The sequence below is a fragment of the Engraulis encrasicolus genome, chromosome 10, assembly GCF_034702125.1.
Source record: "Engraulis encrasicolus isolate BLACKSEA-1 chromosome 10, IST_EnEncr_1.0, whole genome shotgun sequence".
Classification (NCBI taxonomy): Eukaryota; Metazoa; Chordata; class Actinopteri; order Clupeiformes; family Engraulidae; genus Engraulis; species Engraulis encrasicolus.
Genome location: NC_085866.1, coordinates 15,400,779 through 15,462,314, shown reverse-complemented (window position 1 = coordinate 15,462,314; position 61,536 = coordinate 15,400,779). Strand labels below are relative to the sequence as shown.

At 43.7% G+C, this 61,536-nt stretch overlaps 4 protein-coding genes across 9 annotated transcripts in view; 1 reads left to right on the top strand and 3 right to left on the bottom strand.

The window, feature by feature from the left end:
- Window positions 1-6,501: 6,501 nt before the first annotated feature.
- Window positions 6,502-18,182, bottom strand: znf740b (zinc finger protein 740b). Of its 6 annotated transcripts, none has more exons than XM_063208146.1 (9): window positions 18,099-18,182; window positions 16,627-16,796; window positions 15,943-16,281; window positions 14,639-14,875; window positions 11,740-11,869; window positions 11,546-11,629; window positions 11,337-11,420; window positions 10,285-10,403; window positions 6,502-9,619 (listed from the first exon to the last, which is right to left on the bottom strand). In XM_063208146.1, the coding sequence occupies exons 2-9, from the start codon at window positions 16,666-16,668 to the stop codon at window positions 9,443-9,445; spliced, it is 1,212 nt and encodes a 403-aa protein (XP_063064216.1). In that variant the 5' UTR covers window positions 16,669-16,796; window positions 18,099-18,182; the 3' UTR covers window positions 6,502-9,442. The 6 variants fall into 6 exon arrangements, with proteins under 6 accessions (XP_063064216.1, XP_063064217.1, XP_063064219.1 ...); XM_063208147.1 differs by having other exon boundaries at window positions 15,973-16,281; XM_063208149.1 differs by lacking the exon at window positions 11,337-11,420.
- Window positions 18,183-19,864: 1,682 nt separating this feature from the next.
- Window positions 19,865-35,325, bottom strand: csad (cysteine sulfinic acid decarboxylase). Its single transcript, XM_063208143.1, has 14 exons — window positions 35,274-35,325; window positions 30,930-31,078; window positions 30,440-30,566; window positions 29,657-29,747; window positions 26,090-26,312; window positions 24,799-24,878; window positions 24,515-24,569; window positions 23,750-23,866; window positions 23,243-23,307; window positions 22,881-22,962; window positions 21,284-21,483; window positions 20,981-21,032; window positions 20,690-20,779; window positions 19,865-20,283 (listed from the first exon to the last, which is right to left on the bottom strand). Exons 2-14 carry the CDS (start codon window positions 31,068-31,070, stop codon window positions 20,110-20,112), a joined length of 1,497 nt encoding a protein of 498 aa, XP_063064213.1. The 5' UTR covers window positions 31,071-31,078; window positions 35,274-35,325; the 3' UTR covers window positions 19,865-20,109.
- Window positions 33,833-35,322, bottom strand: zgc:174906 (uncharacterized protein LOC571548 homolog). Its single transcript, XM_063208145.1, has 3 exons — window positions 34,693-35,322; window positions 34,531-34,602; window positions 33,833-34,426 (listed from the first exon to the last, which is right to left on the bottom strand). Exons 1-3 carry the CDS (start codon window positions 35,012-35,014, stop codon window positions 34,149-34,151), a joined length of 672 nt encoding a protein of 223 aa, XP_063064215.1. The 5' UTR covers window positions 35,015-35,322; the 3' UTR covers window positions 33,833-34,148.
- A 7,827-nt stretch (window positions 35,326-43,152) lies between the features above and the next one.
- The window catches only part of lima1a (LIM domain and actin binding 1a), a 22,947-nt gene continuing 4,563 nt past the window's right edge, over window positions 43,153-61,536 (top strand). The window contains exons 1-5 of the mRNA XM_063208142.1: window positions 43,153-43,312; window positions 44,886-44,931; window positions 48,991-49,311; window positions 60,294-60,363; window positions 61,433-61,524. Of these exons, the coding sequence (XP_063064212.1) occupies window positions 43,188-43,312; window positions 44,886-44,931; window positions 48,991-49,311; window positions 60,294-60,363; window positions 61,433-61,524 (654 nt within the window). The 5' untranslated portion in view covers window positions 43,153-43,187. The remainder of the gene's footprint in view (window positions 43,313-44,885; window positions 44,932-48,990; window positions 49,312-60,293; window positions 60,364-61,432; window positions 61,525-61,536) is intronic.

Genomic DNA, 61,536 nt, shown 5'->3' with positions numbered 1-61,536 from the left:
GAGAGAGAGAGAGAGAGAGAGAGAGAGAGAGAGAGAGAGAGAGAGAGAGAGAGAGAGAGACAGAGAGAGAGACAGACAGACAGACAGACAGACAGACAGACAGACAGACAGACAGACAGACAGACAGACAGACAGACAGAGAGACAGACAGACAGACAGACAGAGAGAGAGAGAGGCTAATCAAAATTGCTGTCCTCCATGTGTATGGACCATTTTGAACCCCTGTCCCCTCTCTCCCCCACCTTTGCCCTTACTCAGCCCACCTTAGGCAGTGAGGTACACTATGTTCATATTGGCTGATCATGTGCTGCTCATCATGGTCGCTCTGCTCTCCTCATCAGGCACCTCTGCTGTGCTGTGCCCTCTGATGGATGCTTTCTCTTATGGCCAGACTTGCAGAGAGAGACATAGACAGAAAGACAGAGTCACCATTCTACACTGCTCTCTGCAGTGGATCTTTTTTGACTGTGATGTGCTGTGCTCTCTTCTTTTCTGCTTTGCTATGCTGTGCTATCAGAAGGATACCTGGTCTTGTGTCCTCACTTGCACAGTGTGGCGACCTCTTTATACTTTGTAGCAATCCCCTTGTGTATCGAATGCATTTGGCCTGTGGTCTGTATTTATTTATGTATTTATTAACTTATATGTCTTTATTTTATTGTGTTGTACTGTAATCGTCTTTTATTGTAGGCCTATATGTTTTATGTCATTCTGCTGTGCTGTAACACAAATTGCCTTTTAAAATTGAAGGACATTAAAGCTTACAAGTCAAGTCAGTCAGGCAGGCAAAAAGACAGGCATTCTATGGTGCTCTCTTCATGTTCTGTATGTATGAATCTTTTTGACCCCCTATTTTGACTTTGCTCTTCTCTGCTGTGCTGTTGCAGAGGCCCTCACCTAGGTGTCCTAAGAGACAGGCAGACAGACATTCAAGTTACTGTAATTGGGTACTTTTTACGAGTGATTTGCCATTTTTAAAGATACTGCAGTACCTTATATTACACTTAGGAGGAGATGCTATTATGCAGAGAGACTTCAAAATGAGTTCCTAAATAAGCTAAATACAATATTACCCTGCGTTTATCCAGAAAGACTTGCAAGCAAGGTCATAGACAAGCTAAATTATATAAAATCTACTCTACAAAGTTTGCTCTGCCAGTGTGCAAAAAGTGTTGGCGAGTTAAGAGAAGCACCCATTTTTCTGTTCTGTACTTTGACCTTTCAACCTGTTGGCCGACCTACACGGAAAATGCTCAGTGTGTCTTTAATGGTTCCTTTCTTACCGTAGTGTCCCTCAGGAGGAGGACAGAACACTGTAGTCAAGCCAAGTCAAGTAAAGTGAACACACACACACACAGACACACAGACACACACACACACACACAAACATGTAACCCTGCCAGAATTGGCCCCTAAAAGCATAAAAGACAGAGACAGACAGACAGACAGACAGACAGACAGACAGACAGACAGACAGACAGACAGACAGACAGTGCGGCACACCATTCTGCTTTCTTCAGTGCTATGCTGAGCTCTGCTGTGTTGTGCTGTTGCAGAGACCCTCATTTAGAGAGAGAGACAGAGAGAGAGAGAGAGAGAGAGAGAGAGAGAGAGAAAGAGAGAGTCAGAGACAGGGAGCGAATCTCCTCTATACTACTCTTCAGTATGTATGGATCTTTTTGCCCTCCTTTTTCGACTTTGCTTTGCTGTGCTATGCTGAGCTCTGCTATTGCTGCTGCGTTGCAGAGGCCCTGGCTTGGCTAAGTGCCCCGGCCCCCCCGGGGGCCCCGTAAATCACCCCTGGCTGCCTGGCTGTAGGGATGGCTACAGGGGGCAGAGGAAGGGCCACACATCCTCCCTCCCTCCCTCCCACACGCACTCACGCACGCACGGACACACGCCCACACAGATGCACACACGAAAGGCCACACATACTCCCTCTCTCCCTTCCTCCCGCCACGACAGGGCGCACCCACACATGCACAGATATCACACACCCACACAACACACCAACACATGCCTGCACGTACAGAGGCACACACACATGCACATGCACACACACACCAACACATGCCTGCACGTACAGCACACACACATGCACACACATACACAAAACCTTACCACAGACTCCCCCTATTTCACTCATACTCCCTCCCTCATACTTTCTGTCTCTCTCTCTCTCTCTTTCAGGTACAGGCACACACACAAACACACACACACACACACACACACACACACACACACACGCGGCTCGGAATCATACTCACTCCCAAACAACCCAGACTTTCTCTCATAAACACCTCTGTACACGTTCTCTCATACATGCTTCTGCTCTCTCTCTCTCACCCTCTCTCTTGTTCACTCTCTATCTTTCTCTTTCTCTCTCTCGTGCACACACCCACCCACACACACACGTTTAAACCCAAGACCCAACAGCTGCAGCGTATGCATGTCACTGTAGGCGTCCAGCTCTGCAGCCGTTAGCTACAGGAGGAGAACTTGAACATGCTACCAGGCACAGGAGACTTGGGGATATCAGTGTCCAAAATGTGTGTTTGTAGTACATTGGCTTACTAAAGTCAAATTACTGTCCAGACAGTGACCTCATTACAGTTGGCTGGCTGGCTGGTCGTCCACTTGGCTGTCTGGACACTTGGCTGGCTGTCTACTGTAACCAGGGCCACTGACAGCTTTGGCCGGGCCCGGGGACAAAGTCTTCTGAAAGCCCCCCCTCCCCTCAATACATACGATCAGCACTCTAAATTAACTTTTTTCATCACTAGCCAATATTGCTAGTAGATGTTAACCTTACCAGCCAAACACACACTCACTAATGGGTCAAAGTGGATAGTAAGTTGGTCTTTTCTACCAGCCAAACTGAAATGTCACCATCATTTGGCCGGTGTTTATTTAGAGCCCTGCATACGATGTGCCTCCTCTCTCCATGGGCCCTGGACAACTGACTCCTTTGTCCCCACCCCCATCCCGCCGCTCCCCTGACTGTAGTAGCTGTCCCCTGGCTGGTTGGCTGGCTATACTGCTGGCTGCATATGACGTCAAACGCGATCAGCGAAGATTTAGCCAGCGCTTTGCTCTGGCTGCAGTCAGAGTAGCAGCTGCCTTAAGTTGTCTAGCTCCCGCACAGTTTTAGCAACTCCCCCCCATTTGACAGCTGTGCTGTGCTGCTTGCCGGCAACACTTTGTCCAATTTCGTCTGACATGAATGTCAAAGCTGGCCAACCATTACGGCCTCCAAGTTCAATAGGGTTAGTGTCGTGGTTCCCTTTGAAAACCAGAAAACTTTTTATTTAGTTCATGCCTGTGTGTTTACGACCATTTATTGCACAAGCATCAGACACTTACAGATGTAGAAGATACACTGTTACTACCAGATTTGACAACTACGACATTCCATGCTTAATACAGACCCTCTGGGGCAAAATGTGTCTCAAGATATTTGACATGAAGTACTTGATATGAGGTCCATGAACCCTGTTTGCCACTTTCACTGTTGTGTTTCATCAGCACCCATAATGCAATTGCTCTCAGAAGGAGCATGGTCAAGGCCCTTGCCTCACTAGCTCGACTTCCCTTTAGTAATTGGAGGTATTGTGAAATCAACACTTCCTGAAGAAGAAAAAAAAAAACAACCAAGTTCAGTAACCCTCTCTAGTGCATTTGTATGTCTGAAAAGCCTGGAGACAGAAAAATGTTTCATATTATGACTGGTACTGAGATATATTGTTCAGGGGGGGACAGCAGTTGCCTGGTTCTTGCCCGACCTGTAGTTCCGCACAGCTTTGTGAGCTCCACTACTAGGTCTGGGAGCATGTAGCAGGATTCCATTTCCACAGTCAAAAAAATAATCGCAGCATTTATTGCTTCAATATCAACAAATTCTTTCAAAACCGTTTTCTGTTGATCTCTAAAGCGTCAATATAGTCTATAATATGTCCTGTGACTCCTCAATGCGAGCTGCCAGTGATATTGAAGCGATAAATGCTTGGCATTATTTTTTGAGTCCAGAAATTGAATCCTGCCACATGCTCCTAGACCGATGTGTGTGTGTGGAGCGCCACCAGGGGGCTCCAGAGCACACACACAGAGGTCTGGTAGGAACCAGGCTAGGACAGCAGTACTTAGGACTTGGAAGTGGTGCTTGATGTTCTGGTATAGAGCTCCATCTAGTGTTAGTTATTAAAACAACTGGGATTTCTATAAGAGGACCTTCTCAAGCTGTCACTCAATAGTGACATTTTCATGCCTATTGTTGACCTTCTTGGAATAAATAAATAAATAAATTACAAAGTCTGAATAAACTATTGAGGCTAGTAACTATTTCAAATGGGGCTCCAGTTGACTGCTCAGTCGTCAGCACTGCGCCGCACTACAGAGCCGTGTCTGCCAGACTGCAGTCACATGAGCCCCCTGCTGGTAATACATTTCTCAGATGCAGAACCGTAGACGTGATAGACACAGTAGAGTAGACAAACAAGGAATAACATGGTATGCTTTGTATTTCATCACAATTGTCGTTTATAATTGTGTATAATTACGGTGTTGGTTACCGTTATAGGGGTCTCATGTTGGATATGTATTGCTTCAGCCCTTAATAGGTAATTGAGAGATGTAAAAATTTGCTTTGAAAAAAAAAATGGCATTGTATTGCATTGCAAGTATAACTAGATTGCATTCTCGCAGAAAATGCTGGAAGTGGGCTTGCCTTTTGGGGCAGAGCTGAGCAGTTTTATATTATGTTATATTGATATCTCTATACCTCAATTAAAAACAAACTACTATTGAGAAAACAAAAAAAAGAAAATGAAATGTGGGAAAAATCCATCCACCCAGTCAGAAGTTATGGGCTAGATAATTCAGCCATCTTGGATTCAGCCATCTTGAAAGTGTTGTAGCTCCGCCTTTTGGGGATATACTAAATGGCATACATGCTATTTAAAGTTGGCTAAGGAACACTGCATATGATATAATTTTGAAAATCAACATGGGTCCGAGTGAGATTCGAACTCACAACCTCCATATCTCTAATCCAGCGTCTTTGCCATTGATACTAAATGACATAAATGCTATTTTAAGTTGGCTAAGGAACACTGCATATGATATAATTTTGAAAATCAACATGGGTCCGAGTGGGATTCGAACTCACAACCTCCATATCTCTAATCCAGCACCTTTGCCATTGATACTAAATGACATACCGGTACATGCTATTTAAAGTTGGCTAAGGAACACTGCATATGATATAATTTTGAAAACCAACATGGGTCCAAGTGGGATTTGAACTCATAACCTCCATATCTCTGATCCAGCACCTTAACCATTGAGCCAAGCAGCTGGCTGTTATAAATGTTCCAGCAAGACAATATCATATTGCATTGAAGAGCTGAACAGTAGAATTCAAGAGTGCAGGTGCTCGTTAAGAATAGAATGTTGAGAGAATGTGACAGTTGAGATGGAACCATTGAGATAAATAGAATCTATAGAATATATCTACTGTCAATGGATGGAACCCTTTATTGGCAGCACCTGTTCTGATTGTATGGCAGTTAGTATGTACTCTATGGCAGAGGGCAGAATCACAACAGTTTCTAGTTTTTAGCTTGCCGTTGAAAAAAAAACTAAAAAGAATTGCCACATGTCCTGCTCGCAGATTGGAGTCATACGTGTGATCTTTCTAACAGTCCTTGAATGAAGTTTATAGGTTACAATGGGTCACAAATGGACCTCTTGTGGAAGATGTGCTGACCTCTTCAGAAAGGCACTTCAAAAATAAAAAGGAAAAGCCATTGGGCCAGCTCAGCAATTTTTACACAACTGCCATTTAAAAAGTAATGGGAGTTGGGACATCTTTTCACCGTTTGGAGTCGTCTTCTAGAGCTCGCTAACAACGCGTCAACTAAACTTCTAGGTGAAAGTGTTAATGTTTTATGAACAAAAAAGCTTCCTGCACTCTGATCTCTAGAGGGCTGGAATGCTTTGCATGATGGTTCCGTCCATTGTTTTCTATGGGGACCCAAACTTGCACAAAATAGCCAAAAACAGAAAAACGACAAGAGACACGGACACGCTATAGCAGAGCAAATGATCTCCAAGCCGAGCCGGACGTTTTTTTGTGTTTGAACAGTGTCTCTATCTCAAAAGGCCTTGGAGGAAATCCATTTTCTATTTTTACTGACCTGCACAAGAGAAACAAGCAAGCAAGCAAGTATAAACTGTACTTAGAGATTACTAGAAGCTCTTGCTCTGCAAGCCCGCTGAATTAATACTTGTGTATGTAATCATTATTATTATATTGGTTACCTTTTAGTTTTTTCCAGTTGTGTATTTTTCAACCCTTTATGAGTACTTACATGTATGTGATACTCGTAAAAAATCCTGTGTGTTAGATGGAACAACCGGTATACACATTTTTGAATTATCTGAAAAGACCAGAAATTGTAACGTGAAACAGTAAGGTCAATGCACAGACAGGGAGCAAACGGCTTTAAAAAGAGGGAAACACTTTATTTAGTTTCTGTTTTGGGCCCTAAAATGTTCACTGGCTACTCTAGGGTCATTCACTTCATTGTTTAGGAGCAACAGAAATGAAATTAATCAGACTTTTTTTTTTTTTCAAACAAAAACAAAAATGTTTACCCGAATACATTTTTTTTCCTTTAAAAAAGAAAAAGAAAGTTAAGGAACAAAAAGTCTTTTTGCTGTACAGTCCAGGGGATGTTTAAATGTCATGCAAAACTACTTTCTAAAAACCAAAACAATAAAAAAAGAAAACAAGAACATCCTACTATTTTCTCTCTACTCTACATGTTCTAAGAATATTGTTTTTTTTTCTTCTTTTGAAAGTTAAAAAAATATATATTAACTTAAAATTCAGCAGGTAAAAAGGAACGGCCTGTGGTCTGAGCAAGGAGCTAATAGCCATCACCTGGTACGTGACCTACACTGACTTCATACAACACTGATCAGGAAAAGAAAAAAAAGCAGTCTTAAATTAAACAAATAGCAGTGATCTACGAAATGGAGGACACACCTATAAGAGAGCAGGTCTTGCCTAGTTTTGGCTTCATGAATCCAGTGCTTTTGGGAAAAATAATAAAATAAAACTAATTAAAACTGTATCAGGGATATTCCGAAAACATGATTAAATAATAACCAAGTTCACTCTAAACGTAAGTTGTAAATCTTCTAATAAATGACCAGTTGGACTTTGTTTCACCATGACAAAGAAGTCAGAAGACTCATCTATTAGCCAGATTATCAGCTACTCAGTATTAACATATACAGGGAGGACCTGTTCTCTGGAATACCCCCACTGGTGTCTATAGTCTGCGTTGAATGGGGCACCTAAGTCACGCCCTCTACTTCCTGGTTCATGGGGCAGGGGGGAGTCAAAAAATAATTACTGGGCTTGAAAATTAGTGTTTTTTTGACACCAATCCAAACCTTGGACCTCCACCTATGTACCACAAATCCAAAAATCACTCATTTTCAAGCCCAGTAATCATTTTTTGACTCCCTCTGCCCCATGAACCAGGAAGTAGAGGGCGTGACTTAGGTGCCCCATTGCCATGACTTAACCATCATTTGAGCAATGGCACCGCTACAATCTCAACAATATCACTCTAGAAGCCCGACTTCAATATGCAAAGTGGGCACAAGTGTCTGAATCTTTTCCATTTAAAACAACCATGAACCACAAGTTACCGAGAACTCAAGACACAACAAAACAAAAACATAAAAGACAGCAATGAAGGCTTCCTATTAGTTGGCCAGGCAGGTGGGTGAGGGGTGAAATCAATAAGTAATCAATGGCACTTGGCAGCTGTCCATCTTTTAAGAGTCTCTGCTCCATCTGCCAGTCAATAACTGGAGTCAGTGAGCATCAAACCTTCCCTTCAGGAGTAACATTAGTATTGTTGTCTACCACGCTCACAGTAACAAGAACTGGATCTACAAACACCGTTTCAGTTAAGAGCAACTGGATCACTGCAAACAGAGAGAGACAGAGAGAGAGAGAGAGAGAGAGAGAGAGAGAGAGAGAGAAAGAGAGAGAGAGCGAGAGCGAGAGAAAGAGAGCGATAGAGAGAGAGAGAAATGAATTAAGAGAGGGGGTTGTGAATTCTTCTTAACAGGTCAAAATGAAGGCCACGTTTCATTCTACTGCGTGTTCTCGCTGTCTGCAGTCGTCAGTATCAGCAGGGTTCCTTATTTTCCATGATAGAGAGAGTGGTGGGAGGTGGGAACACCATGCAGCTGTCCAGCTGTATGTCTCCAGATGGTTCTAGGAGCCGGTCAGGTGCACAGAGTTCTGACTCCAACAGGCAGACACGTAGAAACCTCAGCAGCTCCCACGCAACTGCCAAAGAATGTTCCGGAACATTTCACCCGCGGCAGCTTTCCAACTGAAACATTTACTATTTACCATGAAAGTTCACAAGGGGTGAAGAAGAAGACATTATTGCCAATGATGTGACAACACAATTGAGCTCGTCCAGAAAAAATCTAGCTTCATCAGTACCAACTATGTAACAAACTAGTAGTAGTGACCGTGAAAGAGTTTTTTGTTGTTGTTGTTGAGATGTCTGTTAACAATGAGTTAAAAAAAAAAGAAGAAAAAAGAAAACATCTGCATTGTTCGTCAGTCTGAATGGGAGGAAGAAACGGGATTGACTGAAGAACAGTCCGTCCCATCAGTCTAGAATAGATGAAGGGTGGGCAGGATACTGACCGAATAACAGGCCATCCCATCAAGTCTGAATGAGGGGTGGGAGGGAGAGACTGACTGACTAACAGTCCATCTGGATCTAGTGTATATTATGCACCACGACGGCAACCAGCTGGCCTGCTGTGGCCTGGTCCACTGGATGGAGCTTCACCTTTGACAACTGGCTGTGTGTGTGTGTGTGTGTGTGTGTGTGTGTGTGTGTGTGTGTGTGTGTGTGTGTGTGTGTGTGTGTGTGTGTGTGTGTGTGTGTGTGTGTGGAGGTTTATGTCCATGTGTACATTTATGTCTGTGTCTGTATATGTGTATCTGTGCTTGCCAAACTATCTCCATGGCAACCTTGTGCTGTCAGAGTGTGAGGGAGAGCTGTATGGCTGGTGGGATGGAGGGATCGAGGGAGCGCGACGGCTGCTCCGGTACCGGGATCAACAGAGGCTCCTCGGGTTCTAGTTTCGGTACCAGGAGCAACTCATCCGGTTCTAGTTTCGGTACCAGTAGCAGCTCGTCTGGTTCTAGTTTTGGTAACAGGAGTGACTCCTCTGGTTCTAGTAGTGGTGATGATGAGGATGACGAGGATGATGATGACGGTGATGACGATCCTGATGAAGGTGTGGAGGACGTAGGGCTGGTGGTGGTGGTGGTGGTAGTGGCTGGTGACAGACAGGCTAGCTGGTTGTGTTCTGCGGGTGCAGAGAGGGGCTGTCAGACAGCCAGGCGCCCGTTGGGGGAGGGCAGGGGGCTCCAGGAGGACGGGTGCTGGCCGCTGGGGGGCTCGGCGGAGTAGGGGCGGCCGTCGCAGCACGACGGGCTCTCCTCCTTGGCGATGCCCACCGAGCACAGGCGCCGGTGCCGCAGCAGACGGTCCGTACGGGAGAAGTTCTGCAGGGGGACGGGAATGACGAGTAGAGGCAACGCCATTTAGCAAGACATTTCAAGCCAGGTTAATAGCCGACTACTGTATAGCAAAGTATATTAAGTACTTTTTTTTTATCTTGGTCTGCTTAAAGAACACGAAAAGCACATAGTCACAGACACAAAAGAAAAACAGTGCAGGAAAAAAAAACAATACAGCCATTATTTCTGGGATGGACAGCATTGCTATTGCATCTATACTTAAAATACATGTACATTTTGAAATACAAAATTGTATTTTGCCTTCCGTATTGCATGTACACGTAAGTGAATTACACGTAATTTTGTATCAAAATGCTTCCCCCCTGTATTTGTATGTTCTACAAAACTATAAACTACAAAATACTTTCTTCTAAAGAATGCCATTACATTAGGCCTGCACGATTATGGAAAAAAAATCATAATCACGATTATTTGGGTCAAAATCGGAATCCCGATTATTGATTTTTTGCTGAATTTTCTTTTAAATTATGCCAAAATGAAATATAACCAAGAATGAATTATATAAGGGATGAAGAAAATAAAACTGAATTGTAAATAATTATGTAAGAGGGAATAGCATGACACTTAAATGGACAGATTTCTGTCCAGAAAGACCAGCCTGTCAGTATGTTCTGGCTTCCATGTCTGACCTGGTGGCAGCGGTCGCACTGGTAAGGTTTCTCCCCGCTGTGCACCCTCTTGTGTCTCTCCAGGTGGTAGCGCTGGATGAACCGCATGTCACACATGTCACAGCTAAAAGGCTTCTCTCCTGTAACAACACACACATAACGGATAAAGCTCAACTTCACTTTCGGCATCCCAAGATCGGAAAAAATATGGTAGTTTTGATACTACACTACAACACCCGACACAATCGTAAATGCAATAGCAAAAAAAAAAACGTTTGGTCTTGGAGCACTTCCTGGACTGGTAACCTCTCCTTTGAAGTGACTGCTGTTTGACTCCCTGAAGAAGGCAAGGTTTTAAAATGACCAAGGAAAGACAATTAAGGCTTAAATTAAACATTTTGTTGATGGGAGTGCCTTGGAGTTTAATCCGTGTGATGAATGTTGGTTTTGGGGAATCTACAGTGCTACAGTGTGAGAGATTCATCAGTGAAAGTTGTGTGGTGGAGGAGTGAGCTTGTGTGTAAGATGTGATGTAAAAGTGGTTCAGGACTACACCATGGTCAATAGCCTGTATGTGAGAGATAAGTAGCTAAAATGCTAGTAAAACTTGGCTGGAAATTATTTCAGAGTCACTAGCCAATTTGGCAGGTAGCTTATTCTATGGTACGACATATCAGAATAGCCTATATTCTGCACTTTGCCCCTTGAGTATCAATTGTTTGTAGAAAGCACTTATCTTTTTGCTTTAGCGCCTCATCTGCTGAGGTTAGATATACAGGGTCATGATAAAGAAAAAAAGAAACGATATCAAATTTGTGGCTAGTAGAATAACTGCATGGCTAGTGACTCGAGAAAACCACTAGCCACAATGGTCAGCAAGCGAAAAAGTTAATGCTAAGCCCTGGTCTGTGTGTGTGTGTGTGTGTGTGTGTGTGTGTGTGTGTGTGTGTGTGTGTGTGTGGATGTGCAGTTTCAGGTGGTAGCTGCTTCTGAAGGCCCCACAGCAGTGTGTTTGAGGAGTGTGCGGTGTGTGTATGAGGGAGGTGCGTTTGGGTGCGTTGTTGACCTCTGACCTGTGTGTGTGAGGTGGTGTCTCTTGAGGTGGTAGTTGCTTCCGAAGGCCGCGTAGCAGTGCTCGCAGATGAAGGTCTTCTCACCTGTGTGTATGAGGATGCGTCGTTTCAGACGGTAGCTACCTCTGAAAGCCCCATAGCAGTGTGTATGAGGTGTGTTTGAGGAGTGAGAGGTGTGTGTAAGCGTGGTGTATGTGCCGAGTCCTGACCTGTGTGTGTGAGGATGTGTCGTTTCAGGTGGTAGCTGCTTCCGAAGGCCCCATAGCACTCCTCACAGATGAAGTTCTTCTCACCTGTGTGTGTATGAGGATGTGTGGTTTTTCAGGTGGTAGCTACCGCTGAAAGCCCCATAGCAGTTGTGTAAGAGGTGTGTGTGGTGTGTTTGTGTGTGGCGAGAACTGACCTGTGTGTGTGAGGATGTGTCGTTTCAGGTGGTAGCTGCTCCTGAAGGCTCCGTAGCAGTGCTCACAGATGAAGTTCTTCTGCAACTTCGCCAGGTCCTCCTCACTCAGGCTGATGTCTGGCACCTCGATCTGAACAATTACATCACATTACACACACGGCTCTAAATTAACACCCACTAACCGGCCAAATGCTGGTGAAATATCAGTTTGGGTGGTAGAAAAGACTTACTAGCCATTTTGACACATTAAGCCTGGCTCAAACTACACGACTATCGTGCCGATTCTCGGCTGAAAAAAAAAACCCCGTACGACATTCGGTGGAACGTTACCCCCCAGGACCATCGCAAGCGATTGTCGGGCAAGTAGGCGAGTACATTTAGGGTTTAACCCCAAAAAAATTGATACAAAAGGTTTTTTTATGGATTCTATTACTGTTGGACCTGCTAAATGACATACTAAAAATCTAGTAAAATCTGACTTTGGGAAATGGGTTTTTTCAACATGGCTGCCATAGGCTTATTATAAGGGTCAAGAGACACTCCAGGTGAATAGGCCAACAAATTTAGCTTGCCGATATCACCATGAAACTTAATCCGGTGATTACTCACATATTTGTGAGAAAAAAATGTATTGCAAGTTTTCTGAAATGTTATGTTTTAATATGGTAATTGGACTATATCTAATTAAATATGCATTAAATTTCAAAATGCAAAACCTCAAAATCTGAAAAAGCCAAGCTCAAAATTACTCTTTTATTTTGTTTCTAGTAAGCCAGAAGATATCTTCAGAAGAGATTATGGACATATCTTTTTGTTTTGTAGTAAATCTAAAAATCTTTGTGCAGACACACCAGCTAGCATTTTTTTTTTCAAAAGATGATTATTTAACATCTCTCTTAGATAAATAATTGAGTTTTATGTGTCTCAAGTTCTTCCAGACATTCTTTGAGTCTGGTGGTATCATTCTTAGCATGTATCAAGGGCAAGGTCAGCTGTCCTCAAATCATAGCCTCTCCACAGATGTGTCCTAAGGGCTGGTGCTGGGACTCCTATTTGCCATTTACACCACATCACTGGGCCATGTTATCTGTTCTCACAGCTTCTCATACTACTGTTACACCGATGAAGCACAGTTACTTTGTGCCAGATGACTCCACGGTCACACACATTTCCGCTTGCCTCTCTGAACTATCCACAAGTATCAAGGAATGCAACCTTCAGTTGAGACTCGCCCAAATGCACTGCTGGTGATCCCAGCCAAAGATTTAGGTTGCCATGATATCGAGCTCAATATGGATTCTGCTACTGTTGCCTCAAATAAGGCCACAAGAAATCTAGGTGTCATTGTTGATGACCATCTATCATTCTCTGACCACATAGCCTCAGTTTCCCAGTCATGTCCTCTTTTTCATGCCCTAATTGAATACAAGGCCCTGACCCTTGCCTATGAAGCTACAACAGGCCCTACTCTGGCTTACCCGAAAGCTATGCTAAAGCCCTATTTCCTTTCAGGACATTGTCTGTCTCCAGTACCAACCGTTTCACCTTGCCCTCTACTTACACATGTAGTGGCTCCTGTCTATTCAGTTCAGCTGCTGAAAGACCCAAAATACCTAGTGACACCATGATTCATCACTGATGTGCCCTGACAAACAGCACATGGATATTATCATAGCAGTAGTGTCTTTATCCACCCAAACAGCACTCCAAACAAACAGATCCTGAAAACATGTTAGTTCATGCCAATGTAATTATCATGTAGTAACCTTTATTTTAAAAAACTTTGATCTTGAAAATGACACCTTTCCTGAAGTCAGATTTTCCTAGATTTTAGTATGTTATTAAGGACACTTAGAGGTAACAAAATCAGTTGAAAAACCTTTTGTATCAATTTTTTTGGGGTTAGGTCTTTTTTTTGCATAGATGTACTCGCCTAAAGATTTCCTCGTCGTGGCCGACGCTCTAAGATAGAACTTTGGCAGCTCAAAGAGTCGCAGATCGCAAATTGTAGAAATCAAATACTGTTTGATATTTGCGACTGGAAATAGAATGTCGGGCATTGTCTCAGTGGTTGCGATCAGGGATGAGACTGACAGTTGCGATTCTCTTCATGTGTGCGGCGCACCCCAACGTCAAAATCGGACACAAAATCGCGAGTCGTGTAGTTTGAGCTCGGCTTTAGAGAGTGTGTGTTTGGCTAGTTATCTTACCATCAACTAGCCATTTTGGCTGGTGATGAAAAAAGGTGAATTTAGAGCCCTGCACACAGCTGACACTCATATGCAAAGTAGTTACTCCAACGCCCATATTCTTCCAATTAAGTACAGGATTAAAACCCGGTGATCACCCAATCTCAAGAGCAACTCCATACCCATTAGGAGCCAGGACGTAGCCAGAGTTAGAAACATGCAGCTTGCAGGGTTCCTACAGGCTTCCTCAAGCCGAAATTGAAGGACTTTTAAATACATTTTTTGGTAGATAGTGAGATTGTTAGAGCAGCTGTGCTAAATACGGACAAGCATGCTGCCATCCTACAGAAGAGCTGCTGACCACGACGTTACAGTCCAGGACTTCTAAATGACATGGTAGTCCTTCATACTACATACAAAATGGGCCTCCTATGCCAGTCAATGACTGTATTTAGACCAAGTTGAAACACAGGAGTTAGTTGAGTTAGATGTAAACAGAGTGCCATTTGACCAATCAGCCACATCCACAAAGGAACACAGGCAAGGGCACATATAAGCATACAGACAAGCAAATTGGTGTACGAGTTCACAACTCACAACACACATTTCCCAACCACCACAACTTCAAGAGCCCAGGGGGTTAGTGAATTACATGTTATTATTCCAAGTCCACCATTGCTGTAGGAGGAGGCGCTCTGCTGTGCACTTGCCTGTGGTTTCTCGTCAAGTTTGCTGGGCGATATTATTCCCGTCTCCCAGTCACAGTGCGCTGCACTTGCCTGTGGTGGCGGCTGCTGCTGCTGCTGTTTCTGCTGGTCGCGCAGCTTGTTGGGCGTGCCCGACTTGCGGTGCTTCTTCTTGGGCTGCATGTTCTGGCTCTGGCTGGCCCGCATCTCCTTCTCGTCTAGCAGACGTGACGAGGGGAACTCGCCGTCCTTACGGATCATCTGGGAAGAGGGCGAACACAGAATAAAATACAGAATGCAGAAAAAAAAGAGTAGAAGAACAATAGTGTTGGATAGTATCGGACTGTATTATACTGTACTAGAAGTAGATTGTTAATCCTGATTGACATTAAGGAAATAATGGCCATTCACCTGAGTGCCCCGAACAGAGTTGAAAGTCAGCTAGTGAAAGACTTTTGCTCTGTAGTCTCGTACTACCCGTTTTTCTTGGGAGAAAGTGATAACCTGCTGTGCAACGCTATACGAAATACCTACATCAGTGTTTCTCAACAGGGGTGCCGGGGCACCCTGGGGTGCCGCACGCCCCCCTCAGGGGTGCCGCGGAAATGTGGCTGATAAATCATCTGCCATTTACGCACAATAAAGTAAAATATAGATCGACCCAGTCAGCTGCAACTTCGAGCGTAGGTTGTGTGATGTCTCCAAATGTGTTACTTTTCTAAGCTTTTGTGGTATCGGATGCGATGCTACGGCTTGTCGGTTTGGGGTGCCTTGAGGTTTTTCATGAATTGAAAGGGTGCCTCGCCTAAAAAGAGGTTGAGGAACACTGACCTACATCACAATTAACTCTAGACAAAATGTGTTCAGCGTGGAAGAGGTGGAAGCTTGTGACACAACAGCAAAAAGGACTTTAGAATAAAGGACTCAAGAATAAAGTTTGTAATGTACTAATGTGCCCACTGTACTAGTGTAAAGTTGTAAATTGCTCCATGCAGACCAACTGAAAAATCATCAGTCTAAGTTGCATGAAAAGCTAGGAGTATAAATCAATGTAATCAATCGCCCAGCAGTCACTAAAGCCAAGCAACAGCCGGATACAGAGCGAATGAGAGAATAAAATCAAACAACAGGCAGATACAGAGAGAACGAGTGAAACAGAGAGAGAAAGTGAGCGAAAGATAGATAGACAGACAGACAGACAACAAGACAGATAGATAGATAGACAGAGCAATCCAAAACGGAGAGCAGCCTCGCATGATGGATGGATGTATGGATAGCTAAAAGGCTGGAGAAGCCAGGTAAGGTAGCCAGGTAGCGATGGCACATACATGCTCCGCGGCGTTCTGCGACTGTCTCACCACAGGCGAGCAGCTGACTCCCGATGGCAGCACCATGTGGCTGTGTCCGTGCCCGTGGCTGTGGTTATGCCCGTGCCCGTGGTTATGCCCGTGTCCGTGGCTGTGCCCATGCCCGTGGCCATGAGTGTGGTGGTTATGGCCGTGGCTGTGGCCGTGACTGTGTCCCCCCTCCTGGTTGTCCCTCTGTCCGGGCCCCAGGGGTGTCACCATCTTCTTGCTGTTGTTGTTGTTGTGGCCGCCAGACGACATGGAGTTGGCCTGCATGAGAGCCATGCTAGACAGCACCGCCTCACAGCCCAGTAGCCCAGCCTGGAGACAGCCAACCGGGAATGCAGAGGGGAGGAGGGTGGAGAGGTAGAGGAAGAAGAGAGGGGAGCAAGGGACAAGGAAAATAGAGGAGAAAGGAGAGGAGATGAGAATGAATGAGAAGGGAAGAGAGGAGGAGAGAAGACATCACACACACACAAACATAGTACCATCGTACCACCAGCACACAGCTTTAGGCTTCAAGAAAGCAGCATTAGTGGCTTCAAGACAGCCGAAAGAAACATAATCTAACTAGGCTAGCTATGGATGTTGGACAAATGTAAACAAAACACAAAACATACAAGGCAACTTAAAATTCTGACAATGAGAAGAGGAAGGAACACTGACCCATTTCATATGGTCTCGGACATTGCCGTTATGGTTTGACATCGCCAGGCAGGGGGTGAGGTGGGAGTAGTGAGTGCGTGTGAAGGGGGGGAGACTGAGGACGGGGCAGGACAGAAGGGAGTGTGTGTGATAGACCCTCACAGACCCCACTCATCAGGGGGGGCTCACGCCTGGAAACAGAGGGGAGGAGGTGGGAAGGTGTGTGACCATCATATGCCAAATCTTCTCAGTAGGGGGGTGAGAACTTCACTCCCACCACTTGATGAATTTAGGAGAAAGAGGATAAGTCAGGATGAACGGAAGCCAAGTTTATTCTGTGATATGCCCACTACTTGAGGCAAACAATAAGACTTTTCAGAAGGGGGGAAAAAGTAGGAAATATAGATCATAGATAGATCAATGCACCATCAAGCCACAATAGGGGGTGAGGTGCAACATGAATAAATGAACAGACATTAACTTACATCTAAAAGGCCCAGAATGTGGGAAGTGTATTGGCTGGCAGTGTAGGCCTATTTGCTGATAGATCTGCCTACTATTTGGGAGAAAAAAAGACTATGCCTACTTATCGACTACACAGAAGAAGGGAGACGTTTGATTGATGTGTTAGAGGCCGTGTTAAGCCAGTGCACCAAAAAACTATAACAGGGCATGATAGTTCAGCAATCAGATCTGGTGCTACACGACAGTATGGCCATACGAGGATACAATCACTGTTGACGTTGAAGATAAGGGACAGATCGGCCTACGGTATGCCAGACAGAAAGCAGATGAGCAAATAAATAAAGGCATGATAGCAAAACATGATGATGAGAAAACGGAACAACACACAACCTGAACATTTTGGGTGAAGAATAGCAAAAAACGTAGCTGGCCTAACCACTAATAACAGTTTGTAGCGCTAGTCATCTCTCTATGTCTAACTGTGTTACATTAATTTACGTTTTGTCTTTTACGCAATGTACAGCTTACGATGAGTTACTCGTATGTTGTGTTAACGGTGAGCTTGCATGGGCATGATGGTTTTAATTTAGTGGTGTGTGGTATAAAAATAGACAATGCTAACTTGCCCGTTAGCAAGGTACCTTTATTATGAGCTACTGCTAACGTTGGCGGGTCAACTGAATTACTCCTAAAATCAAACATGCTATCATCCGTTAACCGAATTATTGAGGCCGATTATAAAACGTGTGGATGCTAGGTTATATTCTGTCAAAATATGATACATTTGCATGGTCAAGTTCACCACACAAGTCGGTAGCACGATGCTAGATAAAATTCTCTGTAGGGGTTCCTTTAAGTCTATGTGGTAGCTTGCTAGCAACCCCCCAAACCCCACACAAACACAACAACAGGGCGTGTGGTTGAGTTGACCGCCGAAACGTCAGAGGTTTGCAATAAATGTTAGATACAATATCTTTAAAGGCCCCAAAGAAATAGTGTATATTACCTAATATATTTGAATCACTTACCTTCCTTCTAAGGTAGTTTGCAGATCAGTCTATCTTATCGGTCTTACAGTTTTTTGTCAGTTTACAAACACAGGAAACGCTACCGGAAATGCTCCCCAGGGATAGCGCCAGCACGTGACCATATTTCGTGACGTAAGTGACCCATTCAATCGGCCATGCTGGACAGGGCAAATTGTTCAGAGGGGCCCAATGGAGAGAAAGATCAACTTTCTTCAATATTCATTCCTGTTTCTCAAGTACTGGCTGTACTCTACATTTGGAATTAAATAATAACTTCTAAACCAATGCTAAACATTAAAATAAATAATACAGTGATACAACAACTATAAGAACTACAGCTTTTAGGAGTTGACATAATTTGACAATAAATGATTTTAGGACAAACATACAAAAGGTTGTTACTAAAATGGGAAATGCAGTATCAATAATTAAAAGATGTGCTAATTATTGTATGCACTTACTGGCTAAGCAAGTAATTCAGGCTCCGGTATTATCAAACCTGGATTATTGTTCTGTGGAGTGATCATGAGCTAGTATGGGCAATAGACTTAACCCAACAAAGTCCCAAGACTCATGGCACTCTTGAAAGGAAAAATAGCTTCTCTTTTATTTCAGTTTCTTTCCAGTATGCATCTACAGCTAGGCAATAACTCACAATTTTCAAAAGTTCCAGAGAATGGCATTCAATGCATGGCCAATGATGGCAAAATATTACTGTGTGTAAGTGAAGAAAGGAAAAACATAACAAAAATAGTCTTCTTGAGTAACATCAGGGTTAAAAGATTAAACTACGCTGCAAAAGTTCAGGCGTTGTTTTTCTTCAATCTGCTGAAAATGTTCTTGGTCCATCATCAACTTCTAGTTAAGTTCTGATCACCCATCCTTCATTACAGCATCATGTCACAGCGTGGAAAAAATAACACTGACAAACCCTAAGTGAACTGTCAACCAAGCATTAATAATTTCACATCTCACACATCACTCACGCACATCCATTGACGCCTAAGGCACCTGCAAAAAAGGGTGCTGAATGCCTGAGCCCTTTTTAAGAAAAGCTGCCCTCAGCATATAAAACACGAAATATCTCAGCTTCTGAAGCATATACAAATATGCACTAAGTTGCATTTAAACGCTCAGACCCTCATCTTTCATTAGAATGTGTTCATTCATCTCAAACAAACAGAGCTTTTTAATAAAGTTGTCTCAAATCTCATGAGCCTGAATGTTGCGTAATGCAGCTCCAGGCAGAGAGATTCTAGAATGAGAGGGGACATATGGCGGCCATCTTGGTGACGCCTCCGGGGTGCTATTTCGCGATTAAGTAGACCAGATCTGAGAGTCAATGGGAAAAATGAATGGGGAAACTGAGTATAGGACGGAGGGGAACCCAGCGGTTGTGAAAACCATATGGTTGAAACGACCGTGAAAAACTGATCAATCTAGACTACTTGATTGTGTCATATGAGTCAAAATAAAGCTTTTTGAGCCACTTTTCTCACGGTTTTTTTGACAGAGCGCAGGCGCAGTAGTTCCATAACGGCACGAGAGCAACGGCTTTTCACAACTGAGCATGTGCACAATTTCGCGTGCGCCGATGCAGCCAGATGATTGGATCACTGGCAACGCAGCTCAGCAGGCACATTGGCTCTTGTTACCAGAAAGGCGGGAGATGTGCGGGTAGACGCCATATTTGCGTTACGAATCTTCACCGTTAATTTCTATGGACCCGTCCTATCTCCCCTTACTAGAATATATCTCTGCTCCAGGCCCCAGGCCAATGTTGTGCGACGCAACATCAGGCATCAATGGGTTAAAACATATATACAGTTAACAAACTTTTTACAGTTTCTTTCTAAGACTCTTAAGGTTTATATTGGTCCTCAAACTCTACATAAGCTCTTCCTTTTCCCCTAAAAAGGGCTAGTAGTATCGTTAAGCATAGTTACATTTTTCAACTCAGGACCATAGCAAAACGAGAAGTTCTTCTATCCCTTCTCCATGTGAAACCCGGTTACAGATCTTTCCCAAGCCTCTCTATTTCATCCAGGCAGAAGTCCATGCCTTGAGTGGTGGCGTACGGAGACACCACCACCATGCGGAAGAAGTTGATCTCGTCGTTCAGGGGCTGGTAGCCCACCATGGTGGTGCCCTCTTTCATCATCCGCTCCTTCACAGTTGAAGGCACCTGCCGATGAACATGTAGTCATTAGCCATTAGTGTCTACTGAATAACCAACAAATCATCCAGAACACTGGCTTACTGTGTGCAGAAATGAGTATTTTTTTTGTCTATATCGTCTATTTCATGCATATTTTCCAGAATACTGGCTTAATGTGTGCAGAAACAAGTATTTTGACCATATCGTCCATTTCATGCATATTTTCCAATTCCAACCTGTATGAATATGAAAACCTTTTAAAGCATTCCAGGTAATGCACATTTGTGTGTGATGAGAGAGGCTGTGATCTAATGAGACCAAGATCCTATATCAGATGCTTAATTCTGTACACAATGTAGTTTAACATTATCAAATGCTACTAATCCTCTTTTTGTTACTGTAAATATATATATATGTAAGGGGTGGCATCTACCTTCGCCAGTTTTTCTTTGTAGTCTGGAGAGTTCTCCTTTCCCCTCAGACTGGGTGGAATGTACCAGAAGCACACGTTCACAAACTGGGGCTGTTTACCATAGCAAGAGACAAAGAAAGAAATAGGTAAACGTTTCATGAAGAATAGAATATACTGTATGTAGAATATAGAATATCAGCTTGAAACATTCCAACATCCATGGGAAAACAGCACATCACTGGCTATCTTTATAAACTGGCATTAACTATCAAGCAATAACTATTAAGCAATTCAGTTAGCACAGGGCTGTACCTCATATAAGAGTTGAAAGCCTTCTCGTTTCTTGATCTCCTCAGTAATGTGCCTGTTTAGAGTGAAATCAAAATAGGGAGATTGACCAGAATATGATATGGTGAAATATGTTGTGTATTTATACATACATTATTACTCGTACATGGATATGTCATGTAAATATGAACTATGTTCAGTATTTTCTACTGTATGTTCTGATACATTAAAGTTCTATGTGAGATTTAATTTAATAGAAAGAAATATTATTTGAAAGCAGTGATCCCGAACACCAGTAGTATACACTAAGTGTAACCTGGGCAGGACCTTGCGGTGTCGAAGGCCCTGTCTATCCTCTGGGTGATGCCCTTGGTGCCGATGGCTTTCCACAGCAGCCACAGCTTCAGGCAGTCCACCTTGCGGCCGCACTGGACAGTCTTGTCCCCGGTGTCCAGCCGCATGTCATAGAACTTGTCCTGCTGGAACAGGTATGTGGCACTGGCACTGTGGCAGCGCTGCATCAGATCCTGCAATACATTACATTACACTTAGCAGATGTGTTTATCCAGAGGGCAGTCATGGGTGAGCAGGTAGGGCGTCAGACTTGCATCCCAGAGGTTGCCGGTTCGACTCCCGACCCGCCAGGTTGGTGGGGGGAGTAATCAACCAGTGCTCTCCCCCATCCTCCTCCATGACTGAGGTACCCTGAGCATGGTACCGTCCCACCGCACTGCTCCCCATGGGGCGCCACTGAGGGCTGCCCCCTTGCACGGGTGAGGCATAAATGCAATTTCGTTGTGTGCAGTGTGCAGTGTTCACTTGTGTGCTGTGGAGTGCTGTGTCACAATGACAATGGGAGTTGGAGTTTCCCAATGGGCTTTCACTTCACTTCACTTTCACTTCCTAAAAAAGCTAAATGCACTACGCCACATACTTTTATCCAGAGAGACTTCCAAATGAGGCCCTAAACAAGCTAAATATCTGTACAAAATACAAATCGACATAATTGTGTACAAAAGCTATGGACTGTTGTTGCAGATTGTTTTAACCGAGTGCCCCCAAAATCAAAGAACTAGACCTTGGCAATCAGACAGTGATCATAGGCCTACACATGACTGTTTATGCCCGTTGGCCAAAGGCATCAGACCCTGCAATACATTACATTACACTTAGCCAGGTACGGAGGGTAACTACTTTACATTTATGTAGAGAGAGAGGGTCCGAGGCACTCTGAAGTCCGTATTAAAAGTCCTTTATTAATACATGGACACCATATAGCCGACGCGTTTCGGTCGCGTGCGACCTTCTTCAGGGCTAATAATTTGAATAAGCCCTGAAGAAGGTCGCACGCGACCGAAACGCGTCGGCTATATGGTGTCCATGTATTAATAAAGGACTTTTAATACGGACTTCAGAGTGCCTCGGACCCTCTCTCTCTACAAGTTTGCAACTTTGGAAACCGATGAGCACCTGAATATTTTCACACTACCCCACAGATGCACTCATCCATTCTCTTTTCTTACTTTACATTTATATTTACATAATGCACATTTACATATCAAGCTACTGCAATTGAGTACTTTGTTTGAGTGATTTGTAGTTTTTACAGATCCTGCACGACCTTATATTCCACTTAAAAGGAGATACGTTTATGCAGAAAAAAATTCAAAATGAGTTCCTAAATAAGAAATACAATTATATTATATAAAAATATTACCCTGCATTTATCGTGCAAAAAAGGCCAGAGACAAGCTAAATTGTATATCAAATCTACAACGTTTTGCTCTGCCAGGGTGAAGGAAAGGGTTGGCGAGTTGAGTTAGGAGAACCAGCCATTTCTCTGTACTTTGATCTTTCAACCTGTAGGTCGACTCAACCTGTAGGCCAAAAATGCTTAGTGCGTCTTTAATGGTTCCTTTCTTACCGTAGTGTCCCTCAGGAGGAGGGCAGAGCACTGTATCCCTGCCGACAGCATCTTATGGGGGTTCCACGACACAGAATTGGCTCTTAAAAAATAACAGACACACACACACACACACACACACACACACACACACACACACACACACACACACACACACACACACACACACACACACACACACACACGCACATGCATACACGCACGCGCGCACGCACGCACGCACGCACGCACGCACACACACACACACACACACACACACACACACACACACACACACACACACACACACAAATGAAAAAAAATCCCAAAAGCATTACCTATTTAGAAAATACATAATAACATGGTTTCCTGTCACAGCTTACCTGTCAATTCCTTTCAGAAGGTGTCTGTGAGTTTTGGAGAAAAGCACACTTCCTCCCCAAGCAGCCTGTTGTATGGGCAAAATAAAGTTACAATTTGCGCAGCGAAAATTCTAAATACATGTTCAACATAGGAATGGTTGGGGAAAGACATGGCTACAAACTATAATTCAAAATACAGTCTAATTATTTAGGAGAAATGTATCATTCTTTGATTTACTGGGTCCTAAATCAATCATTCTCTTATTTTACATTACATTACATGACACTTTGCTGATGGATTTATTCAAAGCAGATATTAAAGTAATATCTAAGGGTATTGGTTGCAATCCATAGAGCAATGTGGAGTTAAGTGCCTTGCTCAACGGTTCTTCATCCATAGAGGGAGGAAGGGATTGGTAAGGGCGGGAATTGAACCTGCAACCCTGTGATCTTACGTCCAAGTCCCAAACCAATACACCACGGCTGCCCAAATTATTTAAGAGTATAGTATAAGTAGGAGAGACCTACATCTACATGCATCCACAGGGAGTTTTTTTCACAGATATCCGCTACTTTGTCCAGGGGATCGAAGGATCCACGCACAGTTGTCCCCGCCATGGCGTTCACATATAAAGGAACTGCCCCCTAAAATACATACATCACAAATCAAACAGATTAGACCCTACTGACAACATAGTCCTCTAAATGACAGTGACTAACACTACTTTTCTTATGTTGATATGTCTTGGTAATGCATGATATAACAAGAAGCACTCTATTATAGAAACACCCATACCTGTACATGTAAAGTAAAATGCAAGCATTTTAAATAGAAGCACAACTTAACTTACAAAAGCTAGTACTAATTCTACACACAATCGTCCCCTCATGAGCTTTACTTAAATGTAATAAGTATTACTTGGATATAACCTCATTGCAACAAATGGCAGCATTTTAAAATAAAAAACTCAATATCTTACATATTACAGGTAGGCTATGTTCAATGTTATAACACAATAACAACATCAACTTTGCCTGTATCCATACAAGAACAAAGGTTAACAGTCTGGACTAGGGACAATAGGAAAAAGACAGAGCGCCTTCCATCGGAAATCCATCCATCCTATCCATTGAAATATATCAATGCTCTGACCAAAATGATAACAACACCCACCCAGGAGCAATACTATCAGAACATGCATACAGTGATCTTGCATACATTACCATACTATCAGTGCATGCATGCATACATATGATCTGGCATGTATTACCATACTATCAGAGCATGCATACCTGTGACCTTGCCAGCTTTATCTTCTCTTCAAGGTCGTTGGTGTCCATGGAACCTCTAGAATAAGGATTTGAAGAGGGCAGTGAAATACTATATGACTACATCCATTATGTCCTCACATGCTATGGAGGGACAATGCATATTTTCAAGCATTTTAAATAGACCACTGAGGCTACAAAGAGTTTTCCCTGTTATTAATGTCCTCCAACACATTTGAAGTCTGGTTAATTAGGTTAATGAAAAAAAATAAAAATTAGACCCAAGAATAGATGCAGGAATATCTTACTGGTCATTTGTGTTGACAGAGTAGACATGATCAGTTCCAATGCCAAGGAACGCGGCTCCCTTCATCACCGAATAGTGACTCTAGAGGACACAGAAACCATGACAATAAGATGAGGCGGATAATACATATAATAAATGTGTTAAGCATTATTCATTGACATCTTATTTTATATGGGGATATATATATATTATATATATATTATTATTTATTATATTATATATTATATAATACTGACTCATTGTTAAGCATTAGTTATGCATTTGTTAAGCATAATTCATTGCATTTTTTACTTCAGTTGTATTTCTGGGGTTTTACAAACAAATCCTCATTTTAAGCATCTCAACAATGGAATAGATATTGTCAGTCAATGCGTGAATCTTGCTTAATGCAGCGGTTTTAGGTTATTGCTGTTATTACTGACTGAATGCAGAATGAAGGACGCAAGTGTAATGGCAGAAACACATCAGAAGCGACTGAGTGACACTGGCGACAGAACAAATCGATTTTGTATGGAGGAACTGGCGACAGAAGAGACAAAAGCGATTTGGGCGACAAGAGGGGATTTGGGTTGCCTGGTTAACACCAGACCTAATCACAAGTGAGATTAGGTCTGGGGAGTTGCCTATTGTAAATTCCGTATGGGGCCGGAATACTTGGCTATTATGACACACTGCCCTGCTCTCTGATTGGGCAGAGAAACTGTTAAGGTCGGAATGCTTGTCCATTATGACACAGATCCCATGATCTTGTACGTTATGAGTCATCCTCGCCATACTGTCTTTCAGATCGAAACGATTGTGTAGAACTAAAGGCAGTATGGGAGTTCCCAGGCTAGGATTTGAGCGACTTCAGCGACAGTTTGTTGTTAATGCTAATTAGCTACGGTGCTTTTAGCGGTCATCCTCTGTCACTTTTATTGCTCTGGTCACTCTTGCTATGAAGACAGTCCAGTGAGTCTTTGTTAGCCAGGCTACGCCCTCCTGGTAAAACAACACCTTTGGCGTTACTTCTAGTCAGGTCAAGGGCAATGTTAAATATCGTTTCTGATCTCCAGAAAAAACGGGAACTCCACCCACTTCGTCGGAAACCAGTCAACCAGTAGCAAACCTAGGGAGGCGAATCAACCATGCCGTTTGGGAAACGTTAATTGTTATGCTCTTGGTCAGACCAAGTCTCGAAGAGATTTGAAAGTCAATGATAAACAAGTCTTTGTAGCTTACGCGTAAAATTATTTTAAACTGACGTATACAATGTTTGAAAAAAAATCAACAGCATTTTCCTGTTTCCTTACCTCCCGTGAGGCGAAGATGGCGAGTCGTGGCAGAGACCAGAGTCCCTGCTGCTTGATCTGGGGGAAGAGGTGGTAGCGCGCCAGGTTCATAGCGGACATGTTGGACAGGGAGCCGCCAGCACAGAAGATGCCATCGCCACTGGACCAGCCCACCAGGGAACGCATCTTGGTGAGAACCACCTGCTCCATCAGCACAAACACCGGAGCCACCTCATAGGTGTACCTACACAGAGGATAAAAAAGAGTACAGTAGAGTACTGTAGAGTAGAGTAGAATAGAGTGCAGACACTTAAATATTACAACCTGCTTGATGAACTCAAACACCGGAGCCACCTCACAGGTGTACCTACACAGAGGATGGAGTAGAGTAGAGGAGAGATATAGTGGGAGGGGAGTTAAAATCTCTATTATCACAAACACCAGAGCCACCTCATAGTACCTACACAGCAGGGCTTGACATTAACTTTCTCGCTTGCTGGCCATTGTGGCTAGTGGTTTCCCCAAGTCACTAGCCATTCAGCTATTCTACTAGCCACACATTTGATATTGTTTCTTTTTTTTCTTTATCATGATGCTGTACATCTAACCTCAGAAGATGAGGTGCTAAAGCAAGAAGATGAGTGCACAGCTTTCTACATGGAAATAAATCATACAAATAGAAACTGAGCAACTGGGCTTTCTTCTTGAACTTCTACAAGCAATTGATAAACAAGGGACAAAGTGCAGAATATTCTGATATGCCATACCATAGAATAATCTACCTACCAAATTGGCTAGTGACAGTGAAATTATTACCAGCCACAAGTTTTGGCCAGTTGACAGGTGTTCGTGTCAAGCACTGCTACACAAAGGATGTAGTAGAGTAAAGGAGAGATATAGTAGTGTTGTGTTGGGATCCGTGATTACAGTATAACCTACTCCATCGATACAAACACTGGGGATTACTATCCTACTCCATACCTATGCACAGATCAGACATCTTGATTGTTCATTGTTTACTTGACCTGTTCCCTGGAGTTGTCTATGGCATTTTATGGTGCGATTTGTCTTATTTTATTTATTTATGATGTTTTATCTTCAGGGTTCCCACACCTTTTTCATGAACAAATTCAAGCACTTTCAAGCACCACATTTTCAGTTTTCCAGCATCTTTAAACAGGTCGCGGGAAGGGGGTGTGGGAGTCCTCCCCCAGAAAATGTTGGGTTTTTAAGATGCAATTTCCTGCATTCTAATCAATTTTAGGGTGTCAAATGGTAAATCCCATCTGACATCTCACTCCCTCAGATTTTCAATGTACCTGAACAATCTATTTCTATAATTTGGCTTACCAAGTTTGACTTGACACAAATTTCAAGCATTTTCAAGCACTTCACCAAAAATTCAAGCATTTTTACAACCTTGAAAACACTTCATTGAAATTCAAGCATTTTCAAGGAATTCAAGGGAACCCTGTATCTTAATTTATAACCATATTTATGGTCCTCTTAACCTTTCATCCTTTTATTGACCAATTGCACTTTACCGTATGCTTGTCCTGTGTTATCTCTAGTGTATAAGTGTTTTTATATTGTCTTGCGGCTCCTTAAATCAGCCCTTTTGGGGACAATAAAGTTGAAAGTTGAAGTTGAAAGTCGGCCAGCTTGAAAGCGTTGACCTGTGGTCTCACAAACACCAGAACCACCTCATAGGTGTATCTACATTGAGGTTATTACAGTGGACAGTGGTGTAGAGCTGTGTTGGGATTGTGGGATTGTGGGATTGTGTTGGGACAGTTGTGTTGTGATGGGATACTATGAAAAAACTGAAAGAAAAGTCCGCGACACCAAGCTCCCGTTGCTCTTATTTTAATTTGACATTTCAGGCAGCATGCCCTTCATCAGACTCATGAAGGGCATGCAGACAGAAACGTCACATCTACCTACCAAATTGGCTAGTGACAGTGAAATTATTACTAGCCACAAGTTTTGGTCGGTTGGCAGGAGTTAGTGTCAAGCACTGCTACACAGAGGATGTAGTAGAGTAAAGGAGAGATATAGTAGTGTTGTGTTGGGATCCGTGATTACAGTATAACCTACATACAAACACTGGGGATTACTATCCTACTCCATACCTATGCACAGATCAGACATCTTGATTGTTCATTGTTTACTTGACCTGTTCCCTGGAGTTGTCTATGGCATTTTATGGTGAAATGTGTCTTATTTTATTTATTTATGATGTTTTATCTTCAGGGTTCCCACACCCTTTTCATGAACAAATTCAAGCACTTTCAAGCACCACATTTTCAGTTTTCCAGCACCTTTAAACAGGTCGCGGGAAGGGGGTGTGGGAGTCCTCCCCCAGAAAATGTTGGGTTTTTAAGATGCAATTTCCTGCATTCTAACCAATTTTAGGGTGTCAAATGGTAAATCCCATCTGACATCTCACTCCCTCAGATTTTCAATGTACCTGAACAATCTATTTCTATAATTTGGCTTACCGAGTTTGACTTGACACAAATTTCAAGCATTTTCAAGCACTTCACCAAAAATTCAAGCATTTTTACAACCTTGAAAACACTTCATTGAAATTCAAGCATTTTCAAGGAATTCAAGCACCAGTGGGAACCCTGTATCTTAATTTATAACCATATTTATGGTCCTCTTAACCTTTCATCCTTTTATTGACCAATTGCACTTTACCGTATGCTTGTCCTGTGTTATCTCTAGTGTATACGTGTTTTTATATTGTCTTGCGGCTCCTTAAATCAGCCCTTTTGGGGACAATAAAGTTGAAAGTTGAAGTTGAAAGTCGGCCAGCTTGAAAGCGTTGACCTGTGGTCTCACAAACACCAGAACCACCTCATAGGTGTATCTACATTGAGGTTATTACAGTGGACAGTGGTGTAGAGCTGTGTTGGGATTGTGGGATTGTGGGATTGTGTTGGGACAGTTGTGTTGTGATGGGATACTATGAAAAAACTGAAAGAAAAGTCCGCGACACCAAGCTCCCGTTGCTCTTTTTTTAATCTGACGTTTCGGGCAGCATGCCCTTCATCAGACTGATGAAGGGCATGCTGCCCGAAACGTCACATTAAAAAAAGAGCAACAGGAGCTTGGTGTCGCGGACTTTTCTTTCAGTTTTTTCATGGTATTTTTGCTGTTCCTGCACCCAATCTTTTTGAGACGGATGTGCGTGTTTTTCTCTCAAACTACTTGTGATGGGATACTTGCAGTACTGTATAACCTACTACTCCATCAACACCATCATAGATGTGTACCTACAAGAGTAGCCCATGTGGAATATTTAAACATCATCGTAAATGATTTACTAACCATGATCAGTTGGTCCGTCGGGGAATAGTAAATAATTCAACAAATATCCCACTAACTCTTATGTCACAAATGTTTACAGCAGCTGTAAGGTTCAACGCAATGAAGTAAAGAGTGACACAATGACCTGAAGAGTTTGTCTAAGGAATATGATTGTGATTTTGGCCAATGTGTTTCATGCACATTAGGAACAGGTTTCATTAGTGTATGAACCCAGTGAGCAGAGTGTTAATGATGGAGGGTTTCGGTTCTTACAGGCTGGTATTGAGGGTCTCTGTGAGGTAGCGTCCAGCCAGGGCATGGTAGTCCATTCCAGAAAACTGCTGATTGAAAAAGTGGGGATGGCCTGAGACACAAACATACAGTAGAATTAGGAAGTTGTATTCATCATTATCCTCAGTGTTGTTTAAAGGGGCACTGTGTCATATTTTTAGTAGTTTATTTGCAGACTTTTTATACGTGAAAAGGGGGACCTTCTCCATGGTAAATATGAGTTCATTACTTAGTAGATATTCATGAAAAAATCAAATTCAGCAATAGGCAGCACGGTTTCAATGAGCAGCATAGTTGCAATACCTACTCTGGCCACAATTTTACACAGAGCACCTTTAAGCAATACAGAATTAAAATTCATATTCACAAAAGTCAAAGGCATTAAATTGTAAGCAACTGGACCAGTAGTCCTGGACTTGAAACAACACTGGGTAAGATCTGAAGATTCACTTTCATCCTAGTTATGTTGTTCGGCCGTGGTAATTTTTAAGCTACTGGGCCTGCTCCAAAAAGCTTCCAAGCGCCACACACAAGTCCAGTTGCTTACAATTTAACTCTTTTGATTTTGTCATGGCAGAATTGAGACGGCTTAAGTCTAAAAGCCGCCTATCATGCATGTCACTGCTTGCCACAAGGGCTGATAATAAATATTACATATTTAGTTTTTACTATGTTGATTATTTGACAGAAGAACACTTTAATTGATAAGATCTTACATTCAGTCATCCATGTGCAATGCATGTCCATGTGCAAGAGTTCACTCACTGGTTTTGACGCTGTATTTAGCAACATCCCGAACTCTTGATAACATCTGATCATGGGATTCCCCCTCGTCTCTCAACTCCAAATCCATCAGCTTCTCCAGCTGAGCTGGCTCCTGCCACACACACACCTGCAACAATATCACCACACACACCATGACCACTGTTAGCCTTTACCAGGTGGGAGGTTATTTTCCACACAGACACATTTTGTTAAGTTAAACGTATAATTCCTTGTTCAATTCAACACACATTGTAAGCAACTTATGTCAGTGTCATCCATTTGGCACACACATGGAGGTCAAGATCATAACTTGATTTACAACAATGGTTTACACTACGGGAACTATAGTGCTTGGCAGGACAAAGTCCCTTTCATAGCCAGCAATGAGGAAAGTGGGTCATCCTCCTTTGAGTTTATGAACTCTCAGGCGTATACTGGATCAAAGTTTTGCCAGACTAGGTCTCGTAGCCTCTATGCCATATAGCCTTACCTTCTCTTTCGCATTCGTGCCCTTCTGAACAGCCTCCTCAAAGATGACTTTAAAGGCCTCTGTGAGGAAGTGCTGTCCCTCCGCATGGCTGAAGACCCAGCTCTCCTCACCAGGATCACTCATCCCATTCATGCTGCTCATCGTCTGTGCTGCATGTGGGAGGAGATTGACCATTACATAGAGAGGGAGAGAAGGAGAGGGAGGGGAAGGAGGAGTGTAAAAAGGAGAGAGAGAGAGAGAGAGAGAGAGAGAGAGAGAGAGAGAGAGAGAGAGAGAGAGAGAGAGAGAGAGAGAGAGAGAGAGAGTTTTATTACCAGTTAATGTACCTCACATAATTGGACAAATATGGGCTGAAAAGCATACCAAGTAAAACATGTGTGACATTGCAAAACATATAATCCCTGTGAGAGTGTGACAACTGAAAGAGGTTAATGACTTTACCTGTTTTAAGTCTTTATTAAAATATTCTCATCTGACAAGTTGTAGCGTCAAAGAAAATTGCCTGTTGTCCACCTGACATACGTAAGAGCAGTGGACGTGATCGAAATATAAATCTCCAAGAGGACAGTAAACAGTTCTTGTAATTCAAGCAATCATTCGGGTTAAGAAACTTTGGGTGTGTGACAAAACTGTCGTGTGACAGGTGAGTTGGTTTTCAGAATATGTGCACTACTTTATGGTTTTCAGAATATGTGCACTATTTACATGGAAATTGCATTTCTTGCTCTCTAATTCAAGCCTCTCAACGCCCCCTCACTATTTAAAAGCAAAATCAGAGTTGTATAAAGTAGAAGTACTCTTACAGATGTAATAACAACCCTAGTGGTATGATATTACATGGTTTCAACTTTGTAATAGCATGCTACTAGTGTTGTAATTACATTTGAAAAAGTACTTATACTTCATACAACTCTGAACAAAACAGACTAATGCCTTCCCCGATTGCTATTGAGCATTCCCCACTCTCTGTAGCAGCCCCTGTTGAGAAACACTAGCATAGAAAACCCCTACTTGACATGCATCCAAGCTCTCCTAAGAACTATGTCGGGTCTCTCTGTGTGAGTTCTCATTTAGCAAAGGCCTCCTAAGTGGCCTATTCCTTATGGAAAAATACAACATATAACAGGATGGCAGTTTATTCTGTAGTACTGCAATACTTTTGTGTCAAAAAATGCTATATTATGCAGTTAAGTGCAGTATATTTTTTATATTGTGCATTGTTTTGCATCCAAAATATTGCACTTAGTCCGGTAATACTACTAATATGTTTATTTTAATATAATGGCAGTTTTGATACTGCAATACTACAACACAGAGTTATTTTACAAGGGATAAGTTATGACACTCGAGTTGTGAATGAAGGGCAGTGTCACCCTGTGATGTTCAACACTGAGTCATTCAATAAATCAGAATGCAGTCACTTCCAGGAAGCAAAAGTCAGAGGACCTATAGCTGTACAGTAACTATAGTTGTACATTAAAGCTACAGTGTGCACAATGGTGGCCAGAGGGGGTATTGCAACTAGGCAGTGTAAATGCAATGTTGTGCACAGGCAGACAGGAGAGACGGAGCCCACCTCTCCTTTTGTTTTCCTTTCGTCTCAGAGAGGGCGGGTGAGGTCTCACCACATTGAGTAAATCAGTATAGGACGGTTTGCACTCTGCATAGAAAGTTCAGATGCTGACAGACAACCCCTAGACGTTGCTGACTGTTGCTGAGAAGGCTACTCACACTCCAATTTATATGCTTTATTCAGCCAACATAAGTAAGCAGTGGCTAGAGAGAGAGAGAGAGAGAGAGAGAGAGAGAGAGAGAGAGAGAGAGAGAGAGAGAGAGAGAGAGAGAGAGAGAATGATACTCACAGTATAGCCTACACTGTAACAGTCTGCATGGCTTCAGTACTGCCCCGAGGCGATTGGCTTGGACTCGGAATGGACTGAACATTGTCTGGCTGTTGTGTTGGATCTCCTTGAAAAGTGGCGTTGAAAATAAAGTGCCAGAAAGTTATTTTAGGACTAATGCTCGTTCAAAGAATAATAATATTGTAATCTTTCGGAATTTACATTTTTTTTTAATTAAAGGACAGATGATCCCTTCAAAATATAAACTGTTCTAAACTATGCATTCTGTTGCTTTCCTTGAAGGAAATAACGTCTCAATGGAGGCATCCAAGTGTTGTTTCGTCTCCCCCCTTAGAGTACTCTGAACTGGCTCAGGCTAACAGTACAAGGGTGAAGATGTGTGAACGGAGGTGAACCGGCAAGATGAAACGGCATCAGGGTGAAACGCGATACTGGTGGAGAGAGCAGAGTCCACATCACAATAGACATTATGGGTCTAACTCAATATCTCATCCCCCATCCTCTCCTTGTGCTTGTGGCCTTGCCTCGGTGCTTGTCTGATGCCCTGCCTCTCTGGATAAAACAATACAGTGTCCCCGCTATCAGCATAGGCACAATGACTTTTGGGGGACTTTTCCCCATTCAAATGCGAATGAGAAAATGATCTTTGACTTGTGCTTTCGTGAGATATTGTATAGCATCAATGATGACTTGCCTCGCATCATTAGGCCAGGCCACAAAGAAAAGGAGAGGATGGGAGGTTATATATTGAGTCAGACCCAAAGGCTACAACACTGGCCAAGATTGCACGGCAAATCAGCCACTGCCTACTAGCATTATAGATGAATTTACAGGCTAAAAGCCTATGGGTTATTGGTGAAGCAGACTTTGTGTTCTAGTTTTTGTCAACTAATAATAATAATAATAATAATATATTTTTTAATTATATATTGTGATTATATACTGTATATTACTACCAACAAATCAGTGTGCATATTCCACTTTGCCATTCCTGTTTTATTCTTCATTCCAATGCTGAATTTCCAAAAAGCTGGACACGTTTTACATGATGATCAAATCTGTGACACAGATAGGAAAGGATAGGTAAAAAACGTAAAAAGTTTAAAGTATAAAAACATGCACCCACACACACAACAGGATTTTTGAATGCACCTGCATGCATTATGCATTCTGAGCCCTTGTAGTTTATCAACGTGTATTTCAAATTCCAGTCCCCATTTAAAAAATATAGCCTAGTATGGCCCAACTTTATGTCTACCTGTCCGGCAGGTACACATAGAGATTGAATAATAACCTGATGGGCACTGCTATGATGTGGAAAACTGTTGAATTCATTGCTCTCCAATAACAAATCTGATCAAGAATCATTGAGGAGAAAGTCGATGTCTTCAGGGTCCAGTGCCCAGTCCCCTTCAGACAGCAGAGTGTGGAGGCGCTTAGGAGTGGCTTCTGAACGCTCACGCATTTTCCAGACACGTAGCATGGCAAACACCTGCTCTACCACGTTGTTGGGGTTATCGTCAACGATTTGCTCCAACTTTGTTGTTTTGATAATAAGCGCCATTCTGCCGAACTGCTTCCAATGACGCCTCATCTTCGCTGCGACCAGCATCAGCTGTTTTTCGCTCACTACAGCTGTGAAGGAAGAGCATGTTTGAGAAAATAATGTGGTAAAGGAAAACAAGAAATTGCACACACCACTGTTTCTCTTTTAAAGTTGTCAGAGTTAAATGACTCACTGTTTGTGCATGTCTGCTTTAGGGGAGGCTCTTCTGTTGGCATTGGCTGTGGTCTTTTGGTACCACATTTCTCTAGGGAAAAAAAGAAAATGTTCTATGCAGATCATAATAAACGACAAAAAAAAATGAAAGAGATTTTGTGACGCTCTGCGATGTGCATACCAGTGGTAGTGGTGCCGATGTGGGTCGTCTTCAGAAACTCCAGTTTTGGAAAGGTTTCCTGGAATTCTTCCTCTTGCATGCGACGAAGGAGGGTGTTCGATTCGGAACTGCCCTTTCCAATAACAGTATCAAAAATATCTCGCAATTTTTCGGACGGTTTTTGAATAGACTTTATGTTAGTGTACTCTTCCCGTGTCAGTAAACCGAGAGAGTCGCTGTGTGTTAGAAGGAAGTCGGGCTCTCCAATCATCATCTCAATCAGTCGAGGCTTTAGTTTCCTCAAAATCTCATCGCTTCCCACAGTAGGCTTATCACCTTCCATCTTTTTTTCCTTAACGTCGCAATAATTCGAAGTATGCTTATGATCTTCAGTGGGTGATAAATACAATTCAAATCATCCCTTGTTTACATAACAATAATCATGCACCCCGCCCACTTGTCAGTCGCTAGCTCATCCAAAACAAAACACGTCTTCTGTCCTGTCAAAAACCTAAACTACAGATGCAAAATAAAGCCCGACGCAGCTTACATTGTATATGAAGCAGTGGTAAACTCTCTTAAGAAATTTCCCACGTACTTACAGTAGATTGTTAGCTTTTGCACATGCAGGACACCACAACAAAAACAGAGGGAAAAGTTTTTCTAGTTCTGTGGTAGGGCGTCGTTACTCCTTCCTAGACCAGCACTGTACTGCCACCTCGTGGGTGGAGTAATGCACTAACCAAGGTAAACTATCAAACTTATTTATTTATTTATTTACACTAGTAATTGGGACTGCAAATTGTGACCATAGGCCTGTGTCTTTGTTTGTTTGTTTGTTTGTTTGTTTGTTTGTTTATTTGTTTGCTTCTTTCTTTCTTTCTTTCTTTCTTTCTTTCTTTCTTTCTTTCTTTCTTTCTTTCTTTCTTTCTTTCTTCATCTGTTGGTTTTGGCATTTCCCCCACATCTCTCAATATTTTAACTCGTTGCTTTGATGTCATCTGTTATACAGTATAAATGAACCAAATATGGCTAAAACCTATATGCCTAACTCTGCTTACGTGCATAGATGCTCAAACGTTAATCCCAAATGGTGTCGTGGGATACTCCAACCCCTTTCCCCAGTCCTCTCAGTAAATTAATTTCAAACAGGAAGTCCTGTGTTATTCTGCCAGAGAAGCTAAACTGGAGCCAGCACAGAGTCACATAGTCTTCCAGTATCCATTTCCTGCACTTGCTGGGGATTTTATTACAGTCAGATTTGTTTGTTTTATGTTTAGGTTATCATTTAATTTCCCAGAGCTGAGCCACCCTGTGGATTAGTGTGGAATGTGTTTCCCGCAGAACATTTAGCCTACTCAAAGTGGTGGGGGGTAAGCCAGTGTCAGATAGGCCTATGTGACTATCATCATTGGAAAGGCCCTGCTGTGCCATTTCATATGAATATATATGAAAAGTGATGTGAACACAGTTACAAAAGTAAAGGAATGTGATGTGAAAACAACTGCAAAAGTTACAGCTTTTGCCATTTTTTAGTAAAACAACAATAGGCCCTGCATTATATGTATAAACAATTTTTATACGTTTTTTAATCTGTTCTGGGGACGTAGTTTAGTCAGTTGTTGTCAAAGTGCACCTCTTAGTGCACACAGCCTATGTTGTCACCTCATCGTCACCAAACTAGTAATGACCAAGTCTTAATCGGTTACTTAAGGGTCTCTGCATTGTCATAGCATAGTTGTTATGATGATGTAATTGAGTGTTTTCAACGAAGAGTGATTAGGCCCGTCGACGGGGATGGGATGGGGCCTTTCAATCTGGGGGAAATCCTGGGAACTGAAGCAGCTTTTGATGTGGACTCTGTAAGAAGATCTTCAGCTCCTGACATGTGACAACTTTGGCAATATCCTAAAAATCACAAGGTCACATTCAGCACTTAAGTTCCCTCGCAGATCTCCATTTTCAATATGTACAGGTCTAGCAAACGCTGCCAGAGTGCTTTGGACGCAGAACTTCACTCGGAACAACCCCATTGTCACGTAGATGCAGTGACACACCAGAGTCATGGTGTCTCTGAATGACAGACACATTACCAAGCATGCAGTCTCAATGAATGTCTTTCTGTGAGTCTCTCTCTCTCTCTCTCTCTCTCTCTCTCTCTCTCTCTCTCTCTCTCTCTCTCTCTCTCTCTCTCTCTCTCTCTCTCTCTCTCTCTCTCTCTCTCTCTCTCTCTCTCTCTCTCTCTCTGTGTCTGATGGCAGTTGTGGACAGCTGAAAGAGAAAGTGGTATTCTGACAGGGGGAGGAGAGTCTGCTGTTCTGAGGTATTCCCTCCCTCCCTCCCTCTGCCTTCAAGCCGACAACACCTCCACCCTCCACCCTCCTGCCTCCGCCTCCGCCTCCAAGCTGACACACACACGCATCCCTCCAAGACGAACCCCCCGCCCCCCCCCCCCCCCCCCCCCCCCCCCCCCCCCCCCCCCCCCCGCCTCTAAGCACACACACACACACATACACACACACACCCCTCTTCGCCTCCAAGCCTCTGAGTACACACCCCTCATATATAGACAGAACCGGGCATGCATGGACGTAGACTGCAGTGCTAACAACACCTCCAGGAGCAGAGGAAAACACACACAAAACACCAACTGCTTCAAAACCAAGTAGAAGAGGAGGAAGGAAGAAGTTAAGGAGAAGATTTGTGAAAGTCTCAAAGGTAGGGCATGGCTTTTCCAATTTCCCTCTACAACTGCTGTCTGAGTGCTTTGTGTGACAAAGTGACTTAATACAACTTGTACACTTTAATATGTCTGTAGGCTATATTTCATTGGATGTTCGAGACGATAGGCCTATAGGTGTGGTGTGTAGTATATTGTCAGGGTTTTGTTAGGTCAACGTATGTTTATTGAACTTTTTAAACTCTAAACAAGGCAATCAAGATATTGGCAGGAAGTGAGTGGGGAGAGAGAGGCAAAGGAAGGGTCGGCATATGACCTCGGGCAGGAATCAAACCCAGGTCGCCGGTGTAGCAGTCGAGTGGCCAGCCGATTGAGCCATTGCTGGGCCTCGACCGTTTTACATTTAATAGCTATAAATAACAACGAACTAGAACACACACACATCCTACATTTTGTATTGTAATGTTCAGTTTCATTATTGACAGCTTCATTTCACTGTCAGTACAACTAAATCGAGTTCAGGCAACTTTATTTTTCTCACAGATACAAATGGTATGATGGTGATGACTGACCTGACTATTGTACAGTAGATTATGCTCTCGCTCTCGCTCTCGCTCTCGCTCTCGCTCTCTCTCTCTCTCTCTCTGTCTCTCTGTTTGTGTCTGTAAAGGAGAGGAGTAGGTATGTGCGTGCATGTGTGGAATAGTTAGTAGCATGCATAGTTTACCCCGGCCTGTGGGGATCTTGGTGGTACCTGCCCCAGCACGCACCCAGTACTGTGGCTGTTCATCTTACCCTGTCTACTGCCTTCACTGTTCACGCTCCACTGACCGCATTGACATGCAGGGCCCCTGACAGCTTTGGCTGGGCCTAGGACAGAGTCATCTCAAAGGTCCCCCTATCCAATAGATACGATGTAATGAGGACCCAATTCTGGGCCCCACCTCTCCCTGGGAATGGGACAACTGACCCCTTTGTTACCCCCTGTCGGCTTCCCTGCTGACACGTTCCACAGAGTAGGGAACAGATGTACCGTACCTCACTCAGCTCTGCAGATGTTGCCTAATCATACCTGCCGCCAGGTGAGAGCAATAGGTGAGAAGTTAGTCTACAGGTAGCTGTTAGGATGAGAATACCCCAATGGTTCCCTGTGGCAGAAGTGGGAAAGTCCCAGGTAAAAAAAAATGACAGGGCAGAACATCACTAAAAAGTGTCATAACTGCATGTGTTCGTGAAAATTGAGTTTGACTGAAAATTGACCTTTCAACACCTCTTGTGACTTTTGACTAAATGTCTTACTCCTTGTTATTAATTATTTGAATGCATCATCTCTATTATGTGCAGTACATTTGATTGGATAATATAACAAAATTAAGGCTTTTTGTCAGTCTCAAAGCATGTACAGGTGTATAGGTTGGCTTTGGTTGGCCGTTGGTGGTTCATGGTGTCCTCCTCTGTGTGTCATATAGTGCCTTTGTAAGCTGAGGCATTGGCCTGTACTAGAGAGTACTCCAGTGGAGCAGACCAGAGTCTGACACTCTGCTGCAGGACTGAGTACAGACTTGTAAATACTACTACAGTATGCCTATATGGTGAATCAGCTTAACCCCTTTGTGCAGAGCCTCTGTTATAGCCAGTGGTCGAGTTGTAAAATCGAAGCAGGGAGGATGGTCAGAGATTGATTCAGATTACTGGGAGTTCAGGGGTTTCTCCTCCGAGAAAATTTAGAAAATGTAGTTGTTACAAGTGCATTTTTAACACAATATGTGAGGGAGGCCTGTTTTAGAGGGGGATGATTTTTGACCATTTTCATTGAGAGGGATAATTTTAGACATTTTTCATTGTTGGGGGGATGGCATCCCCCCTCATCCCCCTACAACTCGAGCCCTGGTTATAGCTTTATTGTCACCAAAATGGTCATGACCAATGCAAACCTGCGGCGCGAGGTGTAGAGAGTGTGCACACACTGTGTATGACCCCACACAACCTGATGTCACAATGAAACGGATGCAGACCGGGATTAGGACATTTCTGCTGCACAAAGAAGATGCATTTTTGAGCACTGGTTGCTATAGCGCCTAAAGTTTTAATTCAGTGTGCAAACAGCGTTCTATTTTGTTCCGTTTGTAAACAGTCCGACCAACACTGAGTGTAGTGTGACCTCAGCTACATCCCTGAGCAGGGCCGGATTAAGATGGCCCGGGGCCCCTCCCCTAGGCTACATGTTGCTGCGTGGCCCCCTGGAAGGCAAATTTCACAATGCAATTACAGACATTGTCATAATTATGTCACCTATGGAGAGGAAAATTGGTAGGATTTAAAACTGTACTCTACATTACAGATTAATTTTTTAATATTGCATCTTGTCACAATTCTGCAATTTTTTGTGTTTTTGGCCAACCGGGGACCCCCTGGTAGGTGGAGGTCCCTAGGCTGCAGCCGTATCTAGCCTGTGCGTTAATCCGGCCCTGTCCCGGAGTACATCAGATCAGCGCCTCACTCATGACACACTGACTCACTGATCTCATTGGCTCATCACTCATACAGATAGACACGCTGCTGAATAACTCATCTCTCTCTCTCTCTCTCTCTCTCTCTCTCTCTCTCTCTCTCTCTCTCTCTCTCTCTCTCTCTCTCTCTCTCTGTGCAGACAGAGACTGAGGCCATGTCTAGGTCTAGGGTGTCTAATATGATCATCAGTCTGTTTGTCTGTGTGACCTGCAGGCAGCTATAGTGAGTCAGGCCTATGTCACCTCCTGAGAGAGTCTACTCTGTGCTGATATTAGGGCTGAGGGCTCGGGGGTTATTAAGCGACATGAGGTCACCCCAGTTATTAGACAAAGGCCTACAGGTGTCGGAGTGAGTCAGGCACACTCATACTTCCCCATCCGCTCCTAAACACCCTCTCTAACAATCACCATCATCATCACCATCGTCATCATCATCATCATCATCACCATCATCATCATCATCATCATCATCCTTAGCAGTAGTAGTAATAGTAGTGAGGTACTTTATTTGAAAAACACTTAAAGGCTCTGCCGTAGCCAACCGGTAGGGCACTCGTCTGCCATTCGGCCGACTCAGGTTCGATTCCCGGCCTGGGTCATTTGCAGACCTCTCCCCATCTCTCTCCCCATTCACTTTCTGTCCACCTCTCAAACTATCCTGTCAATAAAGTCGTAAAAGACCAAAACAAAATCTTTAAAAAAAAAAAAGAAAAACACTTATAATTACTGCCAAGGACTTACGTGCAGTATATCACATCTATAAATCTATAAAATACACATCTTATGTAAACATCCTATAGGATGCATCAGCCTGTTTGTTTCACTTGGTGAGAACCTTGGAGTTGAGTGGAAGCACGTGGAGGCACTATAGTGTCTTATGGTGATGTAGGATGTGGTGGTGTAGTAGGATGTAGTGGTGATGGACTGGGGGAGGACTGGTGTTCATACGGTTTTATCATTAATGTTTGACAACCACAGCCTTTGAGAACAGCATCTACTGTTGTATTCTTCCATCTACTGTTGTGCTCTTCCCAATGGTTCGCTGGCACCCCCATTTAAGTCTTTGTGTATTTATATAGGATGTAGTGTCAGAGAGTGTACAATATAGAACAAATGTCAGTATTTTGATCCACTAGTGGGATCTCCCTCAGACTGCCATTTAATAAACAATTGAGTATTTTTTTTAAATCTTATACCCAGTGTACAAACCACTATATATCTGACACTATCTAGGCCAACTACAATTGTCTGGCGCTTGGATTACTGTGTTTGTGGATGTACACACTCTAAATTTCAAACATAAGCCTACTGTATAAGATTTCGCAACACCCTCAGCTACCTCTGAAGTAAATAAGAGAGTTGCGTCACATCATGGAAGGCATCTTATCTGCTGTAACAGGCCTGCATTAGCTAGAACTGCTTCCTGTCTGATTTGATCTGTGAGATAGTGTTTCTTTCTGACATGTCTCAAGTGCTTAACCCTTCGAGGAGTAAGGATTTCCCCCCAGATCTTATTATACTCAAACATTCTACAGCCCCCATAGAAGTCTGTGTTAAAAATCCCGCAAAGTCTATGTGACATACTGTGAACTCAGTCTTGCCAATCTTAATTTTCTATTGCTTATTTATCACTTTGGAAATAACCCATTGCAATAATTTGAAAAATGAATTGAGAACTTTAATAACATTTGAAAATAAGTCTATTTAATATTGGTGTATTACAATTTGTAATGTAAGGGCAGTTTGTTAGAGTCTTGTAATCACCACTGATCTAAGGCATCTAATACCCACCTTGCTCACCTTCTCAAATATGTGCGTTGCGCCACATCCTCTATGCTTATCAGTGTTGTGGCAGGCGGGAGGCCTCTGTCTTGGCCTGTTTGGGCAGTATCAGCTTCAGGTGAAACTCTCCAGGTGAATTACAGGTGTTTTTAAGCCCTCATACTCAAGACAGTGACTCACTGTTTACTGGAGCTCAGGAAATTGCCATCTGTTCATCACCAATATCCCCAATCGACTCATTCGAGACTATGACACAAATGTGTCTTTATTTTGTTTCTCATTGTCAGTGTAATTGTAACTGTATTGTGACAATAAGATGATATGTTGAATTGTTGACTTGAGGCCTCTGAGCATCTCTTTTGGCCTCCTGACCCATATAAAGAGACCCAGGCTTGGCCCTGCTGTGAAGACTGTTAGTCACACCATCATTATAATATACTTCCTTCTCTTGGGTCTGGAGGCAATATATTTGGAAACGAGCAGGGAATCTCCAGAGAAGTTTAATTTTACTTTCTTTTTCCCGCGTTGTCGAGTAATTACTATGAACTGTGTGGGAGAGATGAGTGAATGACTCACCTCTCATATTTCCCGTAATAGAGGAAGAGATGCTTAGTTAAATACATACTGTCAGTGGTGTAGTCCACGTAGAACGCAGGTACAGTACGCAGTATGCCCACCTCGAAATTTCAGGGATTTCATTATACCCACCTAAAATTGATTGATCCATTATTTAGAGTTGCACAAGTATATGCAGTATGCCCACCTAAAAAAAATCTTCAACTATACAATATACCTGTATACCTACAGTATACCTGACTATCTTTTTTTATTTATCTCTGCTACAATAGCCTACCTATTTTTACCTAATGTATACATGCAGGCCCCAGCTTGTAAGCTTATATTTAGCTTCACCTGGGGACCCTTCTCTCCATACTACCTTTTCATGACACGTAACTGAAAGTCTAAATGACGGTGTTTAGTGTGAAGAGAAATAAATCATTCCTTCCTTCCTTCCTTCCTTCCTTCCTTCCTTCCTTCCTTCCTTCCTTCCTTCCTTCCTTCCTTCCTTCCTTCCTTCCTTCCTTCCTTCCTTCCTTTCGTCATTCATTCATTCATTCATTCATTCATTCATTCAATAAATAAATAAAGTAAATAGCCTATGTGTAGCCTCTTAGTACAGATGGGCCCACTGACAGATGGGCATATGCTGTTGAAAGAACCCAAATACTTCACAACATTTCTATGACAATACTTAGGGTTGTTAAAACGATGTGTTATAAATGTGCTGTTACCAGAATGGCAATTACCAAGTCGTAGTGCATTACTGAAGGCCCTGTGTTATGTCATAGGCCTAGTAGTGTAGTACTATGGTAGTTAACCTTTTAAATGACTATTACGGTACCACTGGTGAAAACTTTAAATAATACTCTATATCAGGTTGCATTCAGTAGAGTTGAGTGAATGTTGACCCGTGCATCCCTCACATTGTTTTTCTCTCCTTAGGTCGGTCAGAGAAAAGAGAGGAAACAACAAGCAGAGTTGCCATGGATACCAGCAGCAGCTCATTCCAAAGAGGAGAGAAGAACTCTCAGTCCATGCGCATGGCCGCCAAAGAGGTCTCCATTGTGGGCAAGAATACCACAAGCTCCATCGCTGAGCGCTTCTCCAAGTATGTGTCACTACAGGAGCTCCCAAGATGCTTAGCTTTGCCCATGTGACTAGTGTGACATGAATTAATCTGTCTGTCTGTCTGTCTGCCTGCCTGCCTGCCTGCCTGTCTGCCTGTCTGTCTGTGTGACTGTCTGCTTGTCTGTGTGACTGTCTGCCTGCCTCTCTGTCTGTCTGTCAGGCTGTCTGCCTCTCTGTCTGTCTGCCTACCAGCCTGCCTCTCTGTCTGTCTGTCTGCCTACCAGTCTACCTCTCTGTCTGTCTGTCTGTCTGTCTGGCAGCCTACCGGTCTGTCTGTCTGTCTGTCTGTCTGTCTGTCTGCCTGCCTGTCTGTCTGCCTGCCTGTCTGTCTGTCTGTCTGTCTGTCTGTCTGTCTGTCTGTCTGTCTGTCTGTCTGTCTGAGTCATCTGATCATCTGTCTACTTACCGTACAGTTTCAACTTTGATATTTTCTGTGGAGCAGTGTTTCCTCATGTCTTAAAGGTTAACTCCAGCCAATTTCAACACGCAGTTGGAATGCTCACACTGCCCTGGACTTGTCAGTACCTGAGGGTTTTTTTTCCCAGCCTTTTTTCTGAGATCCTGGCCATTGTAATGAGGGCAGGTGTTTGTGTAAAGAAACATCTTTATTTATTCCCAAAAAAATGTCCAAAAGGTTATGCAACATCAGCAGACAACTAGCAAACAGCAATACCTTTTGGGAAAATATTTGGAGTAGGCCTATGTTAAAAAAAGTTTTTAATATAAACAAAATCTGCCCCTATTAGAATAGCTCAGATCTCGGAAACGGCTGAGCCGAAAAAAGTGGCATCACCGGGTACTGACAAGTCAAGGGTAGCGTGAGCAGCAATGCAACCGCATATTGAAATGGGCAGAACTGGTCCTTTAAAAGCTTGTGGGTATTTCCAGTGTGCTGTTATGCATGCCACTTGTCTCAGTAGAGTGTATAAGGGACTGTTAGTCACCCATCCATGTATGCCACCTGAAGTCACCTGATGCTGACCTCTTTTGCTTTCCGTTTCTGTAACACGCTTATCTGGAAACCCACAGTACACCACAGTGTCAGTCCTGTTGAACTGCATGACTTTCCTACCTACCTCTGTCTTTTAGTTCTCCACACCGCAATTACTTACCTTGGGATCACTAGCCAGATATAAAGGAACAGGGTAGGCTACATAGATTTGGTCTATGTCATCGTGTGGTGTATTTCATCATCAATGTTTCATCATCATTTTGTGTGTATGACTAAACTTTCTTATCAGTTTCTCTTTTTTTCTTTCTTTCTTTCTTTCTTTCTTTCTTTCTTTCTTTCTTTCTTTCTTTCTTTCTTTCTTTCTTTCTTTCTTTCTTTCTTTCTCTCTTTCTTTCTTTCTTTCTTTCAAACTGTGTTATTGCATTTGGAAATTCTCTTCTAGCAGCAATTTATATTTTAGCCACCAGGGGTCAGCATTACTGTGTTAACGACATGTCATGACTGGTGGCTGAAAAGGTCAACACGCCATCTACTGTAATGGTCTTACAGGAAGGACTGAGTGGCCTTGACTTGAACCCTGTGTCTCTGCCCCTCATCATAGGTACCAAAAAGCAGCGGAGGACATCAAGGGGGACAAGAAGAAAACAGTAGGTGTCATTATGCATCTTTTCAATACTGCCATGAGTTGGAGAAAATAAATAAAATGTGTTGTTTTGAAAAATGTTGATTTTGGGGTCTCTCATTAGGCCAGTTCACTCTGGTAACATCCCTAGACATCCACGCCATTTGATATCACGTGTATTTCGATCTCTGTTTGCCGGTGTTTCATGCAAGGCCTGCGCTGATTCAGTGTAGTGTGCATCCACATGCGGCTAGTTGTCTTGATCCTTATTTAGACTAATCTTCTGGTAATACCCCATGTAGTTTGGTGTAACCACACCCACTTGCCCGGTGTTTGCTGTAGGATGCTAGTCTGTATTGGTGGGTGAGGAGCTGTAGAGTGTGCTTAGAATATACGGATATAGGCTACGGATGGGCCAGCCCTGACCCCTATAGCTGGGTGATGGGGTAGACTTGCAGACCTCGGCAACAGACGCCTGGAGTTGCTATGGTGTTCTGATGTGGAGAGGAGAGGAGGTGGAGGGACAGCACTGCGGCAGGTATGGCTATGCCTCTTTGGGGACTTGATCACTACACTGCCGTCCTGATGGGCTGGCTCTAGCACTACTGGTACAGCAGGGGAAGGGGTTGTCGTTTCACAACGAGGATATCCGGGGTTAATCCCGCGTGGAGCTTGTTGGTGGTGGTAGTGGGTCCTAGTTTGATCCCTGACCTTTGACAGGTCACTGGCTGTAATGGATATAGAAGCAAAGACAGTGCCTAATAGACTTGGGCTTCAGCAAGTAGTGTCAGTTCAAGCTGTGATAGTGTTGACATCCCATTCAAGATATTGCGACAAAAAAAAAACATTTAGTCTGACATTATAACTAAGGGAAAGTGCCTTGCCCGTATAAGAGTTGCCAGCTAGTCAGTGCTGCCTCAGTGGTTCGTCACACCTCGTCACAATTGATCTAAACCTGTTTGAGGATCATTTGTATCTTGCCTCATAATTCACCTCTTCTATTCTGGAACTGTGGAGCAAAGCCGAAAACTCAGTTCTCCAGCCCCACTGGATGGCATCCAGCAGCAGAGAGATAGATGCATTGTGGATGGAAAATTCAAGATAATTGTTTGCTCTTGGAGTTGTTGATTTTCGTCATTACTCTGAAGACACAGCCTGTTTTCAACCTGTTGGCCGCTGACTCATAATTTGTTGAGGGGGGTAGATAGAAGAAGGAAACATTTGTTTATTTATTATTCATTTATCAGACAAAAGAGGGCTATTATAACCATCTGTTACATTTGTTTTGTTTTTCAAAACTATTCAGATGGAAAATGCCATTTGGCTTCAGCTTTCCACATATTTATCTCCAGTTGTTTTTCCCATGACATAAATGCTTGAATTGCATGATTGTTCTCCTATGTTTCCATTTATCAGTCTCACATATGATTAATGGGTCGATGCACACAGCATGAGGTGTGGGGAATGTGTGCCGGATGGTGTTTGGTTCTCCAAGGGTTAATCTCTCTGCTGAATGAAGTTTCTGGCTTTCTGGCTGCTGGTCTCTGTCCTTTTGACTGACTTTCTGTACCGTTCCCTCTCTCTCTCTCTCTCTCTCTCTCTCTCTCTCTCTCTCTCTCTCTCTCTCTCTCTCTCTCTCTCTCTCTCTCTCTCTCTCTCTCTCTCTCTCTCTCTCTCTCTCACACACACACACCCCTTCACCCCTTCACCCCTCGTGCTCTCCTTCCCCCCTCTCCCCCCCTCTCTCTCTCGCTCTCTCTCTGTCTCTCTCTCTCTCTCTCTCTCTCTCTCTCTCTCTCTCTCTCTCTCTCTCTCTCTCTCTCTCTCTCTCGCTCTGTGTCACACACACCCTCCACCCCTTGTGCTGTCCTTTCCCCTTCCTCTTCATCCTAAGCCTCTCTGTTTCCTTCCATTAGGGGGTTGGGCTGGTCCCTCTCCCCTCTCTAAAAGCTGACATCTGGGGCAGGTTTTTCATTATTCCCCCGTCCCGTCAGGCTGAAACGGAGAGCACCTACAATACATCAGGTCTCAAACTTTCAATCTTTTCTACGAATTTGTTTTAAACTTTAAAAAAAAAAGGATAAAAAAAAGCAATAACAATAGTGTAACTGGCGTGATGAATAGTTTATTGCTTTGCACATAATTTTCTGGCTTGCGAAATGTCTGCTGGTTAATCAAGATTTTTTCCCCCTCATTTTGCTGTGAGCAGTTCTGTTGTTATGGATAGCCAAGCGGTGTTATGGATGGGCCATTTAGCAGAGACGTTGAGTGAAGTTTTAGAAACCATTTGTCTTTCTGATCTGGCAAAGGCAGAGCATTCTTGAAATGTTCTGAAGATTGAAACAGAATGAGATCCTGTGTCAGGGGGAGCTGTGTGCTGCTGACAGAAGCATATTTCCTGGATTCACTTGCTGCACTCCCCAATTTCTCTCTCTCTCTCTCTCTCTCTCTCTCTCTCTCTCTCTCTCTCTCTCTCTCTCTCTCTCTCTCTCTCTCTCTCCCTCTCTCTCTCTGTTCATTTCATTTTCTTATTGAAGTTTGTCTTGGAAGTTTATGTATCTAGCAATACTGTAAGATGAGGTTGGTACTATGACTACTTTAGTGTGTGTTGAAAAACTAGAGAAGAAAGGCAGTTGGAGAGAAACATTTTCTTCATTCAATGTCTCTCATCTTTGATTTAGGAGATATTCTGTAGTCGGGTACAGAATTGCTGTATCTGCTCACACAGTGCTTATTTTATGTGCTGCTGATTTTTTTTCCCAAAAAGTAAGCTTATAGGTGACCATTTATTCTTCCATTTATTCTCTGTGTAAAGCCAGTATCCATTACTGTCAGCATTGCCGAAGTATAATTTGAGTCAGTGTCAAATTTGACAGATTTGTTAAATATCAAAGCAGAATCTGAATTAGAAAATTCAGAACAGGGAAGTCAACAAGTGGGGACAAACAGGCCACTTGTCCCGGGCCCAGAGAGAGAGGGGGCCCCAGCATTTGGTCCTCATTACATTCTATGTTTTGGGTGGGGGCCCTTTTAGATAACTTTGTCCTGGGCCCAGCCAAAGCTGTCAGTGGCCCTGTGCACAGTAAAATTGTAGATCATCAATAGAGTCCAATGGAACTGTGTTATGTGGAACTGTGTTTTGAATAGTGTTTTGGCACCATTAGATCTATTTCTAATCCAGCCGTTGCAGACTCTTTCAAACAGATCTGTCTTAGCTCAACTTTGAGTCTTTAAATGGTTCTGATAAATAAAGTAATTGGATACATGTGATGGAAGTTGTTGGAAAACATCCTGCCCAAGTGTTCTCTACCACAACATCCCTGGCTTCAATCAGGTGAATTAGATGGCTGACTCATGTGGTTCTTACACTGAAATCGGAGTTAGATGCAAAGAACATTTCGCACGAGTCTCTCTTTAAAGTCTTTATTCATCCCGAGCACTGTTCTACGCATGTAAACGTAATATTCCAGAATTTGCTTTTAAACGGAATGCCGACAATATTCAATTTGAAACTGCACTCAGTGGTGAAGATCCCAGCGTCAGAGTGAAACAAGGTCACTAGACAATGTGCAAACCCTCCAAAAAGCAAACCAGTTTCCGATTGACAGATGCCTTAATCATCCAGCCGACCACTACAGTGGTTTAGACTCACTGCACATTACATGACTAAAACCCATATATTTGTGACAGCCCTCTGAACAGGTCCATCCCAGTGAGAGTAGAACTCATTAGACAGTCTGATTATCTATGAAGAAGCTAACCTGTTAAATGTAAATGTTAAACACACTTAAAGGCTACTTACCTTCTGGTGCCAATATACACACCTATGGCAGCTCATCATGAAACATGTGGACCAGAGACACTACAGATAAGCTGCAGTAAAAAACGTACTTTGGCAACACATGGAGCAGAAAAGCTGAATAAGACCTGAAGAAGTCTCTGAGAAGAGATAAGGGAGCATCATTCCAGGACCCCCAAAAAAGAAGTCAATTTGCTACAGTAAAACTGAACCAGATAAATAAGAAGGTGAACACACACACACACATGACTGATAACAATCTCTCTTTCCCCTTTGGCATTACAGGTTGTGGAGAACCTGCCCTCCACCAGTGGCAATTTGACCGCTCTGAAGAAGCGCTGGGAGAAGGCCTCGTCCATTGAGGAAGACCCTGACGCATCATCCACCACCAGCACCACCACCACTGGAGAAACCCGAGCTTTGCGCCCCCCAGCCAGGCCTGCTGCCCGGGATCCCATGTCAGAGGAGCAGGATATGGAGAGCCAGGAGAGACGCCAGGAGATGGACCCCAGTGCCACCAGCGTGCCCAGCGCCACAGAGAAGCCCAACGTGCCCCTCACCAGCCTGAAGATGATGTTCGAGAAGGGGGAGAACATGCAGAAGAAGGTGAGTCGATTTAAAATCCATTAATAATGTGCACTGCGCAATATTATGCAATTTATGAAACGCACTGCACAGTATGTGAGTATGTGACCTAATGTTTAGGACATGGGTCTTGGGAATGGAAGATGGAAGGGTTGCCAGGGTTGCCTGGGTTGGCAATCCCAAAGCAAAAATGGGAACAAAAAAGTGAATTTTTTTCTCCATCATTTAGACTGCCACGTTTGAAGCACAGCAAAGTGATTGTTTTATGCAGTTCAGGTTGTGACAATGGGGTCTTGGTTAGGCCTGGCCTATGTTTGAATCCCACATCAGTAGGAGCAATGGAGATCAGTTGTTCTCAACCTTTTTTTTTTGACAAAAAATGCCCCCTTGACCTCATCAGAAGCACGATGCCCCCTTGACCTCATCATAGGCTGCCAATGACCCCCTTAGCATTACTAATGGACTTATGCCCCCCTAATGGCAAATGAATCAGATCAACTGAACCCCCCACAACTATATCCTTCTCAATACCCTAACGTCTCTAACGTCCCTTAGGGCAGTGTTTCCCAACCAGGGGTACGTGTACCACTAGGGGTACGCGAGCAAACTGAAGGGGGTACTTGGAAAAATGTAATTTTTACAAATTCATGGAGCATAGTCACACCGCAATAGAAAAAGTGATGTAAAACATGAGTTAGGGGGTACTCGTGGCACAACGAAAAGACTTAGGGGGTACATGACACAAAAAGGTTGGGAAACACTGCCTTAGGGGGCTGTAGAGCCCCAGTTGATAAACACTAATGTAAATGGAGGACGGCAGTACCTAATGCCCTCTCCTGCATGCTCTCCTCCATGGCGGACGTGCCCTGCTCTACAGTCAGCCAAGCAACCCAAGTTTCAATCATAGGCACGCTCAAACTCAGGCAAGCAGCAGTTGTTGTTGGGTTGGGTATACAGTATGTCCAATAAAAATCACCAAATGACTTAGTGCTCAAACACATCTGTGTAACCTGGACATGGTACATGAAACTTTCTCATAAAGACAAGGAGCAAAAGTGCAGTCTTTACTACTGTGTCTACGCTAATCCTCCATTGTTCCTGGTGGACTGGACTTGTATAAGAGTAAGTGTAAGCTGAGGGATCAGGATGTCAGTTGAGTACAATGGTTGAATGGGAGACAGTGAGGTTCAATGAGTGGAGTCTGACATGCTGTAGTGGTGATGCGCTTACCGTAGGCACAGTAGTATGGGGAAGGACACGTCAACGCTGCACATGTCAACATGTTTGTTTTGTCTTTTAATTTAGCATACACTGTGCGATATTTTCAATCGTGGGTATTCAGCTCCTGCTCACACGGTACGAAGGAATCACATGGTTTAAAAGCTGACATCTCACGACTCACATCCTCACACTAAACTTGATGTGGAGGTCAGGATGTGCTCAAGAGCGAATCATGCTGTTCTGCCCATTTGTGCATGTGTAGTGTCAAATCGGATTGTAGTACTGCCTCAACTGTGCAATTTACTCACAAGGGGCGACCAGGATTTCAAACAGTCTTAATGTTCTTGCGACCATAAGATTGCAGATCGTAAGCTAATCGTGAGGTGAAATCTTTTTTTGTTACTCCATGTACACTACATGATACGATACTCACGATTAACCTCCGATCAAGCAAAAAATAAGGGATTACATCTTGATCACACAGTTGTCATCACACTTGAAGCAGCACAAGGTTTTTTTGGGTTTTTTTTTTTTTTAAGTTATTTTTAACTGTTACAGTACTTTCAAAATACTCTGCTCCCAACATATATCTGGTGACCATTTGAAAACAACAGTTTTTTTTCTTTACTCAAGCTTTAGCAGTGGTCTATGACTGCCTGGTCTAGACATATGCTAGCTGGGCTATCAGTGCACATTCTGACTTACACTTCACAGTATTTCCTGCCAACAACACTGCACCGTGTGTACCAGTCTGGGCTAAGCGTGTGCACCAGTTGACCCATTTGTTGACAGCGCTGAGGTAGTCAGATGCGGCCTGGCTCCTGTCCAGCCATCACTGGAAGTCCCCATATATGAACTGTGTGCTTCCAATTTGACCACAAATTAGTTCATCGGGGAGGCTTGTTTGTGTGTTTGTATGTGTTTTACCATGACAGCCATCAGCTGATGTATTTATCCCATATAGACCCACAGCATACAGTATATGCATGTGATTACGTGTGGATATGTTTGTGGAAATGTGTGTGTGTGTGTGTGTGTGTGTGTGTGTGTGTGTGTGTGTGTGTGTGTGTGTGTGTGTGTGTGTGTGTGTGTGTGTGTGTGTGTATGTGCGTACGTACATACGTGTCTGTCGGTCTGTACCTGTCTGTCTGTCTGTCTGTCTGTCTGCCTGTGTCTGTGTGTTGGAGGGAGCGTGTGCCGTGCGTGTGCATGTTCGTATGTGCGTGTGCGTGTTCGTATGTGTGTGTGCGTGCGTGCGTGCGTGCGTGCGTGCGTGCGTGCGTGTGTGTTTGTGTGCTGTCGAGGACTCATTGTTGATCTGCCCAAGCTCTAAGGCTGGTTGAGGTTGAGGTTGGATGCTTATAAATAGCCAGCGCTGCCAGGGTTTTCAAGCACATGGGTCTGTGGTGCGGCGCCCCTATGACTCTGGCTCTGACTCCACCACTGCCTCTTCCCAAGGGGCTTGTTAGTGATGCTGTGTCACATGCAGCCTGTCTTCATAAGGGCCTCTCTCATAACCAACCTGAGCTGTCTTTAGACCCCAGACCACGAGACCAGGGCTGCCTGGGTCAACAACATGGCGTCTTGACTTCAGCAACATGTTTTCTTCGCCCAGTATTTACATCAGTATCTGTAAGACTTTAGGGGTTTTTTGGTATTGTTTTATTGGTTTGAAATTCTGTGTGTTTTTAGACGATTTCATTCAGTCATGACTCAAGATACACAGTTTCGACAAATATTCTAGATTCTAGATTCTAGATTACACCTAACCTCGCCATGCCAAACCTCCGTCATCAGCTAAAGAATTTCACTGTCCTCAACTTTATTCATCAACATTAGACCCCCCTTGTCACTTGCAAACATAGGTAGTCAGTTGTGTTAAATCAACAATTACGACTCATCCTCCTCCACCACTTCCTGGTGTTTCCATATGTTCTACAGGTATGATTGGACATTGTATATCTGGATCTGGCTAAATGTCAACGCTTCTCTCATTTCGCTTTAAATCCCCAAGTAGGGGTGGTGTCGTTACATCGCTTAGGGCCCTGAATGTTTCACTTCTACTCATCTGCTGATGCCCACGTTTTCCCACTGTCTAATAGCTTACGTGTTCAAGATAACCAGAGAGAGAGAGCAGCGTGAACAAAGAGGGCCTTGTGTATATGCCCAGTGTTCCGCACAGTGACGGGATTCACTGTGAGGGGAAAACCGGTGAGGAGAGACAAAAAAAGGGGGGCCAGCAGGATATCGGCATGAAGTGGAACGCTTGAAGGCGAAAAACATTTAAAGCTTTCGTGATTTTGTTTCGTTACACAGGTCTCTGAGATGTACAGAAACTGACTGTGTTTATAAAAGCAGGTTTACACACCAGCCAATGTCTGCATGTGGTTATTCTGAGCCAGTTACACATCTCCTCAAAGAGCAGCCCAACAGTACATGGCTTCTTTGTAGAGTGAATGAAAGGCCAGTGTTTACAACTCACTCTGAGAAACTACCCCAGGTTACCCCATCTACCTGGAGTCCCTATATGGACGTTTCTTTGAGGATAAACCACCTACTTGGAGTATATGGCTGTTTTCTGAGGTTAAAAGGTTTGCTGAGATCAATAAAGCTGTTTAATGTGGTGACTGGTGACGATGACGTAACAGTAGGGTAGCAAATGTGACATGACGTAACGTAGAAGATGATATTTGCGATATTGTCATATCATTGATTCTCCCACTGATTCTCAGGCCTTACGCACTGTCCTTTCTCATCATGAGATGTCAAGTACATAAACTACTGCATGTGTGGGCAAAACTGAAGCTGGGCCATAGCCTTATTATCTCGAGCCTGACTACCCTCCAGCACCCCAGCCTTGTGATCGCTCCCCTGGTGCTGATGTCATGGGGCAGACAGGGAGGCAGGCAGGCACATGATGGCAGGCAGAGAGGGAGGCAGACAGAGAGACAGAAAGTCAGGAAAGCAGAGAGACAGACAAGAAGAGAGGCAGACAGACAGGCAAGCAGAGAGGCAAGACCAGCAGAGAGGTAGACAGACAGGCAAGTAGAGACGTAAATACTCAGGCAGGTTCACAGACTCTTCAACCAAGATCAACCAAGTCTGTCATCTTGGTACACCCATATTAGTGAATGGATAGGCCTTACCCACTGGCCATTTCTTTTTCTTTTTTGTGGTCTTTTTTACTCTATTTATGATAGGACAGTGAAGGTGGTGACAGGAAGTGAGTGGGGAGAGAGAGATGGGGAAGGGCCAGCAAAGGACCCGGGCCGGGAATCGAACCCGGATCAGCTGCATGGCAGACGAATGCCCTACCATTTGGACACGTCAATGCCACCCACTGGACATTTCAATAGCGTGGGTTGATTGTACTGCGTCCAGTTATCCTTCCTGCATGCCCATGCCATTAGGACTGTGCCATGGGGGAGAGAGGGCCAAACACAGTCCTTAATCACCCAAACTCCCAAGTCCCTCACTGCAAGTGCTCTGTTAAGAAATTCACTGCTGCATATGGTGATTCATAGTGTGACATGTTGAAACCTTTGTGGTTGCTTTGTGGATTGTGGTTCTTTTAATTTAATGGATTTTATAGGATCACAATCACAATGCACCCCAATAGAGTCGAGCTGTACCCAAGTGGACTTCATTTTGCAGCTTGAAAGATGTTTATTTTCTGGAACTGAGGACCATCAAGTTTCAAAAACAAAGTCCAGTTGCTTTTGAGCTTAATTCCTGTGAATACCATGAGCTAGATCAATGAAACAAACACAATCCAGGTGTTGTTTTTTTGCCACTTGCATGTTTAAAGACATTTGTGAATTAAGAAATGATGTGAAAATGATTAATTGGCATGAGGAGTTAACCCCTGTGGATAACATAACTGTCCTGGATGAATGACAATCCTCACAGACGAGCACAATGCAGTTGTTGTTCGCTCGGCCCTTGGAAGTAAGAAGCGCAGTGAAAATGATTACTCGGCAAGAGGAACATGCCAACGGACAGTCAAGGCCTGAAGAACTTTATCATATGACCCTCCCTGTCCAGCTAACTGGATTAGCGACGCTAACGACTCATGAGAGCCACATGCTGATACGACATCTCACACTGCTGTAACGGACGCCAGCTAGCACATATCAGTGTACAGCCTTAGTAAACCTCTCCTCTGGAGTCTAGACTCCTCAGAAAGATGGTCCACAGGGCAGCCATGGCCTAATGTTTAGGGAGGTGGCCTTAAGATCAGAAGTTTGCTGGTTCGAATCCCACCCTCCCTACACCTCCCTCCACAGCTGAAGTGCCCTTCTGCAAGGCACCTAACCCTATGTTGCTCCAGGGGCTGTAACCAACACCCTGTAAATGACTGTAATGCGCTTTGGATAAAAGCGTCAGCTAACTGTAATGTAATGGTTCAGGGGTCCAGCTGTGGCGCAGTGTGCTAATATACGGGCTCACTGGCCACAGAGACCCAGGTTCATATCTGGACAGGGTCATTTCCCAACCCTACCCCATCTCTCTCTGCCACTTGTTTCCTATCTGGTTTTCATGGTCCTGCCTGATGAAGTTTTAGAAGCAGCCATAACATATTTCTAAAGAAAATGCTGCACTGACTGAGCCAATAGTTCAGCGTTTAGCCCTCTTTGGCAGTGTGTCTGCCACAAATACCAGCAGGGTTTCTGTAAGGTTGTAGGTCTGAGCCTGGCTCTACACAGCAAAACAGGCAATAAATGGGCAATAAATAGTTCTGACAGAATGTGAACGACACGACATCTTGCATGGCCCTAGACCAGGTGTTATGGGGCACATGCTGGCTGTGACAGTAAACCATCTATCCACAGCCGCTTTCATTTGTTCAAGTCAAGTCAAGTCAGCTTTTATTGTCAGTTTCTTCATATACAGGTCATACAAGGAAATTGAAATTATTGAATTAATTGAAAAAGGTTCTCTCTCTATACCATGGAGGACATAGACATTCACAGGACTGACATTTACAGACTGACATCAAAGTGCAAGGACATGCATTGTTGCATGTGGATTTGAATTGTATTGCATTTAGTTGAGCTGCCGTACGTTGCGTGCCATTTGTGCAGTGTTGCGTGCATTGTAAGTGCCTTTTGTGGTGGCCTCCTCACCCCCGTAGCGTATCTGTTTAATTGGTGCGGGCACTGAGCAGAGCCTGGTAATGACCTGCGTGTTTGTGGTTGTGTGTGACTAGGCCGGCTCAGCTCAACACAGTGCTGCTCTCTCCTCTCCTCTCCTCTCCTCTGCTCTTCTCAGACCCCCCGCTGGTGTTGAACTGGGGAGATTAGTGTCACAGGCCTCCTGCCCTGCCTCTCTTATCCCCTGCCAGTGTGCCGTTGGTTGATGCCTGGCGGTTGGTGATTGTTGTCTTCACCCCCAAGCCAAGGTTAACCCCCAAATCCATATCACCACGTACAGGATCCCCTGAATAGCTCTGTGTCATCCCAACCCCCATCCCCTTCAATTGTCTCGATACCCCTCACCAAAGCCCTCACCAGCGGCAGCCATGGTGTAATGACTGTGGATCACAGGGTTGCAGGTTCAATCCCCACCCTTACCAGTCCCTTCCTCCCTTCATGGCCCTTGAGCGAGGCACCTATCCCCACACGGGTCCAGGGGCTGTAACTAAGGATAGACCGATATATATATCTGTATCGGTTTCGGGCCGATATTTGCATTTTTTAAGTGTATCGGTATCGGCCGATACGCGTGTGGTTTTGGCCGATACGCAATATTTATTATTTTATGTCATTCGACACTTTTTATTTTTTTATTACTTGATTGTTAGACATTACTTGATTGTTAGAGTGGGTGTTTAAATGTTACAAGTTCTACCTCAATTTGATAATGTTGAAGGAATATTTATTTTTAACTTGAGACCTGGAATATTTGTCATTTTCTATCCTTTTTTTTTAACCCATATCGGCCCCAAATATCGGGTATCGGAAATCGGGTATCGTCCAAGGGTGATGAAAAAAAAAATCGGTATCGCATCAGCCATTAAAAAAACTGTATTGGTCGACCCCTAGCTGTAACCAATGACCTGTAATATCTGTAAGCCCCCCCCCATCCCCCCACCGCTCCTATGAATCATCCTCATCTGGGTTTTGGTGTTTGGTGTGTAGCCCCCTGCCCATCTCCCAACCCCACCCTCTTCACACACACTGTCCATCCATCTGTCCAGTGATGCTCAGCAATGTAGAATAGCCACTGGGCTGACTGGCTGGCTGTCAGGTTGTCTGGCTGGCTGCTTGGCTTTTGTCCACTCCATTTACTTCGTAAGATTAATCCAGTGAGAGGAGGAACACAATGTTGATTTACACACACACACACACACACACACACACACACACACACACACACACACACACACACACACACACACACACACACACACACACACACACACACACACACACACACACACACTCTCTCTCTCTCTCTTGCTCTCTCTCTCTCTCTCTCTCTCTCTCTCTCTCTCTCTCTCTCTCTCTCTCTCTCTCTCTCTCTCTCTCTTTCTCTCTCTCTCTCTCTCTTTCCCTCTCTCTCAACCTCCTCCCACCATACGTCCATGATCCAACCCAAACAAATGTGGATTTACACATCCGCACAGCCACTCCCCCCACCCTTTTCTAAACCCGGGACCATTGTATTTAAGGCCTCTAGTCTACCAGCTGCCCAGTGCCCAGCCTGTCCCCTCCCCTCCCTTCCCCCACTCCAGACTCCAGACAATAAGAGTCAGCCACATGCCAGCCCAGTGGCATCAAACTGGGATGGGATTAGAGAGATTGGAGCTGTGGGGCGAGCAACAACACACCCAAATATGAACGCTGCTCGCTCTTCAGCATGATCCTCTGAGAATCTTCATCTGCCCTCAATACCTCATGCACGCACTTGGGTCATTTGTGTGTCTTTGTGTTTTAAGTTCTTAATGCAGGCACAGGCACATGCTCACAATACTGATGAGGGGGCTTTGAGTGCTGGGCATTAAACTGGGCTTTTTGTGTGCAGATGGTAGAGGTGGCATGGAGGATGGGTGTGGGGCACCGTGGGTAGTAGAGTGTGTTTGGGGTGGCATGATTGGTGGGTGGGTGGTGATGCTTTGGGGTGGCAAGCAGAGCCATCTAATAAGAAAGTTGTGACAACTGGGGACCCGGAAGTCGGTTTGGGATGTGATTCACGACGTAGATTCAAATATATCTAGACAGCAACTTTCTGTTCGCTGGAGACTAACACCGAACCATTACATACCAAACAAAGACTAAGTAGAAACAAATTACCTTTACCTTTACCACACTTTCTGTGTTCTACGCCCATCTCCTAAGAACTAAGTATTGGAACTATGGTCAATGGCGATTTACATGTGAAAGGCTCTGTGAGGCTCCATGAGAGCCGCCATTGCTGTGGAAAGAATGGGCCATTGAGGTCTATGGGAATGATGTAACTCTCTTACTAGACGGCTCTGGTGGAAAGGGTGGGTGATTGTGGCTGGGGAGGTGGGTGGGTGTGTAAAGGCTTGATTTAGAGTGGGTAGTGTACCCCTGGTGTCATTTTTCGTTTCCATTTGACCAAACAGCAATATTTGACACAGAGGGCATACCCATTCATATTTCTGCAAGGGAGCGGTTTTGAGTGCAGTGCAGCGTGCGGCAGTGTTGATGCCAAGGGCATACCTTTAGCGTCAAATATTGCCATCTAGTCAATTAATTTAAAAAAAAGACATATGGGGAGGAGATCATGTTGGAGGAGTGAGTGGACCTGGATACGATGACAGGGGCCAGACAGGACAATGATGTGTGCTTCACCCTTGGGGTGGCAAGGCTGGGTGAGTGTGGCTGTTTGGGTTGGTGGGTGGGTTGTGGGTATAGATTAAGAGTGTGTATCCTAGTAGTGTGTGGAGAGTATCTGGATGCATTTGTTGGGCATTGGCAGGGCCGGACAGGACTGTGGGTGGCAAGGCTGGGTGAGTGTGGCTGGTTGGGTTGGTGGGTGGGTTTGTGTGTAGATTAAGAGTGGGTACTGTAGCCTCCCTAGTGTGTGGAGACTATCTGGATGCATTGGCAGGGCCGGACAGGACTGTGGTGTGTGCTGCACCCTGCTGTGGCTGCCTGAGCACATTACAAGATTAACAGCATGGGCACCAAAGCTGGCAGACAGACTGGGCATGTGTGGATGGAGGAGAGCAGAGCTGGTGGAGGCTGCATACTGTATGTGGATGAAGAAAGATACTTTTAAAATATATATATATATTTGGGGGTTTTTGGTCTTTATTATGACAGGACAGTATGAGAGGAGACAGGAAATAGTTGTGATAGAGAGATGGGGCAGGGCTGGAAATGACCCCAGTCGGACTCGAACCGGGATCCCCATGGGCAATGTAAGCCCAAATATGGGTGGGTTTAGAGCGCTGCACCACAGCGCCACAAGAAAGATCCTTTTTGTGGGAAAGCACAACATTGTTACTTACAATCACGGTTCAACCAAACAATTTATTTTGAAAGCTGACATCACAGAAATGTCTGCTTTCAAAATAAATGTTTTGGTTTGACCGTAATTGTAGCAGTGTTGCGCTTTTTCACACTTAATTTCTTACAATACACTTGCCTACACATAGAGTACAGTATAAGAATTATTTTATTGATCCCAAAAGAAATGAAGGTGTATAGGAGCCGACACATAACACACACAACTGCAGACACACACAGACATTAAAAGACAAATCAAACATTGCACAGCTCTGCATAAAATATTAACTTCATCTCATCTTTTTGTGTGGTGAGACCTTTGCCCTGCAATGATGGAGACTATAGGCAAAGAATCGTATAGGAGAAAAATATACTTCAGGCTTGTTCTTTTCCGGTATCCATGTGATGTTCGGTGAACGCCACCAAACACCACAAAAAGACAAGAAGAAGGAGGGGACAACTCCCCCTTAGGAGACAGAGAGTGCGTTGCAATATGCGACCTTGCCTCCTCCACTTGCCTCCTCCACTTGCTTCTCGTAAAAGCTCAATTGTAGGACTTTTTCTCATTTGCAATTGGGATGGTGAATGAAAAACAGTCCCTCAAAAGTTGTTGTGGCTAGGCTGACAGCTGGGAAACTTTATCGTTTTCTCCATGGAGGAGGGGCCAGGAGGTGGGACGAGGAGACAAGCGCAAGTGGAGGAGGCAAGGTCGCATATTGGAATGCACTCAGAGTATTTGAGCACACTCCTTTGCATTGGGTGGGCGGAGTTTAGGATATATTTCTCTCCTATGAAAATCTTTGGTATGAGCCTTGGTAGTGTGTCAGCCTAATTAGTCACACCCAGTGATTGGATACTCCGGAAAGTTCATGGAAGGCTTAATTAGCAATTAGCCAATCAGGCTGCACGCCATAATCAATTAGTCAATTAGCCTTCCCTGGCTGGCTGTTCTCACCAGAGGTGTTAATAAAGCCTACAGCAACTGCATATTGACTCCAAGGATTTTATTGTGTGTTCTGTAGTTACATGACTGAGTGTATTTACCTTAATTTTAACTAATGTTTTAATTTATTACCTGATATTCTGTTGGGTTGCCAGTGAGATTCAAAAGATAAAATTGTAACCTTCAAGGTTTTAGTCAAGTGTCTCCTCAAGCAAGTGTTCTCTGAAACCCTGTTTTATTTAACGACCTGAAATTCAGTTGGCCAAGGTTAGCTTTGTCCATGAGAGCATATAATTGTAATCGAGTTCAGTTGATTTCTATGAGCCTTAAACTGAGTGTTTTCTGTGTTACTTGATCAGGTGTCCAAGGAATCCAGCCGTATGGGGTCTAGCACCAGCATGCCAGAGAACATGCATCTGCAAGGTGGAGGTAAGGGTTTTTGTCACACACAAGACCGTTTTCTCCATGCGCTGGGTATGGTTTCATCTTATTCAAACACACAAAGTACAGTAACTACAAATAAAGGACCTGTGGTAAGGATGAAGAGATTATTATGGTGAAGGGTGAACAGAGTAAATGTTAGTCTTACTGCTTGAGGTGGCCATAGAAAGACAAGGGCTCACCACTGGCTTCTGCCCCCTTTGCTTATCACTTCATATTCAGATTCTTCAGTAGCCTAACATTTAAAAGTTGGGTTGTACATTTAAAAGAATGTGTTCTACAACCAAAGCAAAATTCTACAATTCCCAACTGTACTGTATGGAGTTCAAAAATCCATATAGGCCTAATGTTCAATGTCCGAACATTCTACACCTTTTTGAAGGTGTTAACAATTGATTTGATTGGGGTCATTAATTTTCTGGGATTTAACTGGATAAGGGGTCTGCTTAATGGAAGAGTAATATAATGATATATTGACCAGGCCTCCCTTACTCGCTAAGGTTTAACCCTCTTTCTTGTATCTTGTATCTGTGGCATCTTCCTGAGTGTGGGAGCAATGAGGCATTTAGTGAGTGAGTGAGTGAGTGAGTGTGTGGCTGGTCTCCAGAGGCCCCTGGTAGAGTAGAGGACTCTGTTCTCCCTGCTGCCTCTCCTCTCTCATGTCTCTCCCAAGCTAGCCTCACAGTACAGTCTGGCTATTGTTATTGTGTGGGACAGGACTTTGCCTCTGTCCTGCTCTACTCTACTGCATGAAAGGGAGTTTTTGCAGACTGGAGGAGGAGTGTCTCTGACCCTGACCCAAGTCTTTTCTTCTCGCCTACGTTTTTCCTCAATCTCGGCTCACTTCTCTCTTTCATGTCCTTTTTTTCCCCTCTGTCTCAGTCTCCCCTTCTGTCTCTGTTTCTCTGTCTTGCTGTCTCTACTACCTCTCTGTCCCTGCCCCTCTCGCTCGCTCGCTCGCTCGCTCTTTCTCCCTCACACAAACTCTCCTCTCCTCTTCTCCTCCTCTCCTCTCCTCCTCTTCTGTTTGTTTCCTTCCTTTCTTTTGTGTGAGCAGAGAAAGTTGAGACGACTCCGCTGCGGGACCGGATGGCCATCTACCAGGCAGCTGTGTCCAAGCAGGATATCCTCAGCACTCCCTCTCGCACCGTGAGCATCCTC

What these genes read in the sequence shown, in the direction of transcription:
- csad (XM_063208143.1), bottom strand. Translation starts at nt 31,070, where the DNA reads ATGAGCAGCATGAATGGGATGAGTGATCCTGGTGAGGAGAGCTGGGTC. An exon ending in TCTGTCAACACAAATGACCA is followed by an intron (nt 24,570 to 24,798) that starts GTAAGATATTCC and finishes TCCTTATTCTAG; the next exon opens with AGGTTCCATGGACACCAACG. An exon ending in CTTCTGAAAGGAATTGACAG is followed by an intron (nt 22,963 to 23,242) that starts GTAAGCTGTGAC and finishes TTATTTTTTAAG; the next exon opens with AGCCAATTCTGTGTCGTGGA.
- zgc:174906 (XM_063208145.1), bottom strand. Translation starts at nt 35,014, where the DNA reads ATGGAAGGTGATAAGCCTACTGTGGGAAGCGATGAGATTTTGAGGAAA. An exon ending in CATCGGCACCACTACCACTG is followed by an intron (nt 34,603 to 34,692) that starts GTATGCACATCG and finishes TTTTTTCCCTAG; the next exon opens with AGAAATGTGGTACCAAAAGA. An exon ending in AAAGCAGACATGCACAAACA is followed by an intron (nt 34,427 to 34,530) that starts GTGAGTCATTTA and finishes CTTCCTTCACAG; the next exon opens with CTGTAGTGAGCGAAAAACAG.
- znf740b (XM_063208146.1), bottom strand. Translation starts at nt 16,668, where the DNA reads ATGTCAAACCATAACGGCAATGTCCGAGACCATATGAAATGG. An exon ending in ACACATCCTCACACACACAG is followed by an intron (nt 11,630 to 11,739) that starts GTCAGTTCTCGC and finishes ATACACACACAG; the next exon opens with GTGAGAAGAACTTCATCTGT. An exon ending in ACACATCCTCACACACACAG is followed by an intron (nt 11,421 to 11,545) that starts GTCAGGACTCGG and finishes TCATACACACAG; the next exon opens with GTGAGAAGACCTTCATCTGC.